The sequence below is a fragment of the Petromyzon marinus genome, chromosome 23, assembly GCF_048934315.1.
Source record: "Petromyzon marinus isolate PM22_M1 ecotype Great Lakes invasive population chromosome 23, UKy_Petmar_22M1.pri1.0, whole genome shotgun sequence".
NCBI classification, from domain to species: Eukaryota; Metazoa; Chordata; class Hyperoartia; order Petromyzontiformes; family Petromyzontidae; genus Petromyzon; species Petromyzon marinus.
In genome coordinates, this window is record NC_133689.1 from 21,402,696 (window position 1) to 21,473,823 (window position 71,128).

The 71,128-nt window shown below is 50.1% G+C and overlaps 4 non-coding genes and 1 pseudogene across 4 annotated transcripts; all 5 read right to left on the minus strand.

Annotated features, from left to right (window-relative positions):
- Positions 1-38,987: 38,987 nt before the first annotated feature.
- LOC142926714 (5S ribosomal RNA) lies at positions 38,988-39,106 on the minus strand. The gene has a single exon (XR_012943638.1). It is a non-coding gene; the product is annotated as a 5S ribosomal RNA (ribosomal RNA).
- A 252-nt stretch (positions 39,107-39,358) lies between these two features.
- Positions 39,359-39,477, minus strand: LOC142928575 (5S ribosomal RNA; annotated as a pseudogene).
- Positions 39,478-39,663: 186 nt separating this feature from the next.
- LOC142927744 (5S ribosomal RNA) lies at positions 39,664-39,782 on the minus strand. The gene has a single exon (XR_012944668.1). It is a non-coding gene; the product is annotated as a 5S ribosomal RNA (ribosomal RNA).
- A 253-nt stretch (positions 39,783-40,035) lies between these two features.
- LOC142926077 (5S ribosomal RNA) lies at positions 40,036-40,154 on the minus strand. The gene has a single exon (XR_012943002.1). It is a non-coding gene; the product is annotated as a 5S ribosomal RNA (ribosomal RNA).
- A 432-nt stretch (positions 40,155-40,586) lies between these two features.
- Positions 40,587-40,705, minus strand: LOC142927777 (5S ribosomal RNA). The gene has a single exon (XR_012944701.1). It is a non-coding gene; the product is annotated as a 5S ribosomal RNA (ribosomal RNA).
- Between the last annotated feature and the right edge of the window lie 30,423 nt (positions 40,706-71,128).

Here is a 71,128-nt window from a genome sequence, read left to right on the forward strand (position 1 = left end):
GTTTGTGTTTTTTTTGTAATAACTCTGGAAGGAAACGTCGCAGACCCATCAAGGTGGTACTCGTACTGCTCGCCTCATCGAGTGGAATCCAAAGATATGAGTGGTTAAGCTATGCGATATGAAATGGACGAGCGACCAATAAAACAACATGTATTATGGGGTTGAATGTGTTTTGCTATTCACAAAATAAAACAAAAGCAGTCATGCAAATATCTGCTTTAACACAGCACAGCAAAATCAGTTGCACCATTCAATCCCGCTCGTCCAGACGGGGAGAATTCAATCACATTTATTCGATGCGACGTTTCTTATGGGATTTAATGAGCGACAACATTTTGACCCCAAACCGAGAGGATTCTGGGATGTTTGTGGTTTTTTTGTAATAACTCTGGAAGGAAACGTCGCAGACCCATCAAGGTGGTACTCGTACTGCTCGCCTCATCGAGAGGAATCCAAAGATATGAGTGCTTAAGCTATGGGATATGAAATGGACGAGCGACCAATAAAACAACTTTTATTATGGGGTTGAATGCTTTTTGCTATTCACAAAATAAAACAAATGCAGTCATGCAAATATCTGTTTTAACACAGCACAGCAAAAATCAGTTACACCATTCAATTCCGCTCGTCCAGACGGGGAGAATTCAATCACATTTATTCGATGCGACGTTTCTTATGGGATTTAATGAGCGACAACATTTTGACCCCAAACCGAGAGGATTCTGGGATGTTTGTGGTGTTTTTGTAATAACTCTGGAAGGAAACGTCGCAGACCCATCAAGGTGGTACTCGTACTGCTCGCCTCATCGAGTGGAATCCAAAGATATGAGTGGTTAAGCTATGCGATATGAAATGGACGAGCGTCCAATAAAACAACATGTATTATGGGGTTGAATGTGTTTTGCTATTCACAAAATAAAACAAAAGCAGTCATGCAAATATCTGCTTTAACACAGCACAGCAAAATCAGTTGCACCATTCAATCCCGCTCGTCCAGACGGGGAGAATTCAATCACATTTATTCGATGCGACGTTTCTTATGGGATTTAATGAGCGACAACATTTTGACCCCAAACCGAGAGGATTCTGGGATGTTTGTGGTTTTTTTTGTAATAACTCTGGAAGGAAACGTCGCAGACCCATCAAGGTGGTACTCGTACTGCTCGCCTCATCGAGAGGAATCCAAAGATATGAGTGCTTAAGCTATGGGATATGAAATGGACGAGCGACCAATAAAACAACTTTTATTATGGGGTTGAATGCTTTTTGCTATTCACAAAATAAAACAAATGCAGTCATGCAAATATCTGTTTTAACACAGCACAGCAAAAATCAGTTACACCATTCAATTCCGCTCGTCCAGACGGGGAGAATTCAATCACATTTATTCGATGCGACGTTTCTTATGGGATGGAATGAGCGACAACATTTTGACCCCAAACCGAGAGGATTCTGGGATGTTTGTGGTGTTTTTGTAATAACTCTGGAAGGAAACGTCGCAGACCCATCAAGGTGGTACTCGTACTGCTCGCCTCATCGAGAGGAATCCAAAGATATGAGTGGTTAAGCTATGGGATATGAAATGGACGAGCGACCAATAAAACAACTTTTATTATGGGGTTGAATGCTTTTTGCTATTCACAAAATAAAACAAATGCATTCATGCAAATATCTGTTTTAACACAGCACAGCAAAAATCAGTTACACCGTTCAATTCCGCTCGTCCAGACGGGGAGAATTCAATCACATTTATTCGATGCGACGTTTCTTATGGGATTGAATGAGCGACAACATTTTGACCCCAAACCGAGAGGATTCTGGGATGTTTGTGGTGTTTTTGTAATAACTCTGGAAGGAAACGTCGCAGACCCATCAAGGTGGTACTCGTACTGCTCGCCTCATCGAGTGGAATCCAAAGATATGAGTGGTTAAGCTATGCGATATGAAATGGACGAGCGACCAATAAAACAACATGTATTATGGGGTTGAATGTGTTTTGCTATTCACAAAATAAAACAAAAGCAGTCATGCAAATATCTGCTTTAACACAGCACAGCAAAATCAGTTGCACCATTCAATCCCGCTCGTCCAGACGGGGAGAATTCAATCACATTTATTCGATGCGACGTTTCTTATGGGATTTAATGAGCGACAACATTTTGACCCCAAACCGAGAGGATTCTGGGATGTTTGTGGTTTTTTTGTAATAACTCTGGAAGGAAACGTCGCAGACCCATCAAGGTGGTACTAGTACTGCTCGCCTCATCGAGAGGAATCCAAAGATATGAGTGCTTAAGCTATCGGATATGAAATGGACGAGCGACCAATAAAACAACTTTTATTATGGGGTTGAATGCTTTTTGCTATTCACAAAATAAAACCAAAGCAGTAATGCAAATATCTGATTTAACACAGCACAGCAAAATCAGTTGCACCATTCAATTCTGCTCGTCCAGACGGGGAGAATTCAATCACATTTTTTCGATGCGACGTTTCTTATGGGATTTAATGAACGACAACATTTTGACCCCAACCGAGAGGATTCTGGGATGTTTGTGTTTTTTTTGTAATAACTCTGGAAGGAAACGTCGCAGACCCATCAAGGTGATACTCGTACTGCTCGCCTCATCGAGTGGAATCCAAAGATATGAGTGGTTAAGCTATGCGATATGAAATGGACGAGCGACCAATAAAACAACATGTATTATGGGGTTGAATGTGTTTTGCTATTCACAAAATAAAACAAAAGCAGTCATGCAAATATCTGCTTTAACACAGCACAGCAAAATCAGTTGCACCATTCAATCCCGCTCGTCCAGACGGGGAGAATTCAATCACATTTATTCGATGCGACGTTTCTTATGGGATTTAATGAGCGACAACATTTTGACCCCAAACCGAGAGGATTCTGGGATGTTTGTGGTTTTTTTGTAATAACTCTGGAAGGAAACGTCGCAGACCCATCAAGGTGGTACTCGTACTGCTCGCCTCATCGAGAGGAATCCAAAGATATGAGTGCTTAAGCTATGGGATATGAAATGGACGAGCGACCAATAAAACAACTTTTATTATGGGGTTGAATGCTTTTTGCTATTCACAAAATAAAACAAATGCAGTCATGCAAATATCTGTTTTAACACAGCACAGCAAAAATCAGTTACACCATTCAATTCCGCTCGTCCAGACGGGGAGAATTCAATCACATTTATTCGATGCGACGTTTCTTATGGGATTGAATGAGCGACAACATTTTGACCCCAAACCGAGAGGATTCTGGGATGTTTGTGGTGTTTTTGTAATAACTCTGGAAGGAAACGTCGCAGACCCATCAAGGTGGTACTCGTACTGCTCGCCTCATCGAGAGGAATCCAAAGATATGAGTGGTTAAGCTATGGGATATGAAATGGACGAGCGACCAATAAAACAACTTTTATTATGGGGTTGAATGCTTTTTGCTATTCACAAAATAAAACAAATGCATTCATGCAAATATCTGTTTTAACACAGCACAGCAAAAATCAGTTACACCGTTCAATTCCGCTCGTCCAGACGGGGAGAATTCAATCACATTTTTTCGATGTGACGTTTCTTATGGGATTTAATGAACGACAACATTTTGACCCCAACCGAGAGGATTCTGGGATGTTTGTGGTGTTTTTGTAATAACTCTGGAAGGAAACGTCGCAGACCCATCAAGGTGGTACTCGTACTGCTCGCCTCATCGAGTGGAATCCAAAGATATGAGTGGTTAAGCTATGCGATATGAAATGGACGAGCGACCAATAAAACAACATGTATTATGGGGTTGAATGTGTTTTGCTATTCACAAAATAAAACAAAAGCAGTCATGCAAATATCTGCTTTAACACAGCACAGCAAAATCAGTTGCACCATTCAATCCCGCTCGTCCAGACGGGGAGAATTCAATCACATTTATTCGATGCGACGTTTCTTATGGGATTTAATGAGCGACAACATTTTGACCCCAAACCGAGAGGATTCTGGGATGTTTGTGGTTTTTTTGTAATAACTCTGGAAGGAAACGTCGCAGACCCATCAAGGTGGTACTCGTACTGCTCGCCTCATCGAGAGGAATCCAAAGATATGAGTGCTTAAGCTATGGGATATGAAATGGACGAGCGACCAATAAAACAACTTTTATTATGGGGTTGAATGCTTTTTGCTATTCACAAAATAAAACAAATGCAGTCATGCAAATATCTGTTTTAACACAGCACAGCAAAAATCAGTTACACCATTCAATTCCGCTCGTCCAGACGGGGAGAATTCAATCACATTTATTCGATGCGACGTTTCTTATGGGATTGAATGAGCGACAACATTTTGACCCCAAACCGAGAGGATTCTGGGATGTTTGTGGTGTTTTTGTAATAACTCTGGAAGGAAACGTCGCAGACCCATCAAGATGGTACTCGTACTGCTCGCCTCATCGAGAGGAATCCAAAGATATGAGTGGTTAAGCTATGGGATATGAAATGGACGAGCGACCAATAAAACAACTTTTATTATGGGGTTGAATGCTTTTTGCTATTCACAAAATAAAACAAATGCAGTCATGCAAATATCTGTTTTAACACAGCACAGCAAAAATCAGTTACACCATTCAATTCCGCTCGTCCAGACGGGGAGAATTCAATCACATTTATTCGATGCGACGTTTCTTATGGGATTGAATGAGCGACAACATTTTGACCCCAAACCGAGAGGATTCTGGGATGTTTGTGGTGTTTTTGTAATAACTCTGGAAGGAAACGTCGCAGACCCATCAAGGTGGTACTCGTACTGCTCGCCTCATCGAGAGGAATCCAAAGATATGAGTGGTTAAGCTATGGGATATGAAATGGACGAGCGACCAATAAAACAACATTTATTATGGGGTTGAATGCTTTTTGCTATTCACAAAATAAAACAAATGCATTCATGCAAATATCTGTTTTAACACAGCACAGCAAAAATCAGTTACACCGTTCAATTCCGCTCGTCCAGACGGGGAGAATTCAATCACATTTTTTCGATGCGACGTTTCTTATGGGATTTAATGAACGACAACATTTTGACCCCAACCGAGAGGATTCTGGGATGTTTGTGGTGTTTTTGTAATAACTCTGGAAGGAAACGTCGCAGACCCATCAAGGTGGTACTCGTACTGCTCGCCTCATCGAGTGGAATCCAAAGATATGAGTGGTTAAGCTATGGGATATGAAATGGACGAGCGACCAATAAAACAACTTTTATTATGGGGTTGAATGCTTTTTGCTATTCACAAAATAAAACAAATGCAGTCATGCAAATATCTGTTTTAACACAGCACAGCAAAAATCAGTTACACCATTCAATTCCGCTCGTCCAGACGGGGAGAATTCAATCACATTTATTCGATGCGACGTTTCTTATGGGATTGAATGAGCGACAACATTTTGACCCCAAACCGAGAGGATTCTGGGATGTTTGTGGTGTTTTTGTAATAACTCTGGAAGGAAACGTCGCAGACCCATCAAGGTGGTACTCGTACTGCTCGCCTCATCGAGAGGAATCCAAAGATATGAGTGGTTAAGCTATGGGATATGAAATGGACGAGCGACCAATAAAACAACTTTTATTATGGGGTTGAATGCTTTTTGCTATTCACAAAATAAAACAAATGCATTCATGCAAATATCTGTTTTAACACAGCACAGCAAAAATCAGTTACACCGTTCAATTCCGCTCGTCCAGACGGGGAGAATTCAATCACATTTATTCGATGCGACGTTTCTTATGGGATTTAATGAGCGACAACATTTTGACCCCAAACCGAGAGGATTCTGGGATGTTTGTGGTGTTTTTGTAATAACTCTGGAAGGAAACGTCGCAGACCCATCAAGGTGGTACTCGTACTGCTCGCCTCATCGAGCGGAATCCAAAGATATGAGTGCATAAGCTATGGGATATGAAATGGACGAGCGACCAATAAAACAACATGTTTTATGGGGTTGAATGCTTTTTGCTATTCACAAAATAAAACCAAAGCAGTAATGCAAATATCTGATTTAACACAGCACAGCAAAATCAGTTGCACCATTCAATTCTGCTCGTCCAGACGGGGAGAATTCAATCACATTTTTCCGATGCGACGTTTCTTATGGGATTGAATGAGCGACAACATTTTGACCCCAAACCGAGAGGATTCTGGGATGTTTGTGGTTTTTTGGTAACAACTCTGGAAGGAAACGTCGCAGACCCATCAAGGTGGTACTCGTACTGCTCGCCTCATCGAGTGGAATCCAAAGATATGAGTGGTTAAGCTATGCGATATGAAATGGACGAGCGACCAATAAAACAACATGTATTATGGGGTTGAATGCGTTTTGCTATTCACAAAATAAAACAAAAGCAGTCATGCAAATATCTGTTTTAACACAGCACAGCAAAATCAGTTGCACCATTCAATCCCGCTCGTCCAGACGGGGAGAATTCAATCACATTTATTCGATGCGACGTTTCTTATGGGATTTAATGAGCGACAACATTTTGACCCCAAACCGGGAGGATTCTGGGATGTTTGTGGTTTTTTTGTAATAACTCTGGAAGGAAACGTCGCAGACCCATCAAGGTGGTACTCGTACTGCTCGCCTCATCGAGTGGAATCCAAAGATATGAGTGCTTAAGCTATGGGATATGAAATGGACGAGCGACCAATAAAACAACATGTATTATGGGGTTGAATGCTTTTTGCTATTCACAAAATAAAACCAACGCAGTAATGCAAATATCTGATTTAACACAGCACAGCAAAATCAGTTGCACCATTCAATTCTGCTCGTCCAGACGGGGAGAATTCAATCACATTTTTTCGATGCGACGTTTCTTATGGGATTTAATGAACGACAACATTTTGACCCCAACCGAGAGGATTCTGGGATGTTTGTGTTTTTTTTGTAATAACTCTGGAAGGAAACGTCGCAGACCCATCAAGGTGGTACTCATACTGCTCGCCTCATCGAGTGGAATCCAAAGATATGAGTGGTTAAGCTATGCGATATGAAATGGACGAGCGACCAATAAAACAACTTTTATTATGGGGTTGAATGCTTTTTGCTATTCACAAAATAAAACAAATGCAGTCATGCAAATATCTGTTTTAACACAGCACAGCAAAAATCAGTTACACCATTCAATTCCGCTCGTCCAGACGGGGAGAATTCAATCACATTTATTCGATGCGACGTTTCTTATGGGATTGAATGAGCGACAACATTTTGACCCCAAACCGAGAGGATTCTGGGATGTTTGTGGTGTTTTTGTAATAACTCTGGAAGGAAACGTCGCAGACCCATCAAGGTGGTACTCGTACTGCTCGCCTCATCGAGAGGAATCCAAAGATATGAGTGGTTAAGCTATGGGATATGAAATGGACGAGCGACCAATAAAACAACTTTTATTATGGGGTTGAATGCTTTTTGCTATTCACAAAATAAAACAAATGCATTCATGCAAATATCTGTTTTAACACAGCACAGCAAAAATCAGTTACACCGTTCAATTCCGCTCGTCCAGACGGGGAGAATTCAATCACATTTATTCGATGCGACGTTTCTTATGGGATTTAATGAGCGACAACATTTTGACCCCAAACCGAGAGGATTCTGGGATGTTTGTGGTGTTTTTGTAATAACTCTGGAAGGAAACGTCGCAGACCCATCAAGGTGGTACTCGTACTGCTCGCCTCATCGAGCGGAATCCAAAGATATGAGTGCATAAGCTATGGGATATGAAATGGACGAGCGACCAATAAAACAACATGTTTTATGGGGTTGAATGCTTTTTGCTATTCACAAAATAAAACCAAAGCAGTAATGCAAATATCTGATTTAACACAGCACAGCAAAATCAGTTGCACCATTCAATTCTGCTCGTCCAGACGGGGAGAATTCAATCACATTTTTCCGATGCGACGTTTCTTATGGGATTGAATGAGCGACAACATTTTGACCCCAAACCGAGAGGATTCTGGGATGTTTGTGGTTTTTTGGTAACAACTCTGGAAGGAAACGTCGCAGACCCATCAAGGTGGTACTCGTACTGCTCGCCTCATCGAGTGGAATCCAAAGATATGAGTGGTTAAGCTATGCGATATGAAATGGACGAGCGACCAATAAAACAACATGTATTATGGGGTTGAATGCGTTTTGCTATTCACAAAATAAAACAAAAGCAGTCATGCAAATATCTGTTTTAACACAGCACAGCAAAATCAGTTGCACCATTCAATCCCGCTCGTCCAGACGGGGAGAATTCAATCACATTTATTCGATGCGACGTTTCTTATGGGATTTAATGAGCGACAACATTTTGACCCCAAACCGGGAGGATTCTGGGATGTTTGTGGTTTTTTTGTAATAACTCTGGAAGGAAACGTCGCAGACCCATCAAGGTGGTACTCGTACTGCTCGCCTCATCGAGTGGAATCCAAAGATATGAGTGCTTAAGCTATGGGATATGAAATGGACGAGCGACCAATAAAACAACATGTATTATGGGGTTGAATGCTTTTTGCTATTCACAAAATAAAACCAACGCAGTAATGCAAATATCTGATTTAACACAGCACAGCAAAATCAGTTGCACCATTCAATTCTGCTCGTCCAGACGGGGAGAATTCAATCACATTTTTTCGATGCGACGTTTCTTATGGGATTTAATGAACGACAACATTTTGACCCCAACCGAGAGGATTCTGGGATGTTTGTGTTTTTTTTGTAATAACTCTGGAAGGAAACGTCGCAGACCCATCAAGGTGGTACTCATACTGCTCGCCTCATCGAGTGGAATCCAAAGATATGAGTGGTTAAGCTATGCGATATGAAATGGACGAGCGACCAATAAAACAACATGTATTATGGGGTTGAATGCGTTTTGCTATTCACAAAATAAAACAAAAGCACTCATGCAAATATCTGTTTTAACACAGCACAGCAAAATCAGTTGCACCATTCAATCCCGCTCGTCCAGACGGGGAGAATTCAATCACATTTATTCGATGCGACGTTTCTTATGGGATTTAATGAGCGACAACATTTTGACCCCAAACCGGGAGGATTCTGGGATGTTTGTGGTTTTTTTGTAATAACTCTGGAAGGAAACGTCGCAGACCCATCAAGGTGGTACTCGTACTGCTCGCCTCATCGAGTGGAATCCAAAGATATGAGTGCTTAAGCTATGGGATATGAAATGGACGAGCGACCAATAAAACAACATGTATTATGGGGTTGAATGCTTTTTGCTATTCACAAAATAAAACCAACGCAGTAATGCAAATATCTGATTTAACACAGCACAGCAAAATCAGTTGCACCATTCAATTCTGCTCGTCCAGACGGGGAGAATTAAATCACATTTTTTCGATGCGACGTTTCTTATGGGATTTAATGAACGACAACATTTTGACCCCAACCGAGAGGATTCTGGGATGTTTGTGTTTTTTTTGTAATAACTCTGGAAGGAAACGTCGCAGACCCATCAAGGTGGTACTCGTACTGCTCGCCTCATCGAGTGGAATCCAAAGATATGAGTGCTTAAGCTATGGGATATGAAATGGACGAGCGACCAATAAAACAACATGTATTATGGGGTTGAATGCTTTTTGCTATTCACAAAATAAAACCAAAGCATTAATGCAAATATCTGATTTAACACAGCACAGCAAAATCAGTTGCACCATTCAATTCTGCTCGTCCAGACGGGGAGAATTCAATCACATTTTTTCGATGCGACGTTTCTTATGGGATTGAATGAGCGACAACATTTTGACCCCAAACCGAGAGGATTCTGGGATGTTTGTGGTTTTTTGGTAACAACTCTGGAAGGAAACGTCGCAGACCCATCAAGGTGGTACTCGTACTGCTCGCCTCATCGAGTGGAATCCAAAGATATGAGTGGTTAAGCTATGCGATATGAAATGGACGAGCGACCAATAAAACAACATGTATTATGGGGTTGAATGCGTTTTGCTATTCACAAAATAAAACAAAAGCAGTCATGCAAATATCTGTTTTAACACAGCACAGCAAAATCAGTTGCACCATTCAATCCCGCTCGTCCAGACGGGGAGAATTCAATCACATTTATTCGATGCGACGTTTCTTATGGGATTAAATGAGCGACAACATTTTGACCCCAAACCGGGAGGATTCTGGGATGTTTGTGGTTTTTTTGTAATAACTCTGGAAGGAAACGTCGCAGACCCATCAAGGTGGTACTCGTACTGCTCGCCTCATCGAGTGGAATCCAAAGATATGAGTGCTTAAGCTATGGGTTATGAAATGGACGAGCGACCAATAAAACAACATGTATTATGGGGTTGAATGCTTTTTGCTATTCACAAAATAAAACCAAAGCAGTAATGCAAATATCTGATTTAACACAGCACAGCAAAATCAGTTGCACCATTCAATTCTGCTCGTCCAGACGGGGAGAATTCAATCACATTTTTTCGATGCGACGTTTCTTATGGGATTTAATGAACGACAACATTTTGACCCCAACCGAGAGGATTCTGGGTTGTTTGTGTTTTTTTTGTAATAACTCTGGAAGGAAACGTCGCAGACCCATCAAGGTGGTACTCGTACTGCTCGCCTCATCGAGTGGAATCCAAAGATATGAGTGGTTAAGCTATGCGATATGAAATGGACGAGCGACCAATAAAACAACATGTATTATGGGGTTGAATGTGTTTTGCTATTCACAAAATAAAACAAAAGCAGTCATGCAAATATCTGCTTTAACACAGCACAGCAAAATCAGTTGCACCATTCAATCCCGCTCGTCCAGACGGGGAGAATTCAATCACATTTATTCGATGCGACGTTTCTTATGGGATTTAATGAGCGACAACATTTTGACCCCAAACCGAGAGGATTCTGGGATGTTTGTGGTTTTTTTGTAATAACTCTGGAAGGAAACGTCGCAGACCCATCAAGGTGGTACTCGTACTGCTCGCCTCATCGAGAGGAATCCAAAGATATGAGTGCTTAAGCTATGGGATATGAAATGGACGAGCGACCAATAAAACAACTTTTATTATGGGGTTGAATGCTTTTTGCTATTCACAAAATAAAACAAATGCAGTCATGCAAATATCTGTTTTAACACAGCACAGCAAAAATCAGTTACACCATTCAATTCCGCTCGTCCAGACGGGGAGAATTCAATCACATTTATTCGATGCGACGTTTCTTATGGGATTTAATGAGCGACAACATTTTGACCCCAAACCGAGAGGATTCTGGGATGTTTGTGGTGTTTTTGTAATAACTCTGGAAGGAAACGTCGCAGACCCATCAAGGTGGTACTCGTACTGCTCGCCTCATCGAGTGGAATCCAAAGATATGAGTGGTTAAGCTATGCGATATGAAATGGACGAGCGTCCAATAAAACAACATGTATTATGGGGTTGAATGTGTTTTGCTATTCACAAAATAAAACAAAAGCAGTCATGCAAATATCTGCTTTAACACAGCACAGCAAAATCAGTTGCACCATTCAATCCCGCTCGTCCAGACGGGGAGAATTCAATCACATTTATTCGATGCGACGTTTCTTATGGGATTTAATGAGCGACAACATTTTGACCCCAAACCGAGAGGATTCTGGGATGTTTGTGGTTTTTTTGTAATAACTCTGGAAGGAAACGTCGCAGACCCATCAAGGTGGTACTCGTACTGCTCGCCTCATCGAGAGGAATCCAAAGATATGAGTGCTTAAGCTATGGGATATGAAATGGACGAGCGACCAATAAAACAACTTTTATTATGGGGTTGAATGCTTTTTGCTATTCACAAAATAAAACAAATGCAGTCATGCAAATATCTGTTTTAACACAGCACAGCAAAAATCAGTTACACCATTCAATTCCGCTCGTCCAGACGGGGAGAATTCAATCACATTTATTCGATGCGACGTTTCTTATGGGATGGAATGAGCGACAACATTTTGACCCCAAACCGAGAGGATTCTGGGATGTTTGTGGTGTTTTTGTAATAACTCTGGAAGGAAACGTCGCAGACCCATCAAGGTGGTACTCGTACTGCTCGCCTCATCGAGAGGAATCCAAAGATATGAGTGGTTAAGCTATGGGATATGAAATGGACGAGCGACCAATAAAACAACTTTTATTATGGGGTTGAATGCTTTTTGCTATTCACAAAATAAAACAAATGCATTCATGCAAATATCTGTTTTAACACAGCACAGCAAAAATCAGTTACACCGTTCAATTCCGCTCGTCCAGACGGGGAGAATTCAATCACATTTATTCGATGCGACGTTTCTTATGGGATTGAATGAGCGACAACATTTTGACCCCAAACCGAGAGGATTCTGGGATGTTTGTGGTGTTTTTGTAATAACTCTGGAAGGAAACGTCGCAGACCCATCAAGGTGGTACTCGTACTGCTCGCCTCATCGAGAGGAATCCAAAGATATGAGTGGTTAAGCTATGGGATATGAAATGGACGAGCGACCAATAAAACAACTTTTATTATGGGGTTGAATGCTTTTTGCTATTCACAAAATAAAACAAATGCATTCATGCAAATATCTGTTTTAACACAGCACAGCAAAAATCAGTTACACCGTTCAATTCCGCTCGTCCAGACGGGGAGAATTCAATCACATTTATTCGATGCGACGTTTCTTATGGGATTTAATGAGCGACAACATTTTGACCCCAAACCGAGAGGATTCTGGGATGTTTGTGGTGTTTTTGTAATAACTCTGGAAGGAAACGTCGCAGACCCATCAAGGTGGTACTCGTACTGCTCGCCTCATCGAGTGGAATCCAAAGATATGAGTGCTTAAGCTATGGGATATGAAATGGACGAGCGACCAATAAAACAACATGTATTATGGGGTTGAATGCTTTTTGCTATTCACAAAATAAAACCAAAGCATTAATGCAAATATCTGATTTAACACAGCACAGCAAAATCAGTTGCACCATTCAATTCTGCTCGTCCAGACGGGGAGAATTCAATCACATTTTTTCGATGCGACGTTTCTTATGGGATTGAATGAGCGACAACATTTTGACCCCAAACCGAGAGGATTCTGGGATGTTTGTGGTTTTTTGGTAACAACTCTGGAAGGAAACGTCGCAGACCCATCAAGGTGGTACTCGTACTGCTCGCCTCATCGAGTGGAATCCAAAGATATGAGTGGTTAAGCTATGCGATATGAAATGGACGAGCGACCAATAAAACAACATGTATTATGGGGTTGAATGCGTTTTGCTATTCACAAAATAAAACAAAAGCAGTCATGCAAATATCTGTTTTAACACAGCACAGCAAAATCAGTTGCACCATTCAATCCCGCTCGTCCAGACGGGGAGAATTCAATCACATTTATTCGATGCGACGTTTCTTATGGGATTAAATGAGCGACAACATTTTGACCCCAAACCGGGAGGATTCTGGGATGTTTGTGGTTTTTTTGTAATAACTCTGGAAGGAAACGTCGCAGACCCATCAAGGTGGTACTCGTACTGCTCGCCTCATCGAGTGGAATCCAAAGATATGAGTGCTTAAGCTATGGGTTATGAAATGGACGAGCGACCAATAAAACAACATGTATTATGGGGTTGAATGCTTTTTGCTATTCACAAAATAAAACCAAAGCAGTAATGCAAATATCTGATTTAACACAGCACAGCAAAATCAGTTGCACCATTCAATTCTGCTCGTCCAGACGGGGAGAATTCAATCACATTTTTTCGATGCGACGTTTCTTATGGGATTTAATGAACGACAACATTTTGACCCCAACCGAGAGGATTCTGGGTTGTTTGTGTTTTTTTTGTAATAACTCTGGAAGGAAACGTCGCAGACCCATCAAGGTGGTACTCGTACTGCTCGCCTCATCGAGTGGAATCCAAAGATATGAGTGGTTAAGCTATGCGATATGAAATGGACGAGCGACCAATAAAACAACATGTATTATGGGGTTGAATGTGTTTTGCTATTCACAAAATAAAACAAAAGCAGTCATGCAAATATCTGCTTTAACACAGCACAGCAAAATCAGTTGCACCATTCAATCCCGCTCGTCCAGACGGGGAGAATTCAATCACATTTATTCGATGCGACGTTTCTTATGGGATTTAATGAGCGACAACATTTTGACCCCAAACCGAGAGGATTCTGGGATGTTTGTGGTTTTTTTGTAATAACTCTGGAAGGAAACGTCGCAGACCCATCAAGGTGGTACTCGTACTGCTCGCCTCATCGAGAGGAATCCAAAGATATGAGTGCTTAAGCTATGGGATATGAAATGGACGAGCGACCAATAAAACAACTTTTATTATGGGGTTGAATGCTTTTTGCTATTCACAAAATAAAACAAATGCAGTCATGCAAATATCTGTTTTAACACAGCACAGCAAAAATCAGTTACACCATTCAATTCCGCTCGTCCAGACGGGGAGAATTCAATCACATTTATTCGATGCGACGTTTCTTATGGGATTTAATGAGCGACAACATTTTGACCCCAAACCGAGAGGATTCTGGGATGTTTGTGGTGTTTTTGTAATAACTCTGGAAGGAAACGTCGCAGACCCATCAAGGTGGTACTCGTACTGCTCGCCTCATCGAGTGGAATCCAAAGATATGAGTGGTTAAGCTATGCGATATGAAATGGACGAGCGTCCAATAAAACAACATGTATTATGGGGTTGAATGTGTTTTGCTATTCACAAAATAAAACAAAAGCAGTCATGCAAATATCTGCTTTAACACAGCACAGCAAAATCAGTTGCACCATTCAATCCCGCTCGTCCAGACGGGGAGAATTCAATCACATTTATTCGATGCGACGTTTCTTATGGGATTTAATGAGCGACAACATTTTGACCCCAAACCGAGAGGATTCTGGGATGTTTGTGGTTTTTTTGTAATAACTCTGGAAGGAAACGTCGCAGACCCATCAAGGTGGTACTCGTACTGCTCGCCTCATCGAGAGGAATCCAAAGATATGAGTGCTTAAGCTATGGGATATGAAATGGACGAGCGACCAATAAAACAACTTTTATTATGGGGTTGAATGCTTTTTGCTATTCACAAAATAAAACAAATGCAGTCATGCAAATATCTGTTTTAACACAGCACAGCAAAAATCAGTTACACCATTCAATTCCGCTCGTCCAGACGGGGAGAATTCAATCACATTTATTCGATGCGACGTTTCTTATGGGATGGAATGAGCGACAACATTTTGACCCCAAACCGAGAGGATTCTGGGATGTTTGTGGTGTTTTTGTAATAACTCTGGAAGGAAACGTCGCAGACCCATCAAGGTGGTACTCGTACTGCTCGCCTCATCGAGAGGAATCCAAAGATATGAGTGGTTAAGCTATGGGATATGAAATGGACGAGCGACCAATAAAACAACTTTTATTATGGGGTTGAATGCTTTTTGCTATTCACAAAATAAAACAAATGCATTCATGCAAATATCTGTTTTAACACAGCACAGCAAAAATCAGTTACACCGTTCAATTCCGCTCGTCCAGACGGGGAGAATTCAATCACATTTATTCGATGCGACGTTTCTTATGGGATTGAATGAGCGACAACATTTTGACCCCAAACCGAGAGGATTCTGGGATGTTTGTGGTGTTTTTGTAATAACTCTGGAAGGAAACGTCGCAGACCCATCAAGGTGGTACTCGTACTGCTCGCCTCATCGAGAGGAATCCAAAGATATGAGTGGTTAAGCTATGGGATATGAAATGGACGAGCGACCAATAAAACAACTTTTATTATGGGGTTGAATGCTTTTTGCTATTCACAAAATAAAACAAATGCATTCATGCAAATATCTGTTTTAACACAGCACAGCAAAAATCAGTTACACCGTTCAATTCCGCTCGTCCAGACGGGGAGAATTCAATCACATTTATTCGATGCGACGTTTCTTATGGGATTTAATGAGCGACAACATTTTGACCCCAAACCGAGAGGATTCTGGGATGTTTGTGGTGTTTTTGTAATAACTCTGGAAGGAAACGTCGCAGACCCATCAAGGTGGTACTCGTACTGCTCGCCTCATCGAGCGGAATCCAAAGATATGAGTGCATAAGCTATGGGATATGAAATGGACGAGCGACCAATAAAACAACATGTTTTATGGGGTTGAATGCTTTTTGCTCTTCACAAAATAAAACCAAAGCAGTAATGCAAATATCTGATTTAACACAGCACAGCAAAATCAGTTGCACCATTCAATTCTGCTCGTCCAGACGGGGAGAATTCAATCACATTTTTCCGATGCGACGTTTCTTATGGGATTGAATGAGCGACAACATTTTGACCCCAAACCGAGAGGATTCTGGGATGTTTGTGGTTTTTTGGTAACAACTCTGGAAGGAAACGTCGCAGACCCATCAAGGTGGTACTCGTACTGCTCGCCTCATCGAGTGGAATCCAAAGATATGAGTGGTTAAGCTATGCGATATGAAATGGACGAGCGACCAATAAAACAACATGTATTATGGGGTTGAATGCGTTTTGCTATTCACAAAATAAAACAAAAGCAGTCATGCAAATATCTGTTTTAACACAGCACAGCAAAATCAGTTGCACCATTCAATCCCGCTCGTCCAGACGGGGAGAATTCAATCACATTTATTCGATGCGACGTTTCTTATGGGATTTAATGAGCGACAACATTTTGACCCCAAACCGGGAGGATTCTGGGATGTTTGTGGTTTTTTTGTAATAACTCTGGAAGGAAACATCGCAGACCCATCAAGGTGGTACTCGTACTGCTCGCCTCATCGAGTGGAATCCAAAGATATGAGTGCTTAAGCTATGGGATATGAAATGGACGAGCGACCAATAAAACAACATGTATTATGGGGTTGAATGCTTTTTGCTATTCACAAAATAAAACCAAAGCAGTAATGCAAATATCTGATTTAACACAGCACAGCAAAATCAGTTGCACCATTCAATTCTGCTCGTCCAGACGGGGAGAATTCAATCACATTTTATCGATGCGACGTTTCTTATGGGATTTAATGAGCGACAACATTTTGACCCCAAACCGGGAGGATTCTGGGATGTTTGTGGTTTTTTTGTAATAACTCTGGAAGGAAACGTCGCAGACCCATCAAGGTGGTACTCGTACTGCTCGCCTCATCGAGTGGAATCCAAAGATATGAGTGCTTAAGCTATGGGATATGAAATGGACGAGCGACCAATAAAACAACATGTATTATGGGGTTGAATGCTTTTTGCTATTCACAAAATAAAACCAAAGCAGTAATGCAAATATCTGATTTAACACAGCACAGCAAAATCAGTTGCACCATTCAATTCTGCTCGTCCAGACGGGGAGAATTCAATCACATTTTTTCGATGCGACGTTTCTTATGGGATTTAATGAACGACAACATTTTGACCCCAACCGAGAGGATTCTGGGATGTTTGTGTTTTTTTGTAATAACTCTGGAAGGAAACGTCGCAGACCCATCAAGGTGGTACTCGTACTGCTCGCCTCATCGAGTGGAATCCAAAGATATGAGTGCTTAAGCTATGGGATATGAAATGGACGAGCGACCAATAAAACAACATGTATTATGGGGTTGAATGCTTTTTGCTATTCACAAAATAAAACCAAAGCAGTAATGCAAATATCTGATTTAACACAGCACAGCAAAATCAGTTGCACCATTCAATTCTGCTCGTCCAGACGGGGAGAATTCAATCACATTTTTTCGATGCGACGTTTCTTATGGGATTGAATGAGCGACAACATTTTGACCCCAAACCGAGAGGATTCTGGGATGTTTGTGTTTTTTTGGTAACAACTCTGGAAGGAAACATCGCAGACCCATCAAGGTGGTACTCGTACTGCTCGCCTCATCGAGTGGAATCCAAAGATATGAGTGGTTAAGCTATGCGATATGAAATGGACGAGCGACCAATAAAACAACATGTATTATGGGGTTGAATGCGTTTTGCTATTCACAAAATAAAACAAAAGCAGTCATGCAAATATCTGTTTTAACACAGCACAGCAAAATCAGTTGCACCATTCAATCCCGCTCGTCCAGACGGGGAGAATTCAATCACATTTATTCGATGCGACGTTTCTTATGGGATTAAATGAGCGACAACATTTTGACCCCAAACCGGGAGGATTCTGGGATGTTTGTGGTTTTTTTGTAATAACTCTGGAAGGAAACGTCGCAGACCCATCAAGGTGGTACTCGTACTGCTCGCCTCATCGAGTGGAATCCAAAGATATGAGTGCTTAAGCTATGGGTTATGAAATGGACGAGCGACCAATAAAACAACATGTATTATGGGGTTGAATGCTTTTTGCTATTCACAAAATAAAACCAAAGCAGTAATGCAAATATCTGATTTAACACAGCACAGCAAAATCAGTTGCACCATTCAATTCTGCTCGTCCAGACGGGGAGAATTCAATCACATTTTTTCGATGCGACGTTTCTTATGGGATTTAATGAGCGACAACATTTTGACCCCAAACCGAGAGGATTCTGGGATGTTTGTGGTTTTTTTGTAATAACTCTGGAAGGAAACGTCGCAGACCCATCAAGGTGGTACTCGTACTGCTCGCCTCATCGAGAGGAATCCAAAGATATGAGTGCTTAAGCTATGGGATATGAAATGGACGAGCGACCAATAAAACAACTTTTATTATGGGGTTGAATGCTTTTTGCTATTCACAAAATAAAACAAATGCAGTCATGCAAATATCTGTTTTAACACAGCACAGCAAAAATCAGTTACACCATTCAATTCCGCTCGTCCAGACGGGGAGAATTCAATCACATTTATTCGATGCGACGTTTCTTATGGGATTTAATGAGCGACAACATTTTGACCCCAAACCGAGAGGATTCTGGGATGTTTGTGGTGTTTTTGTAATAACTCTGGAAGGAAACGTCGCAGACCCATCAAGGTGGTACTCGTACTGCTCGCCTCATCGAGAGGAATCCAAAGATATGAGTGCTTAAGCTATGGGATATGAAATGGACGAGCGACCAATAAAACAACATGTATTATGGTGTTGAATGCTTTTTGCTATTCACAAAATAAAACCAAAGCAGTAATGCAAATATCTGATTTAACACAGCACAGCAAAATCAGTTGCACCATTCAATTCTGCTCGTCCAGACGGGGAGAATTCAATCACATTTTTTCGATGCGACGTTTCTTATGGGATTGAATGAGCGACAACATTTTGACCCCAAACCGAGAGGATTTTGGGATGTTTGTGGTTTTTTGGTAACAACTCTGGAAGGAAACGTCGCAGACCCATCAAGGTGGTACTCATACTGCTCGCCTCATCGAGTGGAATCTAAAGATATGAGTGGTTAAGCTATGGGATATGAAATGGACGAGCGACCAATAAAACAACATGTATTATGGGGTTGAATGCATTTTGCTATTCACAAAATAAAACAAAAGCAGTCATGCAAATATCTGTTTTAACACAGCACAGCAAAATCAGTTGCACCATTCAATCCCGCTCGTCCAGACGGGGAGAATTCAATCATATTTATTCGATGCGACGTTTCTTATGGGATTTAATGAGCGACAACATTTTGACCCCAAACCGAGAGGATTCTGGGATGTTTGTGGTTTTTTTGTAATAACTCTGGAAGGAAACGTCGCAGACCCATCAAGGTGGTACTCGTACTGCTCGCCTCATCGAGTGGAATCCAAAGATATGAGTGCTTAAGCTATGGGATATGAAATGGACGAGCGACCAATAAAACAACATGTATTATGGGGTTGAATGCTTTTTGCTATTCACAAAATAAAACCAAAGCAGTAATGCAAATATCTGATTTAACACAGCACAGCAAAATCAGTTGCACCATTCAATTCTGCTCGTCCAGACGGGGAGAATTCAATCACATTTTTTCGATGCGACGTTTCTTATGGGATTGAATGAGCGACAACATTTTGACCCCAAACCGAGAGGATTCTGGGATGTTTGTGTTTTTTTGGTAACAACTCTGGAAGGAAACATCGCAGACCCATCAAGGTGGTACTCGTACTGCTCGCCTCATCGAGTGGAATCCAAAGATATGAGTGGTTAAGCTATGCGATATGAAATGGACGAGCGACCAATAAAACAACATGTATTATGGGGTTGAATGCGTTTTGCTATTCACAAAATAAAACAAAAGCAGTCATGCAAATATCTGTTTTAACACAGCACAGCAAAATCAGTTGCACCATTCAATCCCGCTCGTCCAGACGGGGAGAATTCAATCACATTTATTCGATGCGACGTTTCTTATGGGATTAAATGAGCGACAACATTTTGACCCCAAACCGGGAGGATTCTGGGATGTTTGTGGTTTTTTTGTAATAACTCTGGAAGGAAACGTCGCAGACCCATCAAGGTGGTACTCGTACTGCTCGCCTCATCGAGTGGAATCCAAAGATATGAGTGCTTAAGCTATGGGTTATGAAATGGACGAGCGACCAATAAAACAACATGTATTATGGGGTTGAATGCTTTTTGCTATTCACAAAATAAAACCAAAGCAGTAATGCAAATATCTGATTTAACACAGCACAGCAAAATCAGTTGCACCATTCAATTCTGCTCGTCCAGACGGGGAGAATTCAATCACATTTTTTCGATGCGACGTTTCTTATGGGATTTAATGAGCGACAACATTTTGACCCCAAACCGAGAGGATTCTGGGATGTTTGTGGTTTTTTTGTAATAACTCTGGAAGGAAACGTCGCAGACCCATCAAGGTGGTACTCGTACTGCTCGCCTCATCGAGAGGAATCCAAAGATATGAGTGCTTAAGCTATGGGATATGAAATGGACGAGCGACCAATAAAACAACTTTTATTATGGGGTTGAATGCTTTTTGCTATTCACAAAATAAAACAAATGCAGTCATGCAAATATCTGTTTTAACACAGCACAGCAAAAATCAGTTACACCATTCAATTCCGCTCGTCCAGACGGGGAGAATTCAATCACATTTATTCGATGCGACGTTTCTTATGGGATTTAATGAGCGACAACATTTTGACCCCAAACCGAGAGGATTCTGGGATGTTTGTGGTGTTTTTGTCAGTAATGCAAATATCTGATTTAACACAGCACAGCAAAATCAGTTGCACCATTCAATTCTGCTCGTCCAGACGGGGAGAATTCAATCACATTTTTTCGATGCGACGTTTCTTATGGGATTGAATGAGCGACAACATTTTGACCCCAAACCGAGAGGATTTTGGGATGTTTGTGGTTTTTTGGTAACAACTCTGGAAGGAAACGTCGCAGACCCATCAAGGTGGTACTCATACTGCTCGCCTCATCGAGTGGAATCTAAAGATATGAGTGGTTAAGCTATGGGATATGAAATGGACGAGCGACCAATAAAACAACATGTATTATGGGGTTGAATGCATTTTGCTATTCACAAAATAAAACAAAAGCAGTCATGCAAATATCTGTTTTAACACAGCACAGCAAAATCAGTTGCACCATTCAATCCCGCTCGTCCAGACGGGGAGAATTCAATCATATTTATTCGATGCGACGTTTCTTATGGGATTTAATGAGCGACAACATTTTGACCCCAAACCGAGAGGATTCTGGGATGTTTGTGGTTTTTTTGTAATAACTCTGGAAGGAAACGTCGCAGACCCATCAAGGTGGTACTCGTACTGCTCGCCTCATCGAGAGGAATCCAAAGATATGAGTGCTTAAGCTATGGGATATGAAATGGACGAGCGACCAATAAAACAACATGTATTATGGGGTTGAATGCTTTTTGCTATTCATAAAATAATACCAAAGCAGTAATGCAAATATCTGATTTAACACAGCACAGCAAAATCAGTTGCACCATTCAATTCTGCTCGTCCAGACGGGGAGAATTCAATCACATTTTTTCGATGCGACGTTTCTTATGGGATTGAATGAGCGACAACATTTTGACCCCAAACCGAGAGGATTTTGGGATGTTTGTGGTTTTTTGGTAACAACTCTGGAAGGAAACGTCGCAGACCCATCAAGGTGGTACTCATACTGCTCGCCTCATCGAGTGGAATCTAAAGATATGAGTGGTTAAGCTATGGGATATGAAATGGACGAGCGACCAATAAAACAACATGTATTATGGGGTTGAATGCATTTTGCTATTCACAAAATAAAACAAAAGCAGTCATGCAAATATCTGTTTTAACACAGCACAGCAAAATCAGTTGCACCATTCAATCCCGCTCGTCCAGACGGGGAGAATTCAATCATATTTATTCGATGCGACGTTTCTTATGGGATTTAATGAGCGACAACATTTTGACCCCAAACCGAGAGGATTCTGGGATGTTTGTGGTTTTTTTGTAATAACTCTGGAAGGAAACGTCGCAGACCCATCAAGGTGGTACTCGTGCTGCTCGCCTCATCGAGAGGAATCCAAAGATATGAGTGCTTAAGCTATGGGATATGAAATGGACGAGCGACCAATAAAACAACATGTATTATGGGGTTGAATGCTTTTTGCTATTCACAAAATAAAACCAAAGCAGTAATGCAAATATCTGATTTAACACAGCACAGCAAAATCAGTTGCACCATTCAATTCTGCTCGTCCAGACGGGGAGAATTCAATCACATTTTTTCGATGCGACGTTTCTTATGGGATTGAATGAGCGACAACATTTTGACCCCAAACCGAGAGGATTCTGGGATGTTTGTGGTTTTTTGGTAACAACTCTGGAAGGAAACGTCGCAGACCCATCAAGGTGGTACTCGTACTGCTCGCCTCATCGAGTGGAATCCAAAGATATGAGTGGTTAAGCTATGCGATATGAAATGGACGAGCGACCAATAAAACAACATGTAATATGGGGTTGAATGCTTTTTGCTATTCACAAAATAAAACAAAAGCAGTCATGCAAATATCTGTTTTAACACAGCACAGCAAAATCAGTTGCACCATTCAATCCCGCTCGTCCAGACGGGGAGAATTCAATCACATTTATTCGATGCGACGTTTCTTATGGGATTTAATGAGCGACAACATTTTGACCCCAAACCGGGAGGATTCTGGGAAGTTTGTGGTTTTTTGGTAATAACTCTGGAAGGAAACGTCGCAGACCCATCAAGGTGGTACTCGTACTGCTCGCCTCATCGAGAGGAATCCAAAGATATGAGTGGTTAAGCTATGGGATATAAAATGGACGAGCAACCAATCAAACAACATGTTGTTGTATATGTGGGTGTGTGAAAATTGATGAAAAATAATTAAAATTAAATGAAATTCGAAATTTGCATTATTAATCCAAAATTATGTTAATTCGTGTAATTATGCGTATAACTATGCTAATTAGAGAGGTAATAGTATTCATTTATACGAGTGGGTGTAGTTGTGTTCATGATAGCCTTTATGATAATCAGGCCCCGCCTCGTTGACGAGGTGGGGTTATCAATCAGGATAACGCAATCAATCGTGTGCAGTTACGCTAGTGTCAATTCGGCCTCGTTGTCTAACTTCGTATTATTGATCAGCATAATACAATGATTCTCGCTTTAACACTCTCCGAGTGTTCATATTTTAGGTCCCAAGTTCATATCATTCGCTTTAAAGTTTAATGAGTGTGGATTGGTGTCTTTATAGTTTAGGTTCCCATGTTCATATCGTTCGCTTTAGTTTAATGAGTGTGTATTGGTGTGTTTATAGTTTAGGTTCCCGAGTTCCTATCTCGTCGCAGGATACAGATCTTATGCAAAAATTTCAGGAAAGAATCACACGACCACTTCTGTATTAATCAATTTATTTTCTAATTAAACCTTAACTATAATATGTATGTGAACTCTCAATCTCGGAACTTCAACACAGTATCCACACGGTATCAAGACAGTATCATCAACGACTGTACGATTTCACTTTGATAACACATGGACCCCGCATAAAGCGATTGCTGTTAGTGAGAGAGAGAGTCAGGACATACAAATACTATGCTACACAAAAGCTTATACATTATAATATGAACGATCATTATGCTTGAAATGGTCAGCACATTATCACAGGCGATTGATTAACATGCAACGGTATTCATATAAAAAGACAATCAAACAGTTATTATTTCCAAAGGCATAAATGTAACAACAGATCCACCGGACAGACTATAAGATTACCGAAATGGCTTAGTGTGAGGGTATGCGGCGGAACATGTTATCTCACGGGAGATTAATTAATTACTTAATTCGTGAATAAGATTGTATGATCAGAAAATCGGTTTAGCACGATTCCTCCCCGGGAGCGTAGCTCCGTGGCGAAGGTGCCAAGGGTTAATTAGTATTGATGGATCGGTTGGTAACTTATGCGATTAGAAGCACAGTCCAAAACAAAATATTAAAGAGGGAAATTATGAATATACTTATAAACGACGGACTGTTGTCACACGGTTGATGCTTCCACAGTCAGATGGTTCACGGACTTGAGTGTTCGCTTCTGGTTAAGGACCCGTGTAGGTTTGAGTGATATGAATTGTTTTGAATAGTCAGTGTTTGGAATTAATTATTTGTGTTGCCATACGCTGAAGTTGGCATCGCTTGTAGGAGAAGTAGCCTCGCTCCCTTTAGAGCGGTGAGGTGTGTGGGAGTGCATCATACGTATCGCCGCCCTCCTCCACGCAGCAGCTAGCCTCTGTCCACGGGGGAGAGTTGCTTGATCGCTCTCAGTTCTACTCAGTGGACACCTCTCTCCACTGCTGGATGAGCTGCGCGATCACGCTCGTGCTGGTTCGCTGACAGCAGTTTCTCTCCGCTGTTGGATGATCTGCATCGACACGCTCCCTCTCTCTCTCTGTGTGGAGAACTCGAACGTACTCGCTGCTGGTTTGCTGAAAGCAGGTTTCTCTCCGCTGCTGGATGACTCAGGTCGCACGCGCTCGTACTGGTTCTCTAACAGCAGGTTTTTCTCCACTGCTGGATGACTCCAGTCGCACGTACTCTTGCTCTGGTTTGCAGAAGCTCTTGCTTGGTGCATCGGTCGATCTGCAGCTGGACTCAATGTAAATTAAACTTTCAGCAATGCTCTGTCTTTCAGCTCTTGGAAATCGCACTAGGTGACGCCTCACTACCCTGCGAGTCTTGCCAACGTCAGTGGGTAGCGACGGGGCCACTTTGGCTTCTGCTCGCCGCCCCCTGCTCTGCAGCTCGCCGGCTGGCGACCTGTTGCTCTCGTTCCCGATTGGAACTGCTCCTGAACCGACTCGCTGGTCGAACTCCCCGCGTTCCGACCTCCTCCGAGTCGAAGTCCCCGAGTTCCGACCCCCCTGGTCGAACTCTTCCGAGTTGCTCCTCCGAGTCGAACTGTCTCCCGAGAGTCGACCCCCCGGTCGAACTCTGGTGAGCCGACCCCCCCCCCCCCCCCCCGGTCTAACTCTGGTAAGTTGCTCCTCCGAGTTCCTCTTTTTATGCCCAAAAATCCCTTCACTCGGATCCTGCCCACAAGGCGGGGTTTCTTTCGATTTTTGCTGTGTCAGGATTTGTCCGTATGTATCTGCGTCCGTGTGTGTGTCCGTACGTGTGTCAGTGTGTGTCCTTGTGCATCACCCACGGTATATTCCGTTGTCATACTCCTACCATAAAACCCACAAGTAAAACAATCAAATGTTATCAATTGTCTTGAAGGCGCTTCTCTGTCTGGGTGCACAACCTGGAGGGAGGGCTGATATTCCCTCCGACTTTCACCGACGCACAGAGAAATGGTTAAAAAGTTTTAAGTTAACATTTCACTTCATCAGAGTTCCACAGTTATGATTCTGTATTAGTCCAAGGTCTGGGTCAGCTTCCCGTTGTGGTGTTTGACTCGTGTTTCCCCGAGCGTATACACACTCCTACCCCGCGCTGCAGGGATACAAAGACGGCCGGGATCTTCCTTTCTCTCCGACCCTGGGTTTAACATCGCCCTTTGCTTACGTTGCAGTTTTGCTGTGCGCTTGCATTTCTTTTCCTCTCTACTCTTACTTTAACCCGGCTTATTATTTGCGTATGGGTGGATTAGAGCATTCATGTTGACTTAGGAAAACCTGAGTGTTAGGCTTCGGGTCAAGTCGTATAGAAATTATTAAAATATGTATATACATTTCATATTAAATTAATAGACGGGTGATGGTTACATTGACGTAGCTTGTGGCAGGGTTCAATTGAAGTGGGTATGAAGATCAATAACTTTAGCCTACCCTGTCGTTAAATTCCGACTTTAAGTTACTTTAATAGTAATGCAGAACCAATTAGCTTTTTTGACTTAACTAGATCTAGGCTAACGCAACCTCCCAGTGACCCTGGCTTTGTGTTTACGTCAGCCCCTTGCAATCCGCTGCGCTCGGCTCTCTATCTGCTCCCTCTGACCCTGGGAGGGCTCTGAACGTCAAAATCGTGTTAGTGGGTCAAGGTAAATATGACCTCCACATGCCATGCTGAGGCCTGGTTTGGTGTTTTTATTCATTATTAAAATTAAAAGAAACAATAGAAATATGTATCTATATGTATTGAAAAATTACTTGTTAATATTAAGATGGAAAGGGGGGCATATACAACAGGTGTGGCGGGGGGTGGAGGGTGGTGTGGTGGGGTGGAGGGTGGTGAGGCGGGGTGGGGTGGAGGGTGGTGTGGCAGGGTCGGGTGGAGGGTGGTGTGGCGAAGTGGGGTGGAGGGTGGTGTGGCGGGGTGGAGGGTGGTGTGGTGGAGGGTGGTGGGGTGGAGGGTGGAGGGGTGGAGGGTGGTGGGGTGGAGGGGTGGAGGGTGGTGGGGTGGAGGGTGGTGTGGTGGTGGGTGGTGGGGTGGTGGGTGGTGGGGTGGAGGGTGGTGGGGTGGAGGGTGGTGGGGTGGTGGGGTGGTGGGGTGGAGGGTGGTGGGGAGTGGGGCACATCGTAATGGTGTGGGGTGAGGAGGATCGTGTTGGTTGAGGATGAGGAGTATAGTGATGGTGGAGAGTTATGCGGATAGTGATGGTGTTTCAAGTTTCAAGTTTCATTTATTTAGGTATAGCCCTGTGAGCCATGCGGCTCTTAAGTCGGGTGCAACCGCAACCAACAAAATATGAATACAGAACATCCCAAAGCGACGACGCGCAACAGAAACATCCTGGAATAAACCAGGACATATTCCACACACAAAAAAAACGTATTAAAACGCTGTGTGCAAAAATCACAATGTGGTGCAAGCCAACAACAACAACTATAAGACAAATTTTGATTTTGATTGTTTATATATATTTTATTATTTTGTTGTTTCCCTTCAACGTGACTTTACCGAAAGAGCTAAGAATATGAACTATAAGACAATTTAGATTAACCATATGTTTTTAAATCACCAAAAAAAGCTATAAAAAACAATGTAACAACAGTAATCTTAGGAACTGTAATTTTAAATTTAACAATAAACGATATACATAACACTGACGACAAAAACCTGCAGCCATAACTGGCAGCACGACACTCCCAGTGTATGATGTGTGAGTGAGTCAGCAGCAGCGTGAGTGAGTGTATGATGTGCGAGTCACTGTATGATGGTTGAGTCCGTATTAGGTTGAGTGAGTGTATGATGTGTGAGTCAGCGTACGATGTGTTAGTCAGCACATGATGAGTGAGTCAGTGTATGATGTGCGAGTCAGTGTATGATGTGTGAGTGAGTCAGCAGCAGCGTGAGTGTATGATGTGTGAGTCAGCGCACAATGTGTTAGTCAGCGCATGATGAGTGAGTCAGTGTATGATGTGTGAGTGAGTCAGTGGCAGTGTGAGTGAGTGAATAATGTGCTAGTGAGCCAGCACACGATGAGTGAACCTGTGTATGATGAGTGAATGGGTCAGTGGTTGTGCGAGTGTATGATGTGTGAGTGAGTAAGCGCATGATGAGCGAGTCAGTGCATGATGTGTGAGGGAGTCAGTGTATGATGTATGAGAAAGTCAGTGTCGGCTCCCTCTGCTCGCGCGTTGCCCCCCCCCTCCGGCTCCGTCGCCCCCCTCCCCCAGCTCCATCGGCCCTCCCTTGGCTCCGTCGCCCCCCCCTGGCTCCGTCGCCCCCCCCCGGCTCCGTCGCCCCCCCCGGCTCCGTCGCCCCCCCCCCCCCGGCTCCTTCGCCCCCCCCCCGGCTCCGTCGCCCCCCCCCGGCTCCGTCGCCCCCCCCGGCTCCGTCGCCCCCCCCCCGGCTCCGTCGCCCCCCCCCCGGCTCCGTCGCCCCCCCCCCGGCTCCGTCGCCCCCCCCCGGCTCCGTCGCCCCCCCCCCGCCCCCGTCGCCCCCCCCCCCGGCCCCCTCGGCTCCATCGGATCCTTCTGTCGGCTCCCTCGGCCCCTCACAAACGGCCCCACCAGCCCCTGCTCGGAGTGCGGCCCGGGAACGCCCCGGGAGCGCACGCGCGCCTCAGGCGGCCATCTTGGATTCGTCTTCTTGGTCTTTGTCGAGGATGGGTTGGATAGTGATGGTAAGGGGTGGGGCGAAAAGCGATTGTTGTGGGTGGGGAAGATAGTGATGGTGGGGGGGATGGGCATATAGTAATATTTGGGCGTGTGGCGGATCGTGATGGTGCAGGTTCAGGTGGATAGTGATGGTGAGGGGTGGGTGGATTGTGATGGGGGAGATTGAGGAGGGTAGTGATGGTGAAGGGTGAGGCGGATAGGAATGGTAAGGGGTGGGGTTAATAGTGATTGTGGTGGGTGGGGCAGATCGTGATGGCGGTGGGATGGGCGTATAGTAATGACGGTGGGTGGGGCAGATTGTGATGTTGGGGGGTTGGGTGGATCGTGATGTTGCGGCGTTTGTTGGATAGTGATTGTGGGGTTTGGGGCGGATTGTGATGGTAGTGGCTGGGTTGGATAGTGATGGTGAGGGGTGGGTGGATTGTGATGGGGGAGATTGAGGAGGGTAGTGATGGTGAAGGGTGAGGCGGATAGGAATGGTAAGGGGTGGGGTTAATAGTGATTGTGGTGGGTGGGGCAGATCGTGATGGCGGTGGGATGGGCGTATAGTAATGACGGTGGGTGGGGCAGATTGTGATGTTGGGGGGTTGGGTGGATCGTGATGTTGCGGCGTTTGTTGGATAGTGATTGTGGGGTTTGGGGCGGATTGTGATGGTAGTGGCTGGGTTGGATAGTGATGGTGAGGGGTGGTGAATAGTGATGTTAGGGGGGGGGGGGCGGATAGTGATGGTGAGGAGTGAGGCGGATCGTGATGGGGAAGGGTGAGGCGGATTGTATTGGTAAGGGGTGGGGCTAATAGTGATTGTAGTTGGTCGGGCAGATCGTGATGGTGGGGGGATGGGTGTATAGTAATGGTGGTGGGGGGGGATAGTGGGGATGAGGCGTTCGTTGATGGTGGTGGATGGGGCAGATTGTGATGGTGGGGGATGGGTGGATAGTGATGTTGCGGGGCTGGTTGGATGGTGATTGTGGGGTTTGGGGCGGATAGTGATGGTGGAGGGCACACCGAATAGTGATGATGGGGGTTGGGGCTTACTGTGAAGGTGGGGGGTGAGTGGATGGTGATGGTGGAGGGTGGTTTGGAGAGTGATGGTGGGGGGTGAGATGGTCGGGCAGGATGGAGGGGAGGCGGGGAGAAGATTTTCAGACGAAAATCTTCTCCCCGTGGCAGCGCCTCTTCTTGCTGAGTGAAGGCCTCCCGCAAAAGTCATTATAATATGAGAGGTTGACTCTCAGGTGGCCTCCCACTTCGTAGCCCTGCTCCTCGGCCACGAAGGAGGGGCAAGTCCTCTGGGCCCGCGTCATCACCCCCACCGGAGCTCGGGGACGCTTTGTGGGACGAGCCAAGCAGCTGCTGCTGTTGGGTCCAGCTGCTTTTTTCTGCCGGCGTCGTTGAGGTGACTTCTTGGCTGCTTCCATCTCGAGCCAGATGTCCTTAACAGCCGCCGCCTCCCAGAACCCGACTGTAGGAACTGGCGCAGGGTCGACCTGAGATAACTGAGGCCCGCACAGGCCCAGGCAGCAACAGCAGCTGCACAGCTGTTCATATCCCAGCAGGGGATTCTCGGCTGTCAGGAGGCAGGCGTCGTGGAGGAGGTGGTGGTACTCTGTTGACTCCGCTCCTTCACAGGATTCTGGGGGATGAGTGAGACCTAGGGCACAGTAGGGGGATGTCATCAGCACTGGGCAGTACCTGGACCGTACCCTTAATTATCATCATGCAAGTACTCACATTCGTCATTCAGTCATCCACGTCAACATTCTATGATCATTGTACTTAAACGTCGGCTGCACCCTTAGAATTGCATGGAAAGCTTGTGGGAGGAGCACACGGACCTTGGAATATGTACGTCCCAAATACATTATTGCGAGGGTGACCTTGGCTAGGCAACGCATCTAGACGGCCATGTCATCAATGTTTTTATTGTAATTATATACTAATTATATTTTATATCAAAGTAATTGTAGTGTAAATTTTGATTTAAAGCTTTCGTGACTGCAGTAATTCATATTCTTAGCACTTTCGGTAAAGTCACATTGAAGGGAACATAACACAAACGGTCGAAACGTCGTGAGAATTTTTATTGTTTTATATATATTTTATTATTTTATTGTTTCCCTTCAACGTGACTTTACCGAAAGAGCTAAGATTATAATTGTAGTGTTCTACGATGGGGGCGGAGCCTGCAGAAGACGGGGGCGGGGCCACATAGGCCGTGGCAGTGACGTCACCAGAGGGCGGGGCTCGAGGCCTGGACCGTTGGCGACAGTTGGAGCGGGGAGGCCGTTGCCATGGCTACCCGGGTTTGTTGTTGCCCACCGACATCGCTATAATAAAGACTTTACTTGTTTACTTAGCGCTCGTTTATCATTGATTTACTTATTTATCGTTACCGAGACTATCCTTATGACTTAATTACTTGTTAAATAGATAGCAACTCGTCACGTTCTTTAGAAGGAAAACCAAAGAGGCAAATTTACACATAAGTGCTTCTGGCAGATGTGGCCACAGGCCAAAGAGACACGCACATTGATGTACTCATCGTCGGTATTAAATTATTGTTTACTATCGATCAAGGACGGGCACGTTAAAGCTATTTGAGGAAAGTGAGTGGTGGTGCTGATTGGTACTTGCTATGAGCACCTGCCCCTAGTCAGAATCAGAATCTCAATCTATATTCATACTGGAGGAATACGATGAACTATACAGCTCGTTTTCAAAGATGTTCAGTACCTTGGTTCGCCTCGTAGTCTGCGACCACTTCGGCCCAAGCGGCTGTGGAGGGGGACTTCGCAGGCTTCTCAGAATCCGGAGTCGAAAGGGAGGGAACGGGGGGGAGGCGGAGGAAGAAAATCGTGAAGCGTGCCGCTAAGCATGCTCCTCATATACAGCTACAGAGACGAAGATCCCCCTGGCAGCCTTGGACCAGTGCTGTGCTGAAGAGCAGCACGGCACACCACGCCTGGCCACCTTTGTCTCCCCTATGCTGATGTTTTCAACGGGGGCTCTTTACATAGGTGATGTTTTAACACGTTGAATCAGATACTGTAATCGTTTTGAGTCTGAGTAGACAAAGAGGAGGCCCATGACTTTTTCACTAAATACCAACCACCGTGGAATATAAATTCGCGCTACTCCTCTAGCGACACAACAGCCCTGCCTACTCCCCACACAGGAATCTACACACACACACAGCAACACTCGCTCCACTCACCATGTCAATATCTTTTCGTGCAATATTCTCGTATGAGGTCATCATTTGGAAATCTTGAGCAACGCAAGAACGCAGCTCTCTGCTCAACGCCTCTGCTCAATATGGCAGTTAGGACCACGTGACATCGGTTAGGGCCTCGTGACGGCGCGTCGGACAACTCGTTGCGAGGCAACTGGCGATTTGGGTGACGCCACGGCGAGTCACGTGCTCCTTGGTACACGAATCAGAGAGGAACCCAGCACACGAACCACTCACACGCGCCTCGCGCACCCTTCTGAACAGACTGTTGGTAGAAGGTGCACACACACACCCCAACAAATACACTTCGTATAACAACGCGTGAATACGAATGTAAATAGATGTTCCATTGTCCGAATATTTATTTAAGATACCTACGTACAAATTAATTAGAATATGTATTTATACTGGAGAAATCCAATCAATAACTCACAAACCACCCACCCACCCTCTCAAGTTCTCAAGCATACAATAACCCATTCGCCAAGCCGTGCTGGCCTTCACAGGTGCTTGCTCACAGCACCTGCCCTAATAATCTGTTAGGGCTGTTGGGGGGTAGGTGCTGCGGGATCTGTGTCTTTGTGTGAGCTGGTGAATGTGGGGAGCGGTAGTGTTGTGATTAACGCACTTCGCCACGAAGCCGGCCAATCAGTTCGATTCCCGCTCACGGCAAAGACAAGTGACGATTGTCTGAATCGGTTATTGGCCTCGCTAATTCAGCCTGAAATCAACACGTTGTGTAAACATCACGACTAGGGAGACAAATGCGGCCGGGGATGGTGTTGGTCACTTATGCCCTCGTGTACCGTGCCGTTCTTCATAGGTAGTCGCTAACAGTACCTGCCCCAACATTCTGTTAAGGCTACACGGGGGATCTTTGTCTTTGTTTGTGAAAGTGTGGGGAGCGGTGGTGCAACGGTTAGCGCGCTGCGAACCTGGAGATCAGAGATCTCTGGCGCAGAGCGCGCTCTCATTGGTCCGTGGAGTCGTGACGTGATGCTAAGGGAGCGTGTTGATTGGGGTCGTCAGCTTGCAAAGGACTCGATGGGGAAGCCGTTTTCATAACAAACTCGACGCTCGTGGTTTGTATCATTGCAGAATGCCGCATCAAAGTCAAGTGGCTATGAGCTGCTTTGGTGTCCTTAAGCGCTGCTCCTTTCTCAAGAAAATACCCTTCCAAAAAAAGATACTCGATTAAAACCACGAGAGACCGTGCAGTGGTTGTTTAGGCACCATTCAGTATACATCATCTAAATAAGATGTTAATCTTTGAAACTGCACATTTTTTAAGATGTAATAACGAGGTCATAACAAGTGTCAGATGTAAAACCTCTTTCCATTGTTTGGATTTCACTTCCCCATAATTCGGGTGAAAATTATCGCAACATTCAAATATCGTGTATAGAATATGCTCTTTGTTGAGACCACCACGAATGAAATAGATTTTACTGCATGGTTGTTCAAAACCATGACTCTGAAATCGTTTTGGTACACAACTATGCACTGCGAAAACCTACCGACAGAAAACATGTTTTTGTAACCAAACGCTCAATGCTGAGAGCGTTTGGTTATGAAAATATTCGTGCGAGTGTGCTGCACGGGACTTTGCCTTGGCTCGAGATTAACCACCGGTCTTGCCACGTCCAGACATGGTGAGGACGACGAGGACACATTGAAAAGGAGACTCGGGCTGGTGTACTTCAACTTATTTATTTCGTTGTCACCGCTCGTACATTACAGCAACACTCATCATCAAACCAACCCAGTTCCACGTTTTTCAGTCACTTTTAAACCTCTTCTCCACCAATTACCTTTCTCCCACTTCTCGCTCTTTCCCGATCCGCTCTCCGCACCAATCCGATCCGAGTGTCAACCACTCACTCATCGGATTGCGTTTCGTGCACGTCGTGCTCACACCCCGATCTCTCTTCCCCGCCCGAGCGTGCCGCGTGCGTGACGTGGTGATCCCTGACCTCCGACCCTTGATGCGTTAGGCATGCGTGATGTCGAGTGCGGAAGGTATGCGTGCTGTTTGTGTTGTGCGAGTGTGTGAGGATGGGTGACACATCCTCTATATCACCGCTTTCTCGGTTGAGACAGAGCCCTCCTCGGCTACTTCAGCTGCTGCAGTAGCAGCAGACAGCGCCTCACGCAACCGCGCGTCGCTCGCGACTCCCGAGCAGAGCGCGTGGCTGCGATTCTACGAGAATAAGAGCCCGGTCCACTCTCACGAGGAACTGGCGCGCAACATCAAAACACGTTTCGGGCAATTACCCTTCCCAAAGCACTCTATAATCAGATCGGCACAGCCGCAGAGAACGCAGGAGGGACGCGATATTGTGAGGGACGTGGGCCCCTGGCTCCCCCTCCGGGGGAGGGTTGATCTCGGGAGAGCTGCAGGTTCCGGACTCCTCGCTCATGTGAGAGCCACCGCTATCCAACTGCTCACTCGTGGGGAGATGGCTACTGCTCCCCAGCTCCTCTCCTCGCGCCGGAGCCCCTCGGGTCCGCAGGTTCTGTTTGGGGGGCATAGCTCGGGGCTGGCGCATGGCTGCCTGGAATCAATCTGTCGCTTCTCAGCCACTCAAACGCGACGTATCCGTTCACACAACCCCACGCACCACTCTCACGCGCTGAACCGGGGGTCAGAGGGCAATGACGTCCTTCGCACACGCGTTGCCACCGAGGGCGGGCAATGGAGATTGTTTAAAGGGCTGTAGGGATAATCCCACGTGTACCCAGGCGAGTCCACCGTCGCTCACCGCGGGCACAGGCTAAACAAAGGCAGTATGAATTTTGCGTGTACGCCGCCTGTCTACCTGACGCACACGTTAAACACAAGGGCGGATGAGTAACCTCACGTGCCCCTGTACGAGTCCGCCGCCGCTCGCCACACACACACGCTAATCACGAGCTACGCGCAGGGGCGAGCGCAAACACGTGGGTAAATACACACTCGCGCACAAACACAGGGTACGACGCAGGAACCCCGGTCGGGCCCGCACACAATGGCCGCCTCAACAGAGTTACCCACGTGCAAATCCCCGTACCACGACGAGCGGACTCAAACCACCATGTGCCCGTTCCACACTCGCAGAAACCACACAAGGTTTGTTGATCACTGACGATTTATTCCTGGCGTGTCTGTGGGCTACTATTACCCAAGTCAGTCCGGGTCAGCAGGGCAGGTTTAACCTATCTCTCGATGGTCTAAACCTGATCTACCTCGTCCCCTTGGAGTGAAACTCCCCACTCTCGCTTTCGTACTCACATTTCGCCTCCGATGCGTGGGCCGTCGCGGAGAGACGAGGCTGCACGAGGTTCTTGCGGGGAGCGGGGCCTGGCTTCGCTGATACTCGTCCCACGGACGACCCAGTGGCCGGCAAGCTGACTGCTCCGATCGCTCATTTGAGGAGAACGCGAACCCCCATCGTCGCTCTCCTCTCCCATTTTATCCCTCTCTACATCAAAGGTCTGCCCGGCTAACCCGCGATACCCCACCGCCATTGGTGCGCCCACCTCGGTGCCTTCACAGACGTCCGCTTCCCTCTCTACCCATCAACAGGGGCCGCCGTTGGGCCGTTGCCATTGGCCACGGCGTGCAAGCGTACTTTGCCGGCCAATCGGATGCTTCCCCTGGTGCTCGTGTGGACCTAACCGCGGTGACTGAGTAGCCTTGTCGTGAGCATGCAATTGCACGTCAATTCACGGCTCTGTGGTGTAATTCAACCTGGGGGAAGTCGGACAATTCCCTGGCCCCAGGAAACCGTGAGGGATGTCCCTACGAAGAAGGCCCCTGGGTGAAAACCTGGAGGCCAGGTGACTTCCCCACGAGGTCCTACGTGGGGGGTGTGTGTGTTGTGTGTGCTCATTTTGGGGATGGTGAGGGAGAAGCAGCTTCGGCCTGCACGCTCTCCCGTGGTGGCGTTGCAGGCATGGCTCCGACGGAGTGGCTTCGCTGCTATGGCACCACATAGCCCGCCGAGGTGCCAGTCTCCGTCCCGGGTTGACTGGAGCATCTCGCCTGGGTTGCCCCCACGAGGTAGCGCCGCGGGGTCCGCGGGACTCGCCCGGCCCTCGTGGCTGGCCTCGGGGGTGGTGGCTCCGTCTTTTGGGCTTTTAGCGGCGGTCTCTTCCTCCATTCCAATGGCTCCTCTCGTCCCTCGGCACCTGTGGGCTGGGGAACAAACTCAGAGGCAGCAGGGTTTAGGTGCCATCGTCCCCGCCCCCCCCGGCCTGGGCCGTGACCCCTCGGGGCCGAGCATGGAGGGTGTTGGGACCCCGGGATTTCGGGGTACCCAAACTGCGGGGTTCTCCCTTGCTGGGGCTGCCTTCCATGGTTTTAATTGGCGGACGTTGACCACCATCTCTCGGCCCCTGTCTCCGCCCTGAATCAGCACCGTCCAGGGGGAGATCTGCCGCCCCACGGTCCAGGGTCCGCGCCAGTAGGTGGTCAGTTTCCCCAGCTGTCCAGCCCCGACACGAGGGGTGTATAGCCACACGTTAGAGCCCGCCGAGTAGAAGGGGGGCTCCATAAGGGGCCGGGCGCCCTGCTCTTGGTGCCGATGCGCGGCCTCTCCTTGTGGGTAGGCCCGGCCCCGGGCCCCTCGCAGAGTCTCCATCAGGTGCTCCACGGGGCGGCTCCCCTCATCCCGTTGCAGTGGGGGAACGCCGAACAGCAGATCTGCAGGTAGACGAGACTCACGGCCACACATCATTAGGAACAGGGTCTGTCCCGTAGACGTGTGTACTGTGGTGGCGTAGGAGAACAGGGCATAGGGGAGGTGTTCGTCCCAGTCCTGCTGAGTTGCGGCCACCATGCATTTGAGCTTCCCAGCTAAGGTCTGGTTCATACGCTCCACCATACCGTTCACCTGGGGGTGGTACGCCGTGGTTCGGTCCTTCTGGATTCCGAACTCGCGGCACAGCACCTGAAACAGCTCTGCCTCGAACTCACTACCTTGCTCGGTAATGACCCATTCGGAGATCCCGTGCTTAAGTACGTAGTGCTCCACGAATGCCCAGGCCACCACAAGGGCCGTCTTATCGGGGATGGCCACCGCCACGGGATAGCGTGCGAAATACTCCACCGGTGGGATCGCGGAAATGGCCCCTGTAGGTCGATCCCAACCAGCTGGTTTGTCCGACTGACGCGGAACGGCCTCAGGGGTACCTGATATTGCGCCGCTTTCGGCCCACATTGCTGACACGCGCGGCAGCCCTGTACCCAGGCGGCCACGTCTTGCGCCAATTTGGGCCAGAGATATTGGCGACGCAGGGTCTCCCTAGTGCGCCGTTCCCCATCATGGCCCCCGAGCAGGTGGTCGTGCACCAGCCATAGCAGCTGGGGTCGCACCTGGGCGGGAACACAGATGCACCCTCTTACCACCCCGTTCTGCACACACAACCGGGCATACAAACCACTCCAGGGTCCTGGTAGGGTGCTCTTCTTTTCCCGCAGGGCCGCTTCCACTGCCGCCAGATCCGGGTCCCGTTGCTGGGTCTGTCTCAACTGCTCGTCGTCCAGGCCCAGGAAGGCGCAGCTGACGTCCTCTTGGATCCGCCCGGTCAGGGTGGGGCAGTCCGTCGGCTCCTTCTGTAGGGGTCTCCGCGGCGCATACTGCACTCTCTCTCGTGAGAGGGGGGTCTCAGTGCGCTCCCGGGGGGGCGTTGCCTGTTGGCAGCGTCCCCCATGAAGCATGGGCAGGCCTCCTCCGCCCTCGTCTCGGCGCACACCATGGGCTGCCTCGACAAGGTGTCCACATTTTCGTGCATCCGCCCAGCCCGGTACTCGATCTGCAGGTTGTATTCCTGCAGCTGCGCCAGCCATCGGGTCATCTGCCCCCGCGGTTTCTTGAATGTGAGATGGAGCTGCAGAGCATAATGGTCACTCCGCACCCGACATTTTCTGCCATACAAATACGGCCAGAACTGTTTACATGTGAAGATCACGGCATACAGTTCCTGACGGGTCACGCAATAGTTCAGCTCGGCCCTGCTCAGGGTCCAGCTGGCGTATGCGATGGCCCGCTCCATCCCATCCTGCACCTGTGACAACACCGCGCCCAGCTCATAGCTGCAGGCGTCGGTGTCCAAAATCAAATCGGTGGAAAAATCCAGGAAAGCCAGGGTGGGGGTATGGGTGAGGTGGTCTTTGAGGGTGGTGAAGGCCGTCAGGCGGCCTCCGTCCACTGATAAGGGTTCTTAGGGGAAGTGAGTTGGGTGAGGGGGCGTGCAATCTCGCTGAATCCCTTTACAAATCGATGATAATAGGTGGCGAGCCCCAAGAATGACCTGATCTCCGTCAGGTTCCTTGGCCATGGCCATTCCACTATGGCGCGTACCTTCTCCGGATCGGTGCGCAACCCTGCCTCGCTGATTCGGTGTCCAAGGTACCCCACCTTGTGCTGCGCAACATAACACTTACGTGGCTTGAGTTTGAGATGGGCGGCTCGCAGTCGCTGGAACACCTCTCATAACCTGGACCAGTCCTCAGACAGAGATATACTGAACACTATCACGTCATCCAGGTAAATTAGGCACTGTTCCCACTGCAAGCCCCGCATCACCAGCTCCATCAACCACTGGAACGTCGCAGGCACATTAGTGAGTCCGAACGGGAGTATCCGAAACTCAAACAGTCCCATCGGTTTGGTAAATGCAGTCATTGGCCGATCCTCCTCCGCCATATCCACCTGCCAGTACCCGGATGCTAGATCGAGGGTGGAAAAATACCGCGCCACCGTGAGGCTGTCAAAGGTGTCATCGATGCGGGGGATGGGGAAGGCATCGCCGAGGGTGACTGCGTTCAACTTTCGGTAATCAACACAAAACCGGGTCGACCCATCCTTTTTCATCACCAGTACCACCGGGGCAGACCAGGGGCTAGCTGAGGGCTGGATTATGTTATCTCGGAGCATTTCCACGATGGCATCTTTAATCTGGGCCCGTTCAGGCGCGCCCACTCGGTATGTGGGGAGTTTAATTGGTTGGGCGGCACCGGTGCCAATTTGGTGCTTAAGAAGGTCAGTCCGGCCCACATCCGAATCGTGCTCACTGAACACGTCGGCGTCATCGCTCATGAAAACGTTTATTCTGAGCTCCTGGTTTAGCCCCGAATGAGTAGCATCAAACAGTATTTTACAATAAAATATTGATCCCAATGCAGTACACCATATCGACGTGAAATTGGCAGGTGCACTCACTGGATGAGTCGAAGTGTAAAAAGCGACCCATCCAGATACAACAATGCAAAAGCCTACAACACCTGGTATTCCCAGGCAGTCTCCCATCCAAGTACTAACCAGGCTCGACTCTGCTTAGCTTCCGAGATTAGACGAGATCGGGCGCATTCAGGGTGATATGGTCGTAGGCCATGCTTGGAAAGACCTGTCGCACATTCAGATGTATAAAACAATCAACATTCAACTATACTTCTGGAGGTCATCGCTCATAAAACCTTTATTCTGAGCTCCTGGTTGAGCCCCGAAAGAGTGGCATCAAACATTATTTTACGATAAAATATTGATCCCAATGCAGTACACCATATCGACGTGAAATTGGCACGTGCACTCACTGGATGAGTCGAAGTGTAAAAAGCGACCCATCCAGATCCAAAAATACAAAATCCTACAACACCTGGTGTTCCTAGGCAGTCTGCCATCCAAGTACTCACCATGCTCGACCCTGCTTAGCTTCCGAGATCAGACAAGATTGGGCGCATTCAGGGTGATATGGTCGTAGGCCATGCTTGCACACACCTGTCGCACATTCAGATGTATGAAACAATTAAAGTTCAACTATATTTCTGGAAATCATCGTTCATGAATACTTATATTCTGAGCTCCTGGTTGAGCCCCGAAAGAGTGGCATCAAACAGTCTGGATGAGTCGAAGTGTAAAAAGCGACCCATCCAGATATAACAATGCAAAAGCCTACAACACCAGGTATTCCCAGGCAGTCTCGCATCCAAGTACTAACCAGGCTCGACCCTGCTTAGCTTCCGAGATCAGACGAGTTCGGGCACATTCAGGGTGATATGGACGTAGGCCGTGCTTGCAGAGACCTGTCGAACACTCATATGTATAAAACAATCAACATTCAACTATACTACTGGAGGTTATCGCTCATGAAACCGTTTATTCTGAGCTCCTGGTTTAGCCTCGAAAGAGTGGTATCAAACAGTATTTTACGAGAAAATATTGATCCCAATGCAGTACACCATATCGATGTGAAATTGGCAGGTGCACTCACTGGATGAGTGGAAGTGTAAAAAGCGACCCATCCAGATCCAAATATACAAAAGCCTACAACACCTGGTATTCCCAGGCAGTCTCCCATCCAAGTACTAACCAGACTCGACCGTGCTTAGCTTCCGAGATCAGACGAGATCGGGCGCATTCAGGGTGATATGGTCGTAGGCCATGCTTGGAAAGACCTGTCGCACATTCAGATGTATAAAACAATCAACATTCAACTTTACTTCTGGAGGTCATCGCTCAAAAAACCTTTATACTGGTAGGAACGAAGTTGTAAACTGAGTGTACCAGCCTGCAATAGATTAATGTGTCCGTACGTCCGTCCGTCCCCTTTCAATACTTTAACGAAGTGAAATCTCGTGCTGTTGGGTGTATAAAATCAGTAATAGACAGCGCAGAGACTTGTCCTACCAGCCCACCCTGCAGGGACCTGTTTCTGAGCTCCTGGTTGAGCCCCAAAAGAGTGGCATCAAACATTATTTTACAAGAAAATATTGATCCCAATGCAGTACACCATATCGACGTGAAATTGGCAGGTGCACTCACTGGATGAGTCGAAGTGTAAAAAGCGAGCCATCCAGATCCAAGTAAACAAAAGCATACAACACCTGCTATTCCCAGGCAGTCTCCCATCCAAGTACTAACCAGACTCGACCCTGCTTAGTTTCCGAGATCAGACGAGATCGGGCGCATTCAGGGTGATATGGTCGTAGGCCATGCTTGGAAAGACCTGTCGCACATTCAGATGTATAAAACAATCAACATTCAACTATACTTTTGGAGGTCATCGCTCATAAAACCTTTATTCTGTGCTCCTGGTTGATCCCCAAAAGAGTGGCATCAAACAGTCTGGATGACTTGATTCGAAGCTTTCGTGACTGCAAGAATTACTCTTTGTTTTTTTCGGTAAAGTCACGTATAAATAAAAAATAATAAAATAACAATAGCGTACGACGTTTCGGTTGCAACACAAGCAGTCATCATCAGGTACAGAAGAGCTAAATTTACGAGAGAGAGGAAACACATAACCCCAGATGTATATACAGACACCCAAGAAGGGGGCGTGGATGGAGTGGGGTGTGAGAGTGGATGGTGTCGCGGTGAGAGTGGATGGTGTCGGGGTGAGTATGGATGTTGGAGAGGTGAGAGTGGCTGGTGTAGGAGTGAGCGTGGATGGTGTAGGGGTGAGCGTGGCTGGTGTAGGGGTGAGCGTGGATATTGTAGGGGCGAGAGTGGATGTTGCAGGAGTGAGCGAAGATGGTGTAGGGGGTGAGCGTGTAGGTTGTAAAGGCGAGCGTGGAGGTTGTAAAGGTGAGCGTGGATGGTGTAGGAGTGAGCGTGGATGGTGTCGCGGTGAGAGTGGATGGTGTCGGGGTGAGTATGGATGTTGGAGAGGTGAGCATGGATGGTGTAGGAGTGAGCGTGGATGTTGCAGGAGTGAGCGTGGATGTTGTAGGGGTGAGCGTGGATGGTGTAGGGTTGAGAGTGGATGTTGTAAAGGTGAGCGTGGATGGTGTAGGGGTGAGAGTGGATGTTGTATGAGTGAGCATGGACAGTGTAGATGTGAGTGTGGATGGTATAGGGGAAAGCGTGGATGGCGTAGTGGTGAGCGTGGATGGTGTAGGGGTGAGCGTGGATGTTGTAGAGGTGAGCGTGGATGGTGTAAGGGTGAGCGTGGCTATTGTAGGGGTGAGCGTGGATGTTGTAGGGGTGAGTGTGGATGGTGTAGGGGTGAGCGTGGATGTTGCCGGAGTGAGCGTGGGTGTTGTAGGAGTAAACGTGGATGGTGTAGGAGTGAGCGTGGATGGTGTAGGGATGAGCGTGGATGGTGTAGGGATGAGCGTGGATGGTGTAGGGGTGAGCGTGGATGTTGTAGGGATGAGAATGGATGGGGTTGGGTGTGGCGTGGATGGTGTTGGGGTGAGAGTGGATGGTGTCGGGGTGAGAGTGGATGATGTCGGGGTGAGAGTGGATGGTGTCGGGGTGAGCGTGGATGTTGTAGGGGTGAGAGTGGATGGTGTAGGGGTGAGAGTGGATGTTGTAAAGGTGAGCGTGGATGGTGTAGGGGTGAGAGTGGATGTTGTATGAGTGAGCATGGACGGTGTAGATGTGTGGATGGTATAGAGGAAAGCGTGGATGGTGTAGAGGTGAGCGTGAATGGTGTAGGGGTGAGCGTGGCTATTGTAGGGGTGAGCGTGGATGGTGTTGGGGTGAGCGTGGAAGTTGCAGGAGTGAGCGTGGATTTTGTATGAGAGAGCGTGGATGTTGAAGGGGTGAGGTAGGATGGTGTAGGGGTGAGCGTGGATGTTGCAGGAGTGAGCGTGGGTGTTGTAGGAGAAAACGTGGATGGTGTAGGGGTGAGCGTGGATGGTGTAGGGGTGAGCATGGACGTTGTAAAAGTGAGCATGGATGATGTAGGAGTGAGTGTAGATGGTGTAGGGGGTGAGCGTGGAGGTTGTAAAGGTGAGCATGGATGGTGTAGGAGTGAGCGTGGATGTTGTAGGGGTGAGAGTGAATGGGGTTGGGGTGGGCGTGGATGGTGTTAGGGTGAGTGTGGATGTTGGCGAGGTGAGCGTTGATGTTGCAGGGGTGAGCGTGAATGTTGCAGGAGTGAGCGTGAATGTTGTAGGGGTGAGCGTGGATGGTGTAGGGGTGAGAGTGGATGTTGTAAAGGTGAGCGTGGATGGTGTAGTGGTGAGAGTGGATGTTGTATGAGTGAGCATGCACGGTGTAGAGGTGAGTGTGCATGGTATAGGGGAAAGCATGGATGGTGTAGTGGTGAGCGTGGATGGTGTAGGGGTGAGAGTGGATGTGGTGGGGGTGAGCGTGGATGTGGTAGGGGTGAGCGTGGATGGTGTAGGGGTGAGCGTGGATGGTGTAGGAGTGAGCGTGGATGGTGTAGGGGTGAGCGTGGATGGTGTAGGGATGAGCGTGGATGGTGTAGGGATGAGCGTGGATGGTGTAGGGGTGAGCGTGGATGTTGTAGGGATGAGAATGGATGGGGTTGGGTGTGGCGTGGATGGTGTTGGGGTGAGAGTGGATGGTGTCGGGGTGAGAGTGGATGATGTCGGGGTGAGAGTGGATGGTGTCGGGGTGAGTATGGATGTTGGAGAAGTGATCGTGGATGGTGTAGGGGTGAGCGTGGATGTTGCAGGAGTGAGCTTGGATGTTGTAGGGGTGAGCGTGGATGGTGTAGGGGTGAGAGTGGAAGTTGTCAAGGTGAGCGTGGATGGTGTAGGGGTGAGAGTGGATGTTGTGGGGTGAGGGTGGATGGTGTAGGGGTGAGCGTGGATGTTGTAGAAGTGAGAGTAGATGGTGTAGGAGTGAGGTTGGATGTTGTAGCGGTGAGCGTGGATGGTGTTGGGGTGATGGTGGATGGTGTTGGGGTGATGGTGGATGTGGTAGGGGTGAGCGTGGATGTTGTAGGGGTGAGAGTTGATGGGGTTGGGGTGGGCGTGGATGGTGTTGGGGTGAGAATGGATGTTGGAGAGGTGAGCGTGGATGTTGCAGGAGTGAGCGTGGATGGTGTAGGGGTGAGAGTGGATGTTGTAAAGGTGAGCGTGGATGGTGTAGGGGTGAGAGTGGATGTTGTATGAGTGAGCATGGACGGTGTAGATGTGTGGATGGTATAGAGGAAAGCGTGGATGGTGTAGAGGTGAGCGTGAATGGTGTAGGGGTGAGCGTGGCTATTGTAGGGGTGAGCGTGGATGGTGTTGGGGTGAGCGTGGAAGTTGCAGGAGTGAGCGTGGATTTTGTATGAGAGAGCGTGGATGTTGAAGGGGTGAGGTAGGATGGTGTAGGGGTGAGCGTGGATGTTGCAGGAGTGAGCGTGGGTGTTGTAGGAGAAAACGTGGATGGTGTAGGGGTGAGCGTGGATGGTGTAGGGGTGAGCATGGACGTTGTAAAAGTGAGCATGGATGATGTAGGAGTGAGTGTAGATGGTGTAGGGGGTGAGCGTGGAGGTTGTAAAGGTGAGCATGGATGGTGTAGGAGTGAGCGTGGATGTTGTAGGGGTGAGAGTGAATGGGGTTGGGGTGGGCGTGGATGGTGTTAGGGTGAGTGTGGATGTTGGCGAGGTGAGCGTTGATGTTGCAGGGGTGAGCGTGAATGTTGCAGGAGTGAGCGTGAATGTTGTAGGGGTGAGCGTGGATGGTGTAGGGGTGAGAGTGGATGTTGTAAAGGTGAGCGTGGATGGTGTAGTGGTGAGAGTGGATGTTGTATGAGTGAGCATGCACGGTGTAGAGGTGAGTGTGCATGGTATAGGGGAAAGCATGGATGGTGTAGTGGTGAGCGTGGATGGTGTAGGGGTGAGAGTGGATGTGGTGGGGGTGAGCGTGGATGTGGTAGGGGTGAGCGTGGATGGTGTAGGGGTGAGCGTGGATGGTGTAGGAGTGAGCGTGGATGGTGTAGGGGTGAGCGTGGATGGTGTAGGGATGAGCGTGGATGGTGTAGGGATGAGCGTGGATGGTGTAGGGGTGAGCGTGGATGTTGTAGGGATGAGAATGGATGGGGTTGGGTGTGGCGTGGATGGTGTTGGGGTGAGAGTGGATGGTGTCGGGGTGAGAGTGGATGATGTCGGGGTGAGAGTGGATGGTGTCGGGGTGAGTATGGATGTTGGAGAAGTGATCGTGGATGGTGTAGGGGTGAGCGTGGATGTTGCAGGAGTGAGCTTGGATGTTGTAGGGGTGAGCGTGGATGGTGTAGGGGTGAGAGTGGAAGTTGTCAAGGTGAGCGTGGATGGTGTAGGGGTGAGAGTGGATGTTGTGGGGTGAGGGTGGATGGTGTAGGGGTGAGCGTGGATGTTGTAGAAGTGAGAGTAGATGGTGTAGGAGTGAGGTTGGATGTTGTAGCGGTGAGCGTGGATGGTGTTGGGGTGATGGTGGATGGTGTTGGGGTGATGGTGGATGTGGTAGGGGTGAGCGTGGATGTTGTAGGGGTGAGAGTTGATGGGGTTGGGGTGGGCGTGGATGGTGTTGGGGTGAGAATGGATGTTGGAGAGGTGAGCGTGGATGTTGCAGGAGTGAGCGTGGATGGTGTAGGGGTGAGAGTGGATGTTGTAAAGGTGAGCGTGGATGGTGTAGGGGTGAGAGTGGATGTTGTATGAGTGAGCATGGACGGTGTAGATGTGTGGATGGTATAGAGGAAAGCGTGGATGGTGTAGAGGTGAGCGTGAATGGTGTAGGGGTGAGCGTGGCTATTGTAGGGGTGAGCGTGGATGGTGTTGGGGTGAGCGTGGAAGTTGCAGGAGTGAGCGTGGATTTTGTATGAGAGAGTGTGGATGTTGAAGGGGTGAGGTAGGATGGTGTAGGGGTGAGCGTGGATGTTGCAGGAGTGAGCGTGGGTGTTGTAGGAGAAAACGTGGATGGTGTAGGGGTGAGCGTGGATGGTGTAGGGGTGAGCATGGACGTTGTAAAAGTGAGCATGGATGATGTAGGAGTGAGTGTAGATGGTGTAGGGGGTGAGCGTGGAGGTTGTAAAGGTGAGCATGGATGGTGTAGGAGTGAGCGTGGATGTTGTAGGGGTGAGAGTGAATGGGGTTGGGGTGGGCGTGGATGGTGTTAGGGTGAGTGTGGATGTTGGCGAGGTGAGCGTTGATGTTGCAGGGGTGAGCGTGAATGTTGCAGGAGTGAGCGTGAATGTTGTAGGGGTGAGCGTGGATGGTGTAGGGGTGAGAGTGGATGTTGTAAAGGTGAGCGTGGATGGTGTAGTGGTGAGAGTGGATGTTGTATGAGTGAGCATGCACGGTGTAGAGGTGAGTGTGCATGGTATAGGGGAAAGCATGGATGGTGTAGTGGTGAGCGTGGATGGTGTAGGGGTGAGAGTGGATGTGGTGGGGGTGAGCGTGGATGTGGTAGGGGTGAGCGTGGATGGTGTAGGAGTGAGCGTGGATGTTGTAGAAGTGAGAGTAGATGGTGTAGGAGTGAGGTTGGATGTTGTAGCGGTGAGCGTGGATGGTGTTGGGGTGATGGTGGATGTGGTAGGGGTGAGCGTGGATGTTGTAGGGGTGAGAGTTGATGGGGTTGGGGTGGGCGTGGATGGTGTTGGGGTGAGAATGGATGGTGTCGGGGTGAGAATGGATGTTGGAGAGGTGAGCGTGGATGTTGCAGGAGTGAGCGTGGATGTTGTAGGGGTGAGAGTGGATGGTGTAGGGGTGAGAGTGGATGTTGTAAAGGTGAGCGTGGATGGTGTAGGGGTGAGAGTGGATGTTGTATGAGTGAGCATGGACGGTGTAGATGTGTGGATGGTATAGGGGAAAGCGTGGATGGTGTAGAGGTGAGCGTGAATGGTGTAGGGGTGAGCGTGGCTATTGTAGGGGTGAGCGTGGATGGTGTTGGGGTGAGCGTGGAAGTTGCAGGAGTGAGCGTGGATTTTGTATGAGAGAGCGTGGATGTTGAAGGGGTGAGGGTGGATGGTGTAGGGGTGAGCGTGGATGTTGCAGGAGTGAGCGTGGGTGTTGTAGGAGAAAACGTGGATGGTGTAGGGGTGAGCGTGGATGGTGTAGGGGTGAGCATGGACGTTGTAAAAGTGAGCATGGATGATGTAGGAGTGAGTGTAGATGGTGTAGGGGGTGAGCGTGGAGGTTGTAAAGGTGAGCATGGATGGTGTAGGAGTGAGCGTGGATGTTGTAGGGGTGAGAGTGAATGGGGTTGGGGTGGGCGTGGATGGTGTTAGGGTGAGTGTGGATGTTGGCGAGGTGAGCGTTGATGTTGCAGGGGTGAGCGTGAATGTTGCAGGAGTGAGCGTGAATGTTGTAGGGGTGAGCGTGGATGGTGTAGGGGTGAGAGTGGATGTTGTAAAGGTGAGCGTGGATGGTGTAGTGGTGAGAGTGGATGTTGTATGAGTGAGCATGCACGGTGTAGAGGTGAGTGTGCATGGTATAGGGGAAAGCATGGATGGTGTAGTGGTGAGCGTGGATGGTGTAGGGGTGAGAGTGGATGTGGTGGGGGTGAGCGTGGATGTGGTAGGGGTGAGCGTGAATGGTGTAGGGGTGAGCGTGGATGGTGTAGGAGTGAGCGTGGATGGTGTAGGGGTGAGCGTGGATGGTGTAGGCGTGAGCTTGGATGGTATAGGAGTGAGAGTGGACATTGTAAAGGTGAGCGTGGATGGTGTTGGGGTGAGCGTGGATGTTGCAGGAGTGAGCGTGGATGTTGTAGGGGTGAGCGTGGATGGTGTAGGGGTGAGAGTGGATGTTATAAAGGTGAGCGTGGATGGTGTAGGGGTGAGAGTGGATGTTGTGGGGTGAGGGTGGATGGTGTAGGGGTGAGCGTGGATGTTGTAGAAGTGAGAGTAGATGGTGTAGGAGTGAGGTTGGATGTTGTAGCGGTGAGCGTGGATGGTGTTGGGGTGATGGTGGATGTGGTAGGGGTGAGCGTGGATGTTGTAGGGGTGAGAGTGGATGGGGTTGGGGTGGGCGTGGATGGTGTTGGGTTGAGAGTGGATGGTGTCGGGGTGAGAATGGATGTTGGAGAGGTGAGCGTGGATGTTGCAGGAGTGAGCGTGGATGTTGTAGGGGTGAGAGTGGATGGTGTAGGGGTGAGAGTGGATGTTGTAAAGGTGAGCGTGGATGGTGTAGGGGTGAGAGTGGATGTGGTATGAGTGAGCATGGACGGTGTAGATGTGTGGATGGTATAGGGGAAAGCGTGGATGGTGTAGTGGTGAGCGTGGATTGTGTAGGGGTGAGCGTGGATGTTGTAGAGGTGAGCGTGAATGGTGTAGGGGTGAGCGTGGCTATTGTAGGGGTGAGCGTGGATGGTGTAGGGGTGAGCGTGGCTATTGTAGGGGTGAGCGTGGATGGTGTAGGGGTGAGCTTGGATGGTGTAGGAGTGAGCGTGGATGGTGTAGGGGTGAGCGTGGATGGTGTAGGGGTGAGCGTAAATGGTGTAGGGGGTGAGCGTGGAGGTTGTAAAGGTGAGCGTGGATGTTGTAGGGGTGAGAGTGGATGGGGTTGGGGTGGTCGTGGATGGTGTGGGGGGTGAGAGTGGATGGTGTCGGGGTGAGAGTGGATGGTGCCGGGGTGAGTATGGATGTTGGAGAGGTGAGCGTGGATGGTGTAGGGGTGAGCGTGGATGGTGTAGGGGTGAGCGTGGATGTTGCAGGAGTGAGCGTGGATGTTGTAGGGGTGAGCGTGGATGGTGTAGGGGTGAGAGTGGCTATTGTAGGGGTGAGCGTGGATGGTGTAGTGGTGAGAGTGGATGTTGTATGAGTGAGCATGCACGGTGTAGAGGTGAGTGTGCATGGTATAGGGGAAAGCATGGATGGTGTAGTGGTGAGCGTGGATGGTGTAGGGGTGAGAGTGGATGTGGTGGGGGTGAGCGTGGATGTGGTAGGGGTGAGCGTGAATGGTGTAGGGGTGAGCGTGGATGGTGTAGGAGTGAGCGTGGATGGTGTAGGGGTGAGCGTGGATGGTGTAGGCGTGAGCTTGGATGGTATAGGAGTGAGAGTGGACATTGTAAAGGTGAGCGTGGATGGTGTTGGGGTGAGCGTGGATGTTGCAGGAGTGAGCGTGGATGTTGTAGGGGTGAGCGTGGATGGTGTAGGGGTGAGAGTGGATGTTATAAAGGTGAGCGTGGATGGTGTAGGGGTGAGAGTGGATGTTGTGGGGTGAGGGTGGATGGTGTAGGGGTGAGCGTGGATGTTGTAGAAGTGAGAGTAGATGGTGTAGGAGTGAGGTTGGATGTTGTAGCGGTGAGCGTGGATGGTGTTGGGGTGATGGTGGATGTGGTAGGGGTGAGCGTGGATGTTGTAGGGGTGAGAGTGGATGGGGTTGGGGTGGGCGTGGATGGTGTTGGGTTGAGAGTGGATGGTGTCGGGGTGAGAATGGATGTTGGAGAGGTGAGCGTGGATGTTGCAGGAGTGAGCGTGGATGTTGTAGGGGTGAGAGTGGATGGTGTAGGGGTGAGAGTGGATGTTGTAAAGGTGAGCGTGGATGGTGTAGGGGTGAGAGTGGATGTTGTATGAGTGAGCATGGACGGTGTAGATGTGTGGATGGTATAGGGGAAAGCGTGGATGGTGTAGTGGTGAGCGTGGATTGTGTAGGGGTGAGCGTGGATGTTGTAGAGGTGAGCGTGAATGGTGTAGGGGTGAGCGTGGCTATTGTAGGGGTGAGCGTGGATGGTGTAGGGGTGAGCGTGGCTATTGTAGGGGTGAGCGTGGATGGTGTAGGGGTGAGCTTGGATGGTGTAGGAGTGAGCGTGGATGGTGTAGGGGTGAGCGTGGATGGTGTAGGGGTGAGCGTAAATGGTGTAGGGGGTGAGCGTGGAGGTTGTAAAGGTGAGCGTGGATGTTGTAGGGGTGAGAGTGGATGGGGTTGGGGTGGTCGTGGATGGTGTGGGGGGTGAGAGTGGATGGTGTCGGGGTGAGAGTGGATGGTGCCGGGGTGAGTATGGATGTTGGAGAGGTGAGCGTGGATGGTGTAGGGGTGAGCGTGGATGGTGTAGGGGTGAGCGTGGATGTTGCAGGAGTGAGCGTGGATGTTGTAGGGGTGAGCGTGGATGGTGTAGGGGTGAGAGTGGCTATTGTAGGGGTGAGCGTGGATGGTGTAGGGGTGAGTGTGGATGTTGCAGGAGTGAGCGTGTATTTTGTATGAGAGAGCGTGGATGTTGCAGGAGTGAGCGTGGGTGTTGTAGGAGTAAACGTGGATGGTGTAGGGGTGAGTGTGGATGGTGTAGGGGTGAGCGTGGACATTGTAAAGGTGAGCATGGATGATGTAGGAGTGAGCGTAGATGGTTAGGGGGTGAGCGTGGATGTTGCAGGGGTGAGCGTGGATATTGCAGGAGTGAGCGTGAATGTTGTAGGGGTGAGCGTGGATGGTGTAGGGGTGAGCGTGGCTATTGTAGGGGTGAGCGTGGATGGTGTAGGGGTGAGCTTGGATGGTGTAGGAGTGAGCGTGGACGTTGTAAAGGTGAGCATGGATGATGTAGGAGTGAGCATAGATGGTGTAGGGCGTGAGAGTGGGGGTTGTAAAGGTGAGCATGGATGGTGGAGTGAGCGTGGATGTTGTAGGGGTGAGAGTGAATGGGGTTGGGGTGAGTGTGGATGGTGTTGGGGTGAGTGTGGATGTTGGCGAGGTGAGCGTGGATGTTGTAGGAGTGAGCGTGGGTGTTGTAGGAGTAAACGTGGATGGTGTAGGGGTGAGCGTGGATGGTGTAGGGGTGAGCGTGGATGGTGTAGGCGTGAGCGTGGATGGTATAGGAGTGAGCGTGGACATTGTAAAGGTGAGCGTGGATGGTGTTGGGGTGAGCGTGGATGTTGCAGGAGTGAGCGTGGATGTTGTAGGGGTGAGCGTGGATGGTGTAGGGGTGAGAGTGGATGTTATAAAGGTGAGCGTGGAAGGTGTAGGGGTGAGAGTGGATGTTGTGGGGTGAGGGTGGATGGTGTAGGGGTGAGCGTGGATGTTGTAGAAGTGAGAGTAGATGGTGTAGGAGTGAGGTTGGATGTTGTAGCGGTGAGCGTGGATGGTGTTGGGGTGATGGTGGATGTGGTAGGGGTGAGCGTGGATGTTGTAGGGGTGAGAGTGGATGGGGTTGGGGTGGGCGTGGATGGTGTTGGGTTGAGAGTGGATGGTGTCGGGGTGAGAATGGATGTTGGAGAGGTGAGCGTGGATGTTGAAGGAGTGAGCGTGGATGTTGTAGGTGTGAGAGTGGATGGTGTAGGGGTGAGAGTGGATGTTGTAAAGGTGAGCGTGGATGGTGTAGGGGTGAGAGTGGATGTTGTATGAGTGAGCATGGACGGTGTAGATGTGTGGATGGTATAGGGGAAAGCGTGGATGGTGTAGTGGTGAGCGTGGATTGTGTAGGGGTGAGCGTGGATGTTGTAGAGGTGAGCGTGAATGGTGTAGGGGTGAGCGTGGCTATTGTAGGGGTGAGCGTGGATGGTGTAGGGGTGAGCGTGGCTATTGTAGGGGTGAGCGTGGATGGTGTAGGGGTGAGCTTGGATGGTGTAGGAGTGAGCGTGGATGGTGTAGGGGTGAGCGTGGATGGTGTAGAGGTGAGCGTAGATGGTGTAGGGGGTGAGCGTGGAGGTTGTAAAGGTGAGCGTGGATGTTGTAGGGGTGAGAGTGGATGGGGTTGGGGTGGTCGTGGATGGTGTGGGGGGTGAGAGTGGATGGTGTCGGGGTGAGAGTGGATGGTGTCGGGGTGAGTATGGATGTTGGAGAGGTGAGCATGGATGGTGTAGGGGTGAGCGTGGATGGTGTAGGGGTGAGCGTGGATGTTGCAGGAGTGAGCGTGGATGTTGTAGGGGTGAGCGTGGATGGTGTAGGGGTGAGAGTGGATGTTGTAAAGGTGAGAGTGGAAGGTGTAGGGGTGAGAGTGGATGTTGTATGAGTGAGCATGGACGGTGTAGATGTGAGTGTGCATGGTATAGGGGAAAGCGTGGATGGTGTAGTGGTGAGCGTGGATGGTGTAGGGGTGAGCGTGGATGTTGTAGAGGCGAGCGTGGATGGTGTAAAGGTGAGCGTGGCTATTGTAGGGGTGAGCGTGGATGGTGTAGGGGTGAGTGTGGATGTTGCAGGAGTGAGCGTGTATTTTGTATGAGAGAGCGTGGATGTTGAAGGAGTGAGCGTGGGTGTTGTAGGAGTAAACGTGGATGGTGTAGGGGTGAGTGTGGATGGTGTAGGGGTGAGCGTGGACATTGTAAAGGTGAGCATGGATGATGTAGGAGTGAGCGTAGATGGTTAGGGGGTGAGCGTGGATGTTGCAGGGGTGAGCGTGGATATTGCAGGAGTGAGCGTGAATGTTGTAGGGGTGAGCGTGGATGGTGTAGGGGTGAGCGCGGCTATTGTAGGGGTGAGCGTGGATGGTGTAGGGGTGAGCTTGGATGGTGTAGGAGTGAGCGTGGACGTTGTAAAGGTGAGCATGGATGGTGGAGTGAGCGTGGATGTTGTAGGGGTGAGAGTGAATGGGGTTGGGGTGAGCGTGGATGGTGTTGGGGTGAGTGTGGATGTTGGCGAGGTGAGCGTGGATGTTGCAGGAGTGAGCGTGGGTGTTGTAGGAGTAAACGTGGATGGTGTAGGGGTGAGCGTGGATGGTGTAGGGGTGAGCATAGACTTTGTAAAGGTGAGCATGGATGGTGTAGGAGTGAGCGTGGATGTTGTAGGGGTTAGAGTGGATGGGGTTGGGGTGGGCGTGGATGGTGTTGGGGTGAGAGTGGATGGTGTCGGGGTGAGTATGGATGTTGGAGAGGTGAGCGTGGATTGTGTAGGGGTGAGCGTGGATGTTGTAGGAGTGAGCGTGGATGTTGTAGGGGTGGGCGTGGATGGTGTAGGGGTGAGAGTGGATGTTGTAAAGGTGAGGGTGGATGGTGTAGGGGTGAGCGTGGATGTTGTAGAAGTGAGCGTAGATGGTGTAGGAGTGAGGGTGGATGTTGTAGCGGTGAGCGTGGATGGTGTTGGGGTGTGGGTGGATGTTGTAGGGGTGAGCGTGGATGTTGTCAGGGTGAGGGTGGATGGTGTAGAGGTGAGTGTGGATGTTGTAGAGGTGAGCGTGGATGGTGTAGGGGTGAGCGTGGCTATTGTAGGGGTGAGCGTGGATGGTGTAGGGGTGAGCGTGGATGTTGCAGGAGTGAACGTGGGTGTTGTAGGAGTAAACGTGGATGGTGTAGGGGTGAGCGTGGATGGTGTAGGGGTGAGCGTGGACGTTGTAAAGGTGAGCATTGATGATGTAGGAGTGAGCGTAGATGGTGTAGGGGGTGAGCGTGGATGTTGCAGGGGTGAGTGTGGATATTGCAGGAGTGAGCGTGAATGTTGTAGGCGTGAGCGTGGATGGTGTAGGGGTGAGCGTGGCTATTGTAGGGGGTGAGCGTGGATGGTGTAGGGGTGAGCTTGGATGGTGTAGGATTGAGCGTGGATGGTGTAGGGGTGAGCGTGGATGGTGTAGGGGTGAGCGTAGATGGTGTAGGGGGTGAGCGTGGAGGTTGTAAAGGTGAGCGTGGAGGTTGTAAAGGTGAGCGTGGATGGTGTACGAGTGAGCGTGGATGTTGTAGGGGTGAGAGTGGATGGGGTTGGGGTGGGCGTGGATGGTGTGAGGGGTGAGAGTGGATGGTGTCGGGGTGAGAGTGGATGGTGTCGGGGTGAGTATGGATGTTGGAGAGGTGAGCGTGGATGGTGTAGGGGTGAGCGTGGATGGTGTAGGGGTGAGCGTGGATGTTGCAGGAGTGAGCGTGGATGTTGTAGGGGTGAGCGTGGATGGTGTAGGGGTGAGAGTGGATGTTGTAAAGGTGAGCGTGGATGGTGTAGGGGTGAGAGTGGATGTTGTATGAGTGAGCATGGACGGTGTAGATGTGAGTGTGGATGGTATAGGGGAAAGCGTGGACGGTGTAGGGGAAAGCGTGGATGGTGTAGGGGTGAGCGTGGATGTTGTAGAAGTGAGAGCAGATGGTGTAGGAGTGAGGTTGGATGTTGTAGCGGTGAGCGTGGATGGTGTTGGGGTGATGGTGGATGTGGTAGGGGTGAGCGTGGATGTTGTAGAGGTGAGAGTGGATGGGGTTGGGGTGGGCATGGATGGTGTTGGGGTGAGAGTGGATGGTGTCGGGGTGAGAATGGATGTTGGAGAGGTGAGCGTGGATGTTGCAGGAGTGAGTGTGAATGTTGTATGGGTGAGCGTGGATGGTATAGGGGTGAGAGTGGATGTTGTAAAGGTGAACGTGGATGGTGTAGCGGTGAGAGTGGATGTTGTATGAGTGAGGATGCACGGTGTAGAGGTGAGTGTGGATGGTATAGGGGAAAGCGTGGATGGTGTAGTGGTGAGCGTGGATGGTGTAGGGGTGAGCGTGGATGTTGTAGAGGCGAGCGTGGATGGTGTAAGGGTGAGCGTGGCTATTGTAGGGGTGAGCGTGGATGGTGTAGGGGTGAGCGTGGATGTTGCAGGAGTGAGCGTGGATTTTGTATGAGAGAGCGTGGACGTTGCAGGAGTGAGCGTGGGTGTTGTAGGAGTAAACGTGGATGGTGTAGGGGTGAGTGTGGATGGTGTAGGGGTGAGCGTGGCTATTGTAGGGGTGAGCGTGGATGGTGTAGGGGTGAGCTTGGATGGTGTAGGAGTGAGCGTGGACGTTGTAAAGGTGAGCATGGATGATGTAGGAGTGAGCATAGATGGTGTAGGGCGTGAGAGTGGGGGTTGTAAAGGTGAGCATGGATGGTGGAGTGAGCGTGGATGTTGTAGGGGTGAGAGTGAATGGGGTTGGGGTGAGCGTGGATGGTGTTGGGGTGAGTGTGGATGTTGGCGAGGTGAGCGTGGATGTTGCAGGAGTGAGCGTGGGTGTTGTAGGAGTAAACGTGGATGGTGTAGGGGTGAGCGTGGATGGTGTAGGGGTGAGCATGGACTTTGTAAAGGTGAGCATGGATGGTGTAGGAGTGAGCGTGGATGTTGTAGGGGTTAGAGTGGATGGGGTTGGGGTGATGGTGGATGTGGTAGGGGTGAGCGTGGATGTTGTAGAGGTGAGAGTGGATGGGGTTGGGGTGGGCATGGATGGTGTTGGGGTGAGAGTGGATGGTGTCGGGGTGAGAATGGATGTTGGAGAGGTGAGCGTGGATGTTGCAGGAGTGAGTGTGAATGTTGTATGGGTGAGCGTGGATGGTATAGGGGTGAGAGTGGATGTTGTAAAGGTGAGCGTGGATGGTGTAGCGGTGAGAGTGGATGTTGTATGAGTGAGGATGCACGGTGTAGAGGTGAGTGTGGATGGTATAGGGGAAAGCGTGGATGGTGTAGTGGTGAGCGTGGATGGTGTAGGGGTGAGCGTGGATGTTGTAGAGGCGAGCGTGGATGGTGTAAGGGTGAGCGTGGCTATTGTAGGGGTGAGCGTGGATGGTGTAGGGGTGAGCGTGGATGTTGCAGGAGTGAGCGTGGATTTTGTATGAGAGAGCGTGGACGTTGCAGGAGTGAGCGTGGGTGTTGTAGGAGTAAACGTGGATGGTGTAGGGGTGAGTGTGGATGGTGTAGGGGTGAGCGTGGCTATTGTAGGGGTGAGCGTGGATGGTGTAGGGGTGAGCTTGGATGGTGTAGGAGTGAGCGTGGACGTTGTAAAGGTGAGCATGGATGATGTAGGAGTGAGCATAGATGGTGTAGGGCGTGAGAGTGGGGGTTGTAAAGGTGAGCATGGATGGTGGAGTGAGCGTGGATGTTGTAGGGGTGAGAGTGAATGGGGTTGGGGTGAGCGTGGATGGTGTTGGGGTGAGTGTGGATGTTGGCGAGGTGAGCGTGGATGTTGCAGGAGTGAGCGTGGGTGTTGTAGGAGTAAACGTGGATGGTGTAGGGGTGAGCGTGGATGGTGTAGGGGTGAGCATGGACTTTGTAAAGGTGAGCATGGATGGTGTAGGAGTGAGCGTGGATGTTGTAGGGGTTAGAGTGGATGGGGTTGGGGTGGGCGTGGATGGTGTTGGGGTGAGAGTGGATGGTGTCGGGGTGAGTATGGATGTTGGAGAGGTGAGCGTGGATTGTGTAGGGGTGAGCGTGGATGTTGTAGGAGTGAGCGTGGATGTTGTAGGGGTGGGCGTGGATGGTGTAGGGGTGAGAGTGGATGTTGTAAAGGTGAGGGTGGATGGTGTAGGGGTGAGCGTGGATGTTGTAGAAGTGAGCGTAGATGGTGTAGGAGTGAGGGTGGATGTTGTAGCGGTGAGCGTGGATGGTGTTGGGGTGTGGGTGGATGTTGTAGGGGTGAGCGTGGATGTTGTCGGGGTGAGGGTGGATGGTGTAGAGGTGAGTGTGGATGTTGTAGAGGTGAGCGTGGATGGTGTAGGGGTGAGCGTGGCTATTGTAGGGGTGAGCATGGATGGTGTAGGGGTGAGCGTGGATGTTGCAGGAGTGAACGTGGGTGTTGTAGGAGTAAACGTGGATGGTGTAGGGGTGAGCGTGGATGGTGTAGGGGTGAGCGTGGACGTTGTAAAGGTGAGCATTGATGATGTAGGAGTGAGCGTAGATGGTGTAGGGGGTGAGCGTGGATGTTGCAGGGGTGAGTGTGGATATTGCAGGAGTGAGCGTGAATGTTGTAGGCGTGAGCGTGGATGGTGTAGGGGTGAGCGTGGCTATTGTAGGGGGTGAGCGTGGATGGTGTAGGGGTGAGCTTGGATGGTGTAGGATTGAGCGTGGATGGTGTAGGGGTGAGCGTGGATGGTGTAGGGGTGAGCGTAGATGGTGTAGGGGGTGAGCGTGGAGGTTGTAAAGGTGAGCGTGGAGGTTGTAAAGGTGAGCGTGGATGGTGTACGAGTGAGCGTGGATGTTGTAGGGGTGAGAGTGGATGGGGTTGGGGTGGGCGTGGATGGTGTGGGGGGTGAGAGTGGATGGTGTCGGGGTGAGAGTGGATGGTGTCGGGGTGAGTATGGATGTTGGAGAGGTGAGCGTGGATGGTGTAGGGGTGAGCGTGGATGGTGTAGGGGTGAGCGTGGATGTTGCAGGAGTGGGCGTGGATGTTGTAGGGGTGAGCGTGGATGGTGTAGGGGTGAGAGTGGATGTTGTAAAGGTGAGCGTGGATGGTGTAGGGGTGAGAGTGGATGTTGTATGAGTGAGCATGGACGGTGTAGATGTGAGTGTGGATGGTATAGGGGAAAGCGTGGACGGTGTAGGGGAAAGCGTGGATGGTGTAGGGGTGAGCGTGGATGTTGTAGAAGTGAGAGCAGATGGTGTAGGAGTGAGGTTGGATGTTGTAGCGGTGAGCGTGGATGGTGTTGGGGTGATGGTGGATGTGGTAGGGGTGAGCGTGGATGTTGTAGAGGTGAGAGTGGATGGGGTTGGGGTGGGCATGGATGGTGTTGGGGTGAGAGTGGATGGTGTCGGGGTGAGAATGGATGTTGGAGAGGTGAGCGTGGATGTTGCAGGAGTGAGTGTGAATGTTGTATGGGTGAGCGTGGATGGTATAGGGGTGAGAGTGGATGTTGTAAAGGTGAGCGTGGATGGTGTAGCGGTGAGAGTGGATGTTGTATGAGTGAGGATGCACGGTGTAGAGGTGAGTGTGGATGGTATAGGGGAAAGCGTGGATGGTGTAGTGGTGAGCGTGGATGGTGTAGGGGTGAGCGTGGATGTTGTAGAGGCGAGCGTGGATGGTGTAAGGGTGAGCGTGGCTATTGTAGGGGTGAGCGTGGATGGTGTAGGGGTGAGCGTGGATGTTGCAGGAGTGAGCGTGGATTTTGTATGAGAGAGCGTGGACGTTGCAGGAGTGAGCGTGGGTGTTGTAGGAGTAAACGTGGATGGTGTAGGGGTGAGTGTGGATGGTGTAGGGGTGAGCGTGGACGTTGTAAAGGTGAGCATGGATGATGTAGGAGTGAGCGTAGATGGTTAGGGGGTGAGCGTGGATGTTGCAGGGGTGAGCGTGGATATTGCAGGAGTGAGCGTGAATGTTGTAGGGGTGAGCGTGGATGGTGTAGGGGTGAGCGTGGCTATTGTAGGGGTGAGCGTGGATGGTCTAGGGGTGAGCTTGGATGGTGTAGGAGTGAGCGTGGACGTTGTAAAGGTGAGCATGAATGATGTAGGAGTGAGCGTAGATGGTGTAGGGGGTGAGCGTGGGGGTTGTAAAGGTGAGCATGGATGGTGTAGGAGTGAGCGTGGATGTTGTAGGGGTGAGAGTGAATGGGGTTGGGGTGAGCGTGGATGGTGTTGGGGTGAGTGTGGATGTTGGCGAGGTGAGCGTGGATGTTGCAGGAGTGAGCGTGGGTGTTGTAGGAGTAAACGTGGATGGTGTAGGGGTGAGCGTGGATGGTGTAGGGGTGAGCATGGACTTTGTAAAGGTGAGCATGGATGGTGTAGGAGTGAGCGTGGATGTTGTAGGGGTTAGAGTGGATGGGGTTGGGGTGGGCGTGGATGGTGTTGGGGTGAGAGTGGATGGTGTCGGGGTGAGTATGGATGTTGGAGAGGTGAGCATGGATGGTGTAGGGGTGAGCGTGGATGTTGTAGGAGTGAGCGTGGATGTTGTAGGGGTGGGCGTGGATGGTGTAGGGGTGAGAGTGGATGTTGTAAAGGTGAGGGTGGATGGTGTAGGGGTGAGCGTGGATGTTGTAGAAGTGAGCGTAGATGGTGTAGGAGTGAGGGTGGATGTTGTAGCGGTGAGCGTGGATGGTGTTGGGGTGTGGGTGGATGTTGTAGGGGTGAGCGTGGATGTTGTCGGGGTGAGGGTGGATGGTGTAGAGGTGAGTGTGGATGTTGTAGAGGTGAGCGTGGATGGTGTAGGGGTGAGCGTGGCTATTGTAGGGGTGAGCGTGGATGGTGTAGGGGGTGAGCGTGGATGTTGCAGGGGTGAGCGTGGATATTGCAGGAGTGAGCGTGAATGTTGTAGGCGTGAGCGTGGATGGTGTAGGGGTGAGCGTGGCTATTGTAGGGGTGAGCGTGGAAGGTGTAGGGGTGAGCTTGGATGGTGTAGGAGTGAGCGTGGATGGTGTAGGGGTGAGCGTGGATGGTGTAGGGGTGAGCGTAGATGGTGTAGGGGGTGAGCGTGGAGGTTGTAAAGGTGAGCGTGGATGTTGTAGGGGTGAGAGTGGATGGGGTTGGGGTGGGCGTGGATGGTGGGGGGTGAGAGTGGATGGTGTCGGGGTGAGAGTGGATGGTGTCGGGGGGAGTATGGATGTTGGAGAGGTGAGCGTGGATGGTGTAGGGGTGAGCGTGGATGGTATAGGGGTGAGCATGGATGTTGCAGGAGTGAGCGTGGATGTTGTAGGGGTGAGCGTGGATGGTGTAGGGGTGAGAGGGGATGTTGTAAAGGTGAGCGTGGATGGTGTAGGGGTGAGAGTGGATGTTGTATGAGTGAGCATGGACGGTGTAGATGTGAGTGTGGATGGTATAGGGGAAAGCGTGGATGGTGTAGTGGTGAGCGTGGATGGTGTAGGGGTGAGCGTGGATGTTGTAGAGGCGAGCATGGATGGTGTAAGGGTGAGCGTGGCTATTGTAGGGGTGAGCGTGGATGGTGTAGGGGTGAGTGTGGATGGTGTAGGGGTGAGAGTGGATGTTGTAAAGGTGAGCGTGGATGGTGTAGGGGTGAGAGTGGATGTTGTATGAGTGAGCATGGACGGTGTAGATGTGAGTGTGGATGGTATAGGGGAAAGCGTGGATGGTGTAGTGGTGAGCGTGGATGGTGTAGGGGTGAGCGTGGATGTTGTAGAGGCGAGCGTGGATGGTGTAAGGGTGAGCGTGGCTATTGTAGGGGTGAGCGTGGATGGTGTAGGGGTGAGCGTGGATGGTGTAGGGGTGAGAGTGGATGTTGTAAAGGTGAGCGTGGATGGTGTAGGGGTGAGAGTGGATGTTGTATGAGTGAGCATGGACGGTGTAGATGTGAGTGTGGATGGTATAGGGGAAAGCGTGGATGGTGTAGTGGTGAGCGTGGATGGTGTAGGGGTGAGCGTGGATGTTGTAGAGGCGAGCGTGGATGGTGTAAGGGTGAGCGTGGCTATTGTAGGGGTGAGCGTGGATGGTGTAGGGGTGAGCGTGGATGTTGCAGGAGTGAGCGTGGATTTTGTATGAGAGAGCGTGGATGTTGCAGGAGTGAGCGTGGGTGTTGTAGGAGTAAACGTGGATGGTGTAGGGGTGAGCGTGGACGTTGTAAAGGTGAGCATGGATGATGTAGGAGTGAGCGTAGATGGTTAGGGGGTGAGCGTGGATGTTGCAGGGGTGAGCGTGGATATTGCAGGAGTGAGCGTGAATGTTGTAGGGGTGAGGGTGGATGGTGTAGGGGTGAGCGTGGCTATTGTAGGGGTGAGCGTGGATGGTGTAGGGGTAAGGGCTTGGATGGTGTAGGAGTGAGCGTGGATGTTGTAAAGGTGAGCATGGATGATGTAGGAGTGAGCGTAGATGGTGTAGGGGGTGAGCGTGGGGGTTGTAAAGGTGAGCATGGATGGTGTAGGAGTGAGCGTGGATGTTGTATAGGTGAGCATGGATGGTGTAGGAGTGAGCGTGGATGTTGTAGGGGTGAGAGTGAATGGGGTTGGGGTGAGCGTGGATGGTGTTGGGGTGAGTGTGGATGTTGGCGAGGTGAGCGTGGATGTTGCAGGGGTGAGCGTGGATGTTGCAGGAGTGAGCGTGAATGTTGTAAGGGTGAGCGTGGCTATTGTAGGGGTGAGCGTGGATGGTGTAGGGGTGAGCGTGGATGTTGCAGGAGTGAGCGTGGATTTTGTATGAGAGAGCGTGGATGTTGCAGGAGTGAGCGTGGGTGTTGTAGGAGTAAACGTGGATGGTGTAGGGGTGAGTGTGGATGGTGTAGGGGTGAGCGTGGACGTTGTAAAGGTGAGCATGGATGATGTAGGAGTGAGCGTAGATGGTTAGGGGGTGAGCATGGATGTTGCAGGGGTGAGCGTGGATATTGCAGGAGTGAGCGTGAATGTTGTAGGGGTGAGCGTGGATGGTGTAGGGGTGAGCGTGGCTATTGTAGGGGTGAGCGTGGATGGTGTAGGGGTGAGCTTGGATGGTGTAGGAGTGAGCGTGGATGTTGTAAAGGTGAGCATGGATGATGTAGGAGTGAGCGTAGATGGTGTAGGGGGTGAGCGTGGGGGTTGTAAAGGTGAGCATGGATGGTGTAGGAGTGAGCGTGGATGTTGTATAGGTGAGCATGGATGGTGTAGGAGTGAGCGTGGATGTTGTAGGGGTGAGAGTGAATGGGGTTGGGGTGAGCTTGGATGGTGTTGGGGTGAGTGTGGATGTTGGCGAGGTGAGCGTGGATGTTGCAGGGGTGAGCGTGGATGTTGCAGGAGTGAGCGTGAATGTTGTAAGGGTGAGGGTGGGTGTTTGTAGGCGTAAACGTGGATGGTGTAGGGGTGAGCGTGGATGGTGTAGGGGTGAGAGTGGATGTTGTAAAGGTGAGCATGGATGGTGTAGGGGTGAGAGTGGATGTTGTATGAGTGAGCATGGACGGTGTAGATATGAGTGTGGATGGCATAGGGGAAAGCGTGGATGGTCTAGTGGTGAGCGTGGATGGTCTAGTGGTGAGAGTGGATGCTGTAGGGGTGAGCGTGGATGTTGTAGAGGTGAGCGTGGATGGTGTAGGGGTGAGTGTGGATGTTGTATGAGTGAGCATGGACGTTGTAGATGTGAGTGTAGATGGTATAGGGGAAAGCGTGGATGGTGTAGTGGTGAGTGTGGATGGTGTAGGGGTGAGCGTGGATGTTGCAGGAGTGAGCGTGGGTGTTGTAGGAGAAAACGTGGATGGTGTAGGGGTGAGCGTGGATGGTGTAGGGGTGAGCGTGGATGTTGCAGGAGTGAACGTGGGTGTTGTAGGAGTAAACGTGGATGGTGTAGGGGTGAGCGTGGATGGTGTAGGGGTGAGCGTGGATGGTGTAGGGGTGAGTGTGGACGTTGTAAAGGTGAGCATTGATGATGTAGGAGTGAGCGTAGATGGTGTAGGGGGTGAGCGTGGATGTTGCAGGGATGAGCGTAGATATTGCAGGAGTGAGCGTGAATGTTGTAGGCGTGAGCGTGGATGGTGTAGGGGTGAGCGTGGCTATTGTAGGGGTGAGCGTGGATGGTGTAGGGGTGAGCTTGGATGGTGTAGGAGTGAGCGTGGATGGTGTAGGGGTGAGCGTGGATGGTGTAGGGGTGAGCGTAGATGGTGTAGGGGGTGAGCGTGGAGGTTGTAAAGGTGATGGTGGATGTTGTAGGGGTGAGAGTGGATGGGGTTGGGGTGGGCGTGGATGGTGTGGGGGGTGAGAGTGGATGGTGTCGGGGTGAGAGTGGATGGTGTCGGGGAGAGTATGGATGTTAGAGAGGTGAGCGTGGATGGTGTAGGGGTGAGCGTGGATGGTATAGGGGTGAGCGTGGATGTTGCAGGAGTGAGCGTGGATGTTGTAGGGGTGAGCGTGGATGGTGTAGGGGTGAAAGTGGATGTTGTAAAGGTGAGCGTGGATGGTGTAGGGGTGAGCGTGGCTATTGTAGGGGTGAGCGTGGATGGCGTAGGTGTGAGCGTGGATGTTGCAGGAGTGAGCGTGGATTTTGTATGAGAGAGCGTGGATGTTTAAGGAGCGAGTGTGGATGGTGTAGGGGTGAGCGTGGATGGTGTAGGGGTGAGCGTGGATGTTGCAGGAGTGAACATGGGTGTTGTAGGAGTAAACGTGGATGGTGTAGGGGTGAGCGTGGATGGTGTAGGGGTGAGTGTGGACGTTGTAAAGGTGAGCATTGATGATGTAGGAGTGAGCGTAGATGGTGTAGGGGGTGAGCGTGGATGTTGCAGGGGTGAGCGTGGATATTGCAGGAGTGAGCGTGAATGTTGTAGGCGTGAGCGTGGATGGTGTAGGGGTGAGCGTGGCTATTGTAGGGGTGAGCGTGGAAGGTGTAGGGGTGAGCTTGGATGGTGTAGGAGTGAGCGTGGATGGTGTAGGGGTGAGCGTGGATGGTGTAGGGGTGAGCGTAGATGGTGTAGGGGGTGAGCGTGGAGGTTGTAAAGGTGAGCGTGGATGTTGTAGGGGTGAGAGTGGATGGGGTTGGGGTGGGCGTGGATGGTGGGGGGTGAGAGTGGATGGTGTCGGGGTGAGAGTGGATGGTGTCGGGGTGAGTATGGATGTTGGAGAGGTGAGCGTGGATGGTGTAGGGGTGAGCGTGGATGGTATAGGGGTGAGCATGGATGTTGCAGGAGTGAGCGTGGATGTTGTAGGGGTGAGCGTGGATGGTGTAGGGGTGAGAGGGGATGTTGTAAAGGTGAGCGTGGATGGTGTAGGGGTGAGAGTGGATGTTGTATGAGTGAGCATGGACGGTGTAGATGTGAGTGTGGATGGTATAGGGGAAAGCGTGGATGGTGTAGTGGTGAGCGTGGATGGTGTAGGGGTGAGCGTGGATGTTGTAGAGGCGAGCGTGGATGGTGTAAGGGTGAGCGTGGCTATTGTAGGGGTGAGCGTGGATGGTGTAGGGGTGAGCGTGGATGGTGTAGGGGTGAGAGTGGATGTTGTAAAGGTGAGCGTGGATGGTGTAGGGGTGAGAGTGGATGTTGTATGAGTGAGCATGGACGGTGTAGATGTGAGTGTGGATGGTATAGGGGAAAGCGTGGATGGTGTAGTGGTGAGCGTGGATGGTGTAGGGGTGAGCGTGGATGTTGTAGAGGCGAGCGTGGATGGTGTAAGGGTGAGCGTGGCTATTGTAGGGGTGAGCGTGGATGGTGTAGGGGTGAGCGTGGATGGTGTAGGGGTGAGAGTGGATGTTGTAAAGGTGAGCGTGGATGGTGTAGGGGTGAGAGTGGATGTTGTATGAGTGAGCATGGACGGTGTAGATGTGAGTGTGGATGGTATAGGGGAAAGCGTGGATGGTGTAGTGGTGAGCGTGGATGGTGTAGGGGTGAGCGTGGATGTTGTAGAGGCGAGCGTGGATGGTGTAAGGGTGAGCGTGGCTATTGTAGGGGTGAGCGTGGATGGTGTAGGGGTGAGCGTGGATGTTGCAGGAGTGAGCGTGGATTTTGTATGAGAGAGCGTGGATGTTGCAGGAGTGAGCGTGGGTGTTGTAGGAGTAAACGTGGATGGTGTAGGGGTGAGTGTGGATGGTGTAGGGGTGAGCGTGGACGTTGTAAAGGTGAGCATGGATGATGTAGGAGTGAGCGTAGATGGTTAGGGGGTGAGCGTGGATGTTGCAGGGGTGAGCATGGATATTGCAGGAGTGAGCGTGAATGTTGTAGGGGTGAGCGTGGATGGTGTAGGGGTGAGCGTGGCTATTGTAGGGGTGAGCGTGGATGGTGTAGGGGTGAGCTTGGATGGTGTAGGAGTGAGCGTGGATGTTGTAAAGGTGAGCATGGATGATGTAGGAGTGAGCGTAGATGGTGTAGGGGGTGAGCGTGGGGGTTGTAAAGGTGAGCATGGATGGTGTAGGAGTGAGCGTGGATGTTGTATAGGTGAGCATGGATGGTGTAGGAGTGAGCGTGGATGTTGTAGGGGTGAGAGTGAATGGGGTTGGGGTGAGCGTGGATGGTGTTGGGGTGAGTGTGGATGTTGGCGAGGTGAGCGTGGATGTTGCAGGGGTGAGCGTGGATGTTGCAGGAGTGAGCGTGAATGTTGTAAGGGTGAGGGTGGGTGTTGAAGGAGTGAGCGTGGGTGTTTGTAGGCGTAAACGTGGATGGTGTAGGGGTGAGCGTGGATGGTGTAGGGGTGAGAGTGGATGTTGTAAAGGTGAGCGTGGATGGTGTAGGGGTGAGAGTGGATGTTGTATGAGTGAGCATGGACGGTGTAGATGTGAGTGTGGATGGTATAGGGGAAAGCGTGGATGGTCTAGTGGTGAGCGTGGATGGTCTAGTGGTGAGAGTGGATGGTGTAGGGGTGAGCGTGGATGTTGTAGAGGTGAGCGTGGATGGTGTAGGGGTGAGTGTGGATGTTGTATGAGTGAGCATGGACGTTGTAGATGTGAGTGTAGATGTTATAGAGGAAAGCGTGGATGGTGTAGTGGTGAGTGTGGATGGTGTAGGGGTGAGCGTGGATGTTGCAGGAGTGAGCGTGGGTGTTGTAGGAGAAAACGTGGATGGTGTAGGGGTGAGCGTGGATGGTGTAGGGGTGAGCGTGGACGTTGTAAAGGTGAGCATGGATGATGTAGGAGTGAGTGTAGATGGTGTAGGGGGTGAGCGTGGAGGTTGTAAAGGTGAGCATGGATGGTGTATGAGTGAGCGTGGATGTTGTAGGGGTGAGAGTGAATGGGGTTGGGGTGGGCGTGGATGGTGTTGGGGTGAGTATGGATGTTGGCGTGGTGAGCATTGATGTTACAGGGGTGAGCGTGGATGTTGCAGGAGTGAGCGTGAATGTTGTAGGGGTGAGAGTGGATGTTGGAAAGGTGAGCGTGGATGGTGGAGGGGTGAGAGTGGATGTTGTATGAGTGAGCATGGAAGGTGTAGAGGTGAGTGTCGATGGTATAGGGGAAAGCATGGATGGTGTAGTGGTGAGCGTGGATGGTGTAGGGGTGAGAGTGGATTTGGTGGGGGTGAGCGTGGATGTGGTAGGGGTGAGCGTGGAAGGTGTAGGGGTGAGCGTGGATGGTGTAGGAGTGAGCATGGATGGTGTAGGGGTGAGCGTGGGTGGTGGAGTGGTGAGCGTGGATGGTGTAGGGGTGAGCGTGGATGGTGTAGGAGTGAGCGTGGACATTGTAAAGGTGAGCGTGGACGGTGTAGGGGTGAGCGTGGACGTTGTAGGGGTGAACGTAGATGTTGTAGGGGTGAGCGGGGATGTTGTAGGGGTGAGGGTGGATGTTGTAGCGATGAGCGTGGATGGTGTTGGGGTGAGGGTGGATGTTGTAGGGGTGAGCGTGGATGTTGTAGGGGTGAGCGTGGATGGTGCAGGGGTGAGCGTGGATGGTGCAGGGGTGAGCGTGGATGTTGCAGGAGTGAGCATGGATTTTGTATGAGAGAGCGTGGATGTTGTAGGGGTGAGTGTGGGTGTTGTATGCGTAAACGTGGATGGTGTAGGGGTGAGCGTGGACGTTGTAAAGGTGAGCATGGATGATGTAGGAGTGAGCGTAGATGGTGTAGGGGGTGAGCGTGGAGGTTGTAAATGTGAGCGTGGAGGTTGTAAAGGTGAGCGTGGATGGTGTAGGAGTGAGCGTGGATGTTGTAGGGGTGAGAGTGGATGGTGTCGGGGTGAGAGTGGATGGTGTCGGGGTGAGTATGGATGTTGGAGAGGTGAGCGTGGATGGTGTAGGGGTGAGCGTGGATGGTATAGGGGTGAGCGTGGATGTTGCAGGAGTGAGCGTGGATGTTGTAGGGGTGAGCGTGGATGGTGTAGGGGTGAAAGTGGATGTTGTAAAGGTGAGCGTGGATGGTGTAGGGGTGAGCGTGGCTATTGTAGGGGTGAGCGTGGATGGCGTAGGTGTGAGCGTGGATGTTGCAGGAGTGAGCGTGGATTTTGTATGAGAGAGCGTGGATGTTTAAGGAGCGAGTGTGGATGGTGTAGGGGTGAGCGTGGATGGTGTAGGGGTGAGCGTGGATGTTGCAGGAGTGAACGTGGGTGTTGTAGGAGTAAACGTGGATGGTGTAGGGGTGAGTGTGGATGGTGTAGGGGTGAGTGTGGACGTTGTAAAGGTGAGCATTGATGATGTAGGAGTGAGCGTAGATGGTGTAGGGGGTGAGCGTGGATGTTGCAGGGGTGAGCGTGGATATTGCAGGAGTGAGCGTGAATGTTGTAGGCGTGAGCGTGGATGGTGTAGGGGTGAGCGTGGCTATTGTAGGGGTGAGCGTGGATGGTGTAGGGGTGAGCGTGGATGGTGTAGGGGTGAGCGTAGATGGTGTAGGGGGTGAGCGTGGAGGTTGTAAAGGTGAGCGTGGATGTTGTAGGGGTGAGAGTGGATGGGGATGGGGTGGGCGTGGATGGTGTGGGGGGTGAGAGTGGATGGTGTCGGGGTGAGAGTGGATGGTGTCGGGGTGAGTATGGATGTTGGAGAGGTGAGCGTGGATGGTGTAGGGGTGAGCGTGGATGGTATAGGGGTGAGCGTGGATGTTGCAGGAGTGAGCGTGGATGTTGTAGGGGTGAGCGTGGATGGTGTAGGGGTGAGAGTGGATGTTGTAAAGGTGAGCGTGGATGGTGTAGGGGTGAGAGTGGATCTTGTATGAGTGAGCATGGACGGTGTAGATGTGAGTGTGGATGGTATAGGGGAAAGCGTGGATGGTGTAGTGGTGAGCGTGGATGGTGTAGGGGTGAGCGTGGATGTTGTAGAGGCGAGCGTGGATGGTGTAAGGGTGAGCGTGGCTATTGTAGGGGTGAGCGTGGATGGTGTAGGGGTGAGCGTGGATGGTGTAGGGGTGAGAGTGGATGTTGTAAAGGTGAGCGTGGATGGTGTAGGGGTGAGAGTGGATGTTGTATGAGTGAGCATGGACGGTGTAGATGTGAGTGTGGATGGTATAGGGGAAAGCGTGGATGGTGTAGTGGTGAGCGTGGATGGTGTAGGGGTGAGCGTGGATGTTGTAGAGGCGAGCGTGGATGGTGTAAGGGTGAGCGTGGCTATTGTAGGGGTGAGCGTGGATGTTGTAGGGGTGAGCGTGGATGGTGTAGGGGTGAGTGTGGATGGTGTAGGGGTGAGCGTGGATGGTGAAGGGGTGAGAGTGGATGTTGTATGAGTGAGCATGGACGGTGTAGATGTGAGTGTGGATGGTATAGGGGAAAGCGTGGATGGTGTAGTGGTGAGCGTGGATGGTGTAGGGGTGAGCGTGGATGTTGTAGAGGCGAGCGTGGATGGTGTAAGTGTGAGCGTGGCTATTGTAGGGGTGAGCGTGGATGGTGTAGGGGTGAGCGTGGATGTTGCAGGAGTGAGCGTGGATTTTGTATGAGAGAGCGTGGATGTTGCAGGAGTGAGCGTGGGTGTTGTAGGAGTAAACGTGGATGGTGTAGGGGTGAGTGTGGATGGTGTAGGGGTGAGCGTGGACGTTGTAAAGGTGAGCATGGATGATGTAGGAGTGAGCGTAGATGGTTAGGGGGTGAGCGTGGATGTTGCAGGGGTGAGCGTGGATATTGCAGGAGTGAGCGTGAATGTTGTAGGGGTGAGCGTGGATGGTGTAGGGGTGAGCGTGGCTATTGTAGGGGTGAGCGTGGATGGTGTAGGGGTGAGCTTGGATGGTGTAGGAGTGAGCGTGGATGTTGTAAAGGTGAGCATGGATGATGTAGGAGTGAGCGTAGATGGTGTAGGGGGTGAGCGTGGGGGTTGTAAAGGTGAGCATGGATGGTGTAGGAGTGAGCGTGGATGTTGTATAGGTGAGCATGGATGGTGTAGGAGTGAGCGTGGATGTTGTAGGGGTGAGAGTGAATGGGGTTGGGGTGAGCGTGGATGGTGTTGGGGTGAGTGTGGATGTTGGCGAGGTGAGCGTGGATGTTGCAGGGGTGAGCGTGGATGTTGCAGGAGTGAGCGTGAATGTTGTAAGGGTGAGGGTGGGTGTTGCAGGAGTTAGCGTGGGTGTTTGTAGGCGTAAACGTGGATGGTGTAGGGGTGAGCGTGGATGGTGAAGGGGTGAGAGTGGATGTTGTAAAGGTGAGCGTGGCTGGTGTAGGGGTGAGAGTGGATGTTGTATGAGTGAGCATGGACGGTGTAGATGTGAGTGTGGATGGTATAGGGGAAAGCGTGGATGGTCTAGTGGTGAGCGTGGATGGTCTAGTGGTGAGAGTGGATGGTGTAGGGGTGAGCGTGGATGTTGTAGAGGTGAGCGTGGATGGTGTAGGGGTGAGTGTGGATGTTGTATGAGTGAGCATGGACGTTGTAGATGTGAGTGTAGATGGTATAGGGGAAAGCGTGGATGGTGTAGTGGTGAGTGTGGATGGTGTAGGGGTGAGCGTGGATGTTGCAGGAGTGAGCGTGGGTGTTGTAGGAGAAAACGAGGATGGTGTAGGGGTGAGCGTGGATGGTGTAGGGGTGAGCGTGGACGTTGTAAAGGTGAGCATGGATGATGTAGGAGTGAGTGTAGATGGTGTAGGGGGTGAGCGTGGAGGTTGTAAAGGTGAGCATGGATGGTGTATGAGTGAGCGTGGATGTTGTAGGGGTGAGAGTGAATGGGGTTGGGGTGGGCGTGGATGGTGTTGGGGTGAGTATGGATGTTGGCGTGGTGAGCATTGATGTTACAGGGGTGAGCGTGGATGTTGCAGGAGTGAGCGTGAATGTTGTAGGGGTGAGAGTGGATGTTGGAAAGGTGAGCGTGGATGGTGTAGGGGTGAGAGTGGATGTTGTATGAGTGAGCATGGAAGGTGTAGAGGTGAGTGTGGATGGTATAGGGGAAAGCATGGATGGTGTAGTGGTGAGCGTGGATGGTGTAGGGGTGAGAGTGGATTTGGTGGGGGTGAGCGTGGATGTGGTAGGGGTGAGCGTGGAAGGTGTAGGGGTGAGCGTGGATGGTGTAGGAGTGAGCGTGGATGGTGTAGGGGTGAGCGTGGGTGGTGGAGGGGTGAGCGTGGATGGTGTAGGAGTGAGCGTGGACATTGTAAAGGTGAGCGTGGACGGTGTAGGGGTGAGCGTGGACGTTGTAGGGGTGAACGTAGATGTTGTAGGGGTGAGCGGGGATGTTGTAGGGGTGAGGGTGGATGTTGTAGCGGTGAGCGTGGATGGTGTTGGGGTGAGGGTGGATGTTGTAGGGGTGAGCGTGGATGTTGTAGGGGTGAGCGTGGATGGTGCAGGGGTGAGCGTGGATGGTGCAGGGGTGAGCGTGGATGTTGCAGGAATGAGCATGGATTTTGTATGAGAGAGCGTGGATGTTGTAGGGGTGAGTGTGGATGGTGAAGGGGTGAGCGTGGATGTTGCAGGAGTGAGCGTGGGTGTTGTATGCGTAAACGTGGATGGTGTAAGGGTGAGCGTGGACGTTGTAAAGGTGAGCATGGATGATGTAGGAGTGAGCGTAGATGGTGTAGGGGGTGAGCGTGGAGGTTGTAAATGTGAGCGTGGAGGTTGTAAAGGTGAGCGTGGATGGTGTAGGAGTGAGCGTGGATGTTGTAGGGGTGAGAGTGGATGGGGTTGGAGTGGGCGTGGATGTTGTCGGGGTGAGTATGGATGTTGGAGAGGTGAGCGTGGATGGTGAAGGGGTGAGAGTGGATGTTGTATGAGTGAGCATGGACGGTGTAGATGTGAGTGTGGATGGTATAGGGGAAAGCGTGGATGGTGTAGGGGTGAACGTGGCTATTGTAGGGGTGAGCGTGGATGGTGTAGGGGTGAGCGTGGATGGTGTAGGGGTGAGCGTGGATGTTGCAGGAGTGAACATGGGTGTTGTAGGAGTAAACGTGGATGGTGTAGGGGTGAGCGTGGATGGTGTAGGGGTGAGTGTGGACGTTGTAAAGGTGAGCATTGATGATGTAGGAGTGAGCGTAGATGGTGTAGGGGGTGAGCGTGGATGTTGCAGGGGTGAGCGTGGATATTGCAGGAGTGAGCGTGAATGTTGTAGGCGTGAGCGTGGATGGTGTAGGGGTGAGCGTGGCTATTGTAGGGGTGAGCGTGGATGGTGTAGGGGTGAGCTTGGATGGTGTAGGAGTGAGCGTGGATGGTGTAGGGGTGAGCGTGGATGGTGTAGGGGTGAGCGTAGATGGTGTAGGGGGTGAGCGTGGAGGTTGTAAAGGTGAGCGTGGATGTTGTAGGGGTGAGAGTGGATGGGGTTGGGGTGGGCGTGGATGGTGTGGGGGGTGAGAGTGGATGGTGTCGGGGTGAGAGTGGATGGTGTCGGGGTGAGTATGGATGTTGGAGAGGTGAGCGTGGATGGTGTAGGGGTGAGCGTGGATGGTATAGGGGTGAGCGTGGATGGTGTAGGGGTGAGAGTGGATGTTGTAAAGGTGAGCGTGGATGGTGTAGGGGTGAGAGTGGATGTTGTATGAGTGAGCATGGACGGTGTAGATGTGAGTGTGGATGGTATAGGGGAAAGCGTGGATGTTGCAGTGGTGAGCGTGGATGGTGTAGGGGTGAGCGTGGATGTTGTAGAGGCGAGCGTGGATGGTGTAAGGGTGAGCGTGGCTATTGTAGGGGTGAGCGTGGATGGTGTAAGGGTGAGCGTGGATGTTGCAGGAGTGAGCGTGGATTTTGTATGAGAGAGCGTGGATGTTGCAGGAGTGAGCGTGGGTGTTGTAGGAGTAAACGTGGATGGTGTAGGGGTGAGTGTGGATGGTGTAGGGGTGAGCGTGGACGTTGTAAAGGTGAGCATGGATGATGTAGGAGTGAGCGTAGATGGTTAGGGGGTGAGCGTGGATGTTGCAGGGGTGAGCGTGGATATTGCAGGAGTGAGCGTGAATGTTGTAGGGGTGAGCGTGGATGGTGTAGGGGTGAGCGTGGCTATTGTAGGGGTGAGCGTGGATGGTGTAGGGGTGAGCTTGGATGGTGTAGGAGTGAGCGTGGATGTTGTAAAGGTGAGCATGGATGATGTAGGAGTGGGCGTAGATGGTGTAGGGGGTGAGCGTGGGGGTTGTAGGGGTGAGAGTGAATGGGGTTGGGGTGAGCGTGGATGGTGTTGGGGTGAGTGTGGATGTTGGCGAGGTGAGCGTGGATGTTGCAGGAGTGAGCGTGGGTGTTGTAGGAGTAAACGTGGATGGTGTAGGGGTGAGCGTGGATGGTGTAGGGGTGAGCATGGACGTTGTAAAGGTGAGCATGGATGGTGTAGGAGTGAGCGTGGATGTTGTAGGGGTTAGAGTGGATGGGGTTGGGGTGGGCGTGGATGGTGTTGGGGTGAGAGTGGATGGTGTCGGGGTGAGTATGGATGTTGGAGAGGTGAGCGTGGATGGTGTAGGGGTGAGCGTGGATGTTGTAGAAGTGAGCGTGGATGTTGTAGGGGTGGG